Below are 64,270 nucleotides of genomic sequence, written 5' to 3'. Positions count from 1 at the left end.
AGGGATCATACCCAACCTTCTCCTTTGGAGTACAATGTAGCGGGTGCTGTACTTCAGCAGGGCCAGAGGGATGGGTGATGAGTGCAGTGGGTAGTGGGAGTCCACACTGCTGGACTGTGAGGAGGGAGGAGTGGAATGCTGTGGGTAGAGAGTGGAGCCAGGAGATTGATAACAATGTGTTGGCGATGGGGGTGGGGGCGCATGGGAAACCCTTTTGTGACAGCGGCTGCAGGGGAGGGCGGGCGTGGAGCTGCTCAGTTTGAAGAGCTAGTATTGCCTGGAGCGTGTCCACTTGGCGCTCCATAACATTTAAGAGCCACTCCTTGGCTTCTTTCTGGTGTGCCACGTTCTCCTTTCGGTCCCTCTTCTTGCTGCCTCGCCACTCCTTCAATTCCTGTTTCTCAGTGGCAGAGTGCATCATAACCTCACGGAGAAAGTCCTCCTTAGTTCTTCATGGCCGCTTTCTAATTCTGAACAGCCGTTCTGCTGCCGATAAGGGAGGTTGGCCTCCTAAGGTCATCTCTGTGAAGTTTAAATGCAACATTTTACAGAAGCAGTATTTTTTTTCAACACAGACAACACTGATTCAGTGCTTTAAAACACAGTCAGTACTCACACACCTGTCACTAACTGGCTGACCCTAGGCAAGCACACATGAGATACAAGGCCCCCAAAATGGTGAATAGCTGCAGGGCCAGGGTGAATCACTCTTCCCGGATCCTGCTGTACACTGGGCACGTCACTCATGGGGAGAGCCAGCACTGTAGCGGAGGCTTGATAATCATTCCTGTCCTCTCACTTTCCACAGGATGTGATCATTATGGAAGATATCTCGCTGATGAGGGTGAGCAGGGAATCAAGGGAGGGTCTTCTCCAAGCCTGCGGCTTCTGCCCTGGCCCCTATGCGGCTAGCCTGTGTGCAGCAATGGTCCCCCTGTCTCCCCGTGATGGCACAGTGGCGCGGGAAAGTCAAAGTTAAGGAGCAAGAAACAAAGCAGCTCTGGCGAGGAACCTGCAGCAGCTGATTGCCCATTATCTCCACGACAGTTTCCTGGAGATCTCTGAGGGAGATTCCCATGAAGTGAGGGAGTCTTATCAACAGCCTGTTCTGCCGCTCAGACTAGTCATGCAGTGGGAGACAAGCCTGCTTTCTGCAACCCTCCTGCCCCCAACAACTCGATTCAGCAATTCCCAAAATCAGATCCACTTACCAGGGGCTTCCTCTCCTGTTTGCGCTTCGCCAAGATCCTACTGCTGTGACTGGCTAGGTTCCTCCGGTGTAGAAAAGAGCTCCTGACTGCATGTATCTCTGGCCTCCGAGCCATCCTCTGCCTCTGAGTCCCCCTCTTCATCCAAGATTTCTTCCTCCTGGCTCGATCCACTCTCGACTGGCACGTGAGCCAACGAAGTATCCACAGGGGCCTTTGCAGTGGAGGTGGGGTCGCCACCAAGTATCGCATCCAGCTCTTTGTAGAATCGGCAGCTCATGGGCGCAGCATCAGAGCGGCGGTTTGCCTCCTATGCCTCATGGTAGGCATTCCGCATCTCCTTCACTTTTACCCTACACTGCAATGTGTCCTGGTCATGGCCCCTTTCTATCATGCATCTAGAAATCTGTCCATAGATACCATAATTCCTATGGCTGGAGCGCAGCTGGGACTGCACAGCTTCCTCTCCCCAAATGCCAATGAGGTCCAGCAGCTCGGCATTGCTCCAAGTGGGGGATCGCCTGGTGCGTGGAGCAGGCATAGCCACCTGGAAAGATGCACTGAGACCACTGCACGCATCACCGAGCAAACAGGAAGGGGACTTTCAAATTTGCAAAGGAATATACGGGGTGGGGATGACGGTTGGTCACCCGAGGATAGGGCAGTAGAGTTCAAACCGATGACCAGAGAGGTGAGAACAGGCATTGTGGGACACCTCCTGGAGGCCAATCACTGCACTGTAATTGCCATGGTGTCTACACTGGCACTGCAGCGCTGTAGCCCTGGCACAGAAAGCTGTACATCTCTTGTTGGGGTGGTGAGTTTTTTTTGTTAGAGTGCTACAACTGTGAAGTTTCTGCACACTAATTGCTTGGCAGTGTGTACGCATCAGGAGTTACAGCGCAGAAAGCCGCTTTACTGTGCAGAAACTTGCCAGTGTAGATGGGGCCTTTATTGACTGCTTGGTAAATGTTTTATTTGCCCTCAGTCTTTTTTTTTTTTTTTTAATGAGTAAGTAAAATAAATCCTGAGCTGTAATCTAACCCCGTTGTGCCACTTTGGCACAGGAAAAAAGTGAGAAAGCACATAGATCTTCCTAGCTGAGGATCCCCTTACTGTCATTTATGATAAGACTCCTTTACATCACTCTGGCCTTAAAACTGTCACAAATTTTATGCTCCTGGGAGAACTGACTGAGAATGGGAACAGTTAACTAACAATAGGCATGCTGCTACATTTCTGCCTCAGAGAATGAGATCAATTAACCATCAACAGCAACTTTAACAACTTTACAGTCAGGCTGCTACATTTCTGCCTCAGAGAATGAAATCAGTTAACTAAGGGCACGTCTTCACTGGCAACATTAAAGCGTGGCCGCAGCATCGCTTTAACGTGGCTTGTGTGGTTGTGGTGCGGCGCTGGGAGGGAGCTCTCCCAGCACTCTGAAAATCCCACCTCTATGATGGGAATAGCTCCCAGCACTGGGAGAGCAGCTCCCAGCGCTGGTGCACTGTCTGTACTGGCACGTTACAGTGCTGAAACTTGCAGCGCTCAGGGGGTGTTTTTTCACACCCCTGAGTGAGAAAGTTGCAGCGCTGTAAAGTGCCAGTGTAGACAAGCCCTCAAGCAGGCTGCTTCATATGTGCCTCTAGCGTGCTTCCTGCATAATAAAAAGCCCTACTGTTACACGCCAGGGAGCTGCAGTCGCAAGAGAGAGGGACAGAGTGTCTCTCTCGCTTGTTGGAACGCACGTATCCCCAGCTCCGCCCCCGCCGGCGATCACCGAGGCATACACGCCTAGCCCCTCTCTCCCATCTCTGAGGCTGCTTCAGGCACACCGGAACAGACGCGCTGACAGGGAAGAGGCATGTGTCCTCCGGCAGATTTTTTTTGCGTTTTTCTGTGCACGGGGGCACAGAAAAATGCAGGCCATATGAATTCTGTGCTCCCGCAGGGGTGCAGAACCCCCCCAGGAGTAATTTCAGCAACTGTGGGGTTGGCAGAGTAAAGGTTCCTATGTTAATGGGCATATTGGGGCATTACTGAAAAAGAGCAAAGTTAAGGTTTTCCATGCACACTTAACTATGCATTTCCTGGTTTTCAGCCGTTTGAGTTTTGCTCAATTCAGTGTTCTGCATGACATCATCAAGCAACCTTAACTCTGTGTTAACTTAGTGTTTTGCCATTGAGTATAAATAATCTACTAACTTCCCCTCAGGATAGTCTGAGTTTGCAGATGTAAATGTTGGAATTTGTTCAGTTTTTAGTAATTTGTTCTAAAGTTTCTTACTTTTACCTCTTTGCCTGCAAGTCTCAGAGGCAAACACAAAACTTGGGTTTGTTTTTTTTCTGTGCGCGCTGTGGAGAACATCAAACCTTTATATATAGGAAGGAATGCTTCTGTTTTGCAACAGTTTGCTTAAGTACTATCAGTCTTTTCCAGATTCTTAGGGTAACTTTTATTCATGAATAGTGATGCCCATCTTTACATTTTGTTTTGCAGGAAGGAGTAAAAACAGAGAATGACCATATCAATCTAAAAGTAGCTGGCCAGGATGGATCCGTGGTGCAGTTCAAAATAAAAAGGCATACACCCTTAAACAAACTAATGAAGGCTTATTGTGAGAGACAGGTACATATGTTTAACACAGTTTTTATATGTTGTAGTATTACTAATAAATTCATTTTGCTGTCTGAGAGTCAATAGGATCACTTATCTTATGAAAGACCTTGTCATTATGGAAACTTTATTTCTTTTCATAAAATGTGTTAAATATCAATGTTTCTGAGAATGAGTAGACCCCATTATATGGGAGTATGGTAGAATATGGATTTTGCGGCTTAACTTTCTCTCTCAGGTTTGAAAAATTTGGTTTCAGTTATACTTTAATCAAAATTACTTTATCCTCATCCAGTGCTCCTGGTTCTCTAAAATTGGTTCTAGGGGCCAGGAACTCCTGAACTGTAATCCCGGCTCTGACACTAATTCCCTCTGTTGCCTTAGACCTTTTAACATCAGTGTTACAACGTATATAAAATCGTTAACCACCTGACAGGTGTGAAGTGAGGTTTAAGAAGTTTGCAGAGTGTTTTGAAGATGAAAAGTAGTTGTCTGTCTTTTCCTTTTGTTTTCTCTTTTTTTCTCCTCTTAATGTTTTTTGTTGTCTCTATCCCCCTGCATCACTCTGCTCTGGTATCTTACGCTCCCTTCCCCCACTCACCAGAAAGCTACATACTGCAAGGTGCAGGGAACATGTGCTATTCCAAAATACAGTAGAATCTTCGAGTTATGAATACCTTGGGAATGGAGATAGTTCATAACTCTGAAATGTTCATAACTCTCAACAAAACATTATGGTTGTTCTTTCAAAAGTTTACAATTGAATATTGCCTTAATACGGCTTTGAAACTTTACTATGGAGAAGAAAAATGCTGCTTTCTGTTTATTTTTTCAGTAGTTTACCTTTAACACAGTACTGTATTTGTTGGGGGATTTTTTTTCCCCCTCTACTGCTGCCTGATTGTGTACTTCCAGTTCCAAATGAGGTGTGTGATTGACTGATCAGTTCATAACTCTTAGGTTCTACTGTAGATGTCCTGCTCATACAGTGCCTGCCCTGGGACCTCAGACTAACTTAGAATTGTGACATCTGGGTCGAATCATATACAACATATATATAGCTCTTCTGTCACTTTAAATCTTCTGAATTCTGATTTTTACACATTATAGCAATACTTGCTCCTAATCATAAACTTATTTTATGTCGATTGCAAAATAAAAACTCCATATCTCATGTTAATTATTTTAACTTCCAGGGTTTGTCAATGAGACAGATTAGATTCAGATTTGATGGACAACCAATTAATGAAACTGACACGCCTGCACAGGTACGAAAATACGTTGTAATAACTATAGCAGAACTCTGTATATTTTTGTCTAGGTGCAGACAACTAAAACTATTTTAGGGGGCATTTTGATAGAATAGTATCTTTGTCGTAGGCCCAGCAGTTTCCAAAATGTGCAGTAGGATTTCTTTTTCTTTAAAAATTCTTATAATTGTTACCACTGGTGGAGCTTGACCCAATTAGCAAGTGAGAATACTAGCGTAGACATGGCTCCAAATAGCTGCCAGAGTTTTAAGGATTGTCTTACGAACCATGCTCAGAGTAGGTCTAGAAAATGATGTCTAGTGTGATTAAAATGCAGGTGACTGCTGGTGCCTTGTCTACACTAGTGCTACCACCATTTCTGCCACTGCTGAAGCTGAATCAGTATTGGCAATAGTGATAAATTTCAGGGAGGAAAATTCCTGGTATGGACAAGGCCTGTGGTAAGGAATACAAGAAACAAAACCCAGACATATTCTGGATGGTGTGGATTGGACTAATGAGTCCTCCTTTGGAGTTGAGAGAGAACAATAAATCACTGACCAAACTGGTTTGTTCTGGTTGTGGGAATGCCTTGCAAAGCTATTTTGTAATTGGATGTGAAAACTATGAGAGAGAGAATCTAGGCTGGAAAGGAACACCCTGACTGCAGCTGACTGGAGTGCACCCCAGGATGGCTTGCTGAAAAGACTAACTTTTTCTGTGCCCACAGAGTATAACCTCTGTGGAATTAATGGTACTACTCATGTGAATAACTGTTGACAGTGGTTAATTGAGATTAGTTACAGACCCTTGCTGTTCAGAAGACAAATTGAACTGCACAAAGTGCACTGTTGCAGAAGTTGGCTGGGAGTGGAATAAAGGTTTGATTTGCAAGTTTGGGGAGATGTGTAGATTAAATCAACAGAAACCACACCTTTAGCAGTTAGAGAGGAGGAAGCAGAGCAGAGAATCTTGCCCCAAACTTCTTGGGGAAGTATACTGAGGGTATGTTTACACTACGGCAGCACAGCTATGGTGCTTCAGCTCTGCCTCTGTAACGCTGTAGATGCTCCCAATGTTGACAGAAGGGTTTTTCTGTTGATGTAGGTGATCCACCTCTCTGAGAGGCAGTAACTAGGTTGATGGAAGAATCCTTCTGTTCACCCCTGGTGTAGACATGACTAGGTCATTTTGACCTAACTATGGTTCTCAGGGCCTGAAATTTTCTACTGCCCTGAATAACGAAGATAGGTTGGTCTAATTTTTAAATGTAGACTGTGGGGAGCAGGGGTGGGAATAGAGGACCAGAGTTGTGCCCTGTTGAGCAGGAACAATCTATGTTGAGTGTTGACACTAAAGGAAAAGCATAGACTGACATGAAGCCCTTAATGCCTTGGATCTTAGACTCCACTTTACTGCCTAAATCTGGGATCTTGTTCCCCAACACAGTGTCAGTCAGCCTGGAATGTCTTGGCTGAAGGGAGACCAAGATAACTTGTGACTAGAGCTGGGAAGACACTGGTGAAGGGGTGATGTTGCTTTCTGAGTGGGTGGAGAGGGGAATTTAATAAGCATTAAAGTTTAAATTTAAACACTGCTTCTTTACAAGTAATGCTATTAACAATGCAAGAACTAAATGCCCTTTTAAAATGTATAGCTATGTACCGGTATATATTAAAATATATGTGCATTAATCCAACAGCTGGAGATGGAAGATGAAGATACTATTGATGTGTTTCAACAGCAGACAGGTGGAGTGTGTTAAACATGCTGTCCTTTTGGGAAGAGGAATTTAAAGACCCTTGTCACACCTCACTTTCTCATCTGTCCTTGGATTTGCTATTAAATAGTAATGAATGAACATGCCAATCACACAGGATTCTTCTAAAACTTTAGAGGACATTTACCAAAATTGTTCTGCTGTCCCTCTGACATACTGCGTGTGCAAGTCAAAACTGTATCTGCAGGGATTAACCTACATCTTAAATTGGGCCAAATGGAATTAAACTGAAAAGTTAAGTAAAATCTGGGTTGTCTGTCTGCTGTTACCTTGTTTATCTAAACCTGTGGCCTAAGTATCCCCCTATATTCTAGGACACAGATTGTTCATTCCTGGCTCTTATTAATTATTGCCCCACTGCATAATTCTAATCATGTAAATATATCCTCACTTCAGTAGTGAGTTTAAAATCTCCTCCTACAATAGGGCAAGTGAAGGGAAGGAAAGGTTATTGATTTAAAAGTTTTTACTATGTGTTGTAAACACAGTTGTTATTGTAAAACTCAAAACCTATGATACAAGGACTGTACGTGCAGATATGAGGCTTAGTATAGAGTAAATGTTTAAATATTGCAAATGTACATGTGCTTTGTCATAATCTGATAAAATAGATTGAAATTTGTTTTAAAAAGCAAAAATAAGAGAATTGCCCAGAATTAATTTCAGCAATTGAGTTATTACCAGAATGCTAGACCAAACCTACTAGTGTTCATGACTGAACACTAATGTATTATGTTCCATAAGAATAAAAAGAAAAAAGTCCATCGTCACAGCTCACTATCGGTTTACTAGGTGATGGACAAAAAAAAGTGCAACTTGTCCCTATCATCCCCTTTAATACAAACATAGAAGTTGTATCATTATTACTCACTTGGTACTAGTAAATATGTGGCCTCTGGTTTCTTTCAGTACATGTTTCTTATGGATAAATGTGGTCTTACATAAAACAAACCAAAACCTCTAACAAACAGACTCTTGATAAGCTTATGGCCAAGCTGTATGTGCAGAAGAACAATTAAAAGATTGCTAAGCGCAAAAACCTTGAAAAGGTAATTTAAGGTTCTTCTGAGAAATTTCTGCTCTGCTGCTTCCCAAAAATGTATTGAATTTTAAATGCATTTGTGTGGTGACTTTCAGTTCTATATGATGTTTTGGGCTCTACTCCAAATGAAATTTTTAAAAGGTCATCCTATTATCCTTCAATAGGTTGTCCATTGCTGCTTGATTAGGTCATTATCTGCCTTTTATATTTACCTGACCAATTTGACATTAGATCATCTCTTTGCTTGAAATCTGCTGGGAAAAGTCCTTATTTTCTTTTTCATTTTATTGTATATGGGCTAGGGTGGGATATTCTGTTAGAGCTCATAGTTTATTCACCAATTTGTACATTATTTGTTGTTCTTTACTACTGTATACAGTAAATATAGTTTGGTACTCTGTCTCATGGCTTATGTTTAATGCTGCTGCATTTCAGACAGCTTTACTTGACATTAGGTCACTGAACTGCCATTGCTTCCTTTGTTGCCATATCTTGCATTGAAATCCTCACCTCGGACCGTTGTAATCAGCTACACTGAACATGATAATAGGTACAGTAAATGCACAGTTCAGGGTACTTATACTCACAACCAACTAGAATTACAGTAAAGGCACACTCGCCTGGTAATCCAGACTCTATTGTGGTTAACTGGTGAGGAATATCTAGTGACTTGTGTATTTTGTTAAATAAAATTACCTGAACCAAAAAATAATTGGGCAGGAGGGTGGGAAGATTGGTTTCTGTGTAAACAGCACCTGTGCTGAGTTGTTCAAGAGGCCAGCTCAATGTAAGTGAGAAACATACCTGTAACTGAACTTACTGAGATGCCAGTATGACAGCACTACATTTTTAGGTTTGCTTCTAGGTACATGTACAGAGGATTGAGTGCACATAAAGATAAGTGATCCCACCACACTTAAAAATAAAGCAACATCTTGCATTGCTTTTGTGTCAGACAACTTTCACCATCACTGATTTCCCAATGAAATAGTTTGTGGTAGCTATCTCTTCTCTCTGTGATGAGGCTTCTAGATGACAATTGCATGCAGCTTTTCTCTTCTGATGAATTAGAGTATTTCCAACAGTGCCAAACATATCACCAGACATGATCCACTTTCTCTGAGAGAATTTGCAGAGTGAAATTCAGCACTAGTGTTTCTCAGTGTAGAATCAGCTTTGACATTTTACAGACAATGTGCCATACTTTGAGGTATGTCATTTTTTGTCTTCAGAAACAGCTCCTGTAGCCCTAAGCAGGGTAACTAGAATTTACCTGGCCTGATAGGGACTAGATCATTCAAAAATGGAGGGAAAGGAAAACACCTCAAGCACTCAGAACAGGCACATTGTGCTGAGCAGACAGTACTATCTGTGAGGTATACTACTTTCTCAGGGAGGTGGGGCTCCCCTTTTCTAAAGTTCCCCCCTTTCACCCCTGAAGGGAGACTGAATCACTCAGGAAGCAGAAGCTTAGAGTCTACCCTGTAGCCTAGGCCTCTGAGAGCAGGAGGAGGAGCGTAGAAAATGTGGATCAGGAGAAAGAGAAATCTGTCTTCCTCTATTCCAGGGGTGGCCAACCTGAGCCTGAGAAGGAGCCAGAATTTACCAATGAACATAGCCAAAGAGCCACAGTAATATGTCAGCAGCCCCTGCATCCCCTACCCGCCTCCAGCCCCCAGTGCCTCCTGCCCACCGGCAGCCCCACCAATCAGCACCTGCTCCTCCCTCCTGCCTGCCACAATCAGGCATTTTGCAGTGCGCAGGAGGTTCTGGTGGGGAGGAGCGAGGGCATGGCAGGCTTGGGAGAAGGGGCAGAGGCCTTGGGGGAAGGGGTGGAGTGGTGGCAGGACCTGGGGCAGAGCATGGGGTTGAGCAGTGAGCACCCCACAGCACACTGGAAAGTTAGCATCTGTAGCTCCAGCCTTGGAGTTAGTACCTAAGCAAGGAGCCGCATATTAACCGCTGAAGAGCTGCATGCAGCGCCAGAGCCACAGGTTGGCAATTCCTGCCGTATTCCCTCAGACTACTACTCCACTGTAGAGTGGCCAGATTCCCTCCATGTGACTGCAGCTAAGCCACACATGCCTGATCAGTAAGACAGCCTACAGCTCTCAAGGTATGCAGTAACCAAAAACTAGGGGACAGTTTGAATTTCCCATCTTTCAGTGAGATGTTACATTTTACATGGCAAACTCCATTTCATAATCTCAGAGTGCCTGCAGGGCTCTCTAATCTATCTATCAAAGCCATAAAAGAAGCCACTGGTTGAAAATAGAAACTAAACAAATATAAACTCCAAGGAGGCACATACTTTTTTTTACAATGCAGGTAAATTAACCATTGAATCAAAATACCAAAGGGTGTAATGGATTCTCCATCATGTGAAATCTTTAAGAAATGCTCTACTTAACCCAACATACAAGAAGCTGAGTGAAAATTTGTGGCCTGTATTACAAAAGAAGTCAGAAGGGTGTTGGGTGCTAGCTCACCAGCCCATACACCGAAGAACACTCCAACTTCAGGATTCTACACTCTGTTCTTCACCGCTTCAGTTTTATGTCTTTAAAATGAAACTGTCCATGACCTTAGTTGCATTCCTTCCCCCTGAACTAGTGTCTTCTGACCCACCTACTCCCTACTGGATTGCATCCTGCAGGCTACCTGCCTGGGAGTCAAGATTTAGTTGGGGATTGGTCCAGCTTTGAGCAGGGGGTTGCACTAGATGACCTCCTGAGGTCCCTTCCAACCCTGATATTCTATGATTCTATGAGCTTTCTCCTTGGCCTGCTCTCTGCAATTTTCACCTTGGCAGATCATCTCCCCCTCCCTAAGAGTTGTATATAAATAGAGTTCTTTTACCCTACACCAGAATCTTCTGCAGGAGTCTTATCTACTCTTCACAGCTTTCCAGCACAACTACTTGCTGGCTTTTTCAGATACCAGGTGATCTTCAAGTTGTCACCTGACCCTTGGTCTCACAGCATCAACTGTGCAGTAGCTGATTAGCTACCGGTGGAGCCCAATACCCCTTAAAAGGGCAAGCCACCCTCAAACAGGTCATTTCTGGCCTTGAAGCCTATCACTATTAATAAGGCAGTCTTCAAACCTTGTACACGTTCCAAATTCAAACCTGATCTAACTGGTGCAGTTAATGGAATTAAACTGGGATCAGCAGCCTAATGCGTTCAGTGAGAGAGGCTAAAATAGAAATGCAGCCTTTTGTTTGTCTGTGTGTGTATTTAGCCATTCTTTTCTGATGCTAAATCCTCCACCTCTGTAATTACAGTCTTGGGTATAAAAGGTGCTTTATCAATGTGAGTTGTTATTACTAAAGGTCATGGGCATTTTCTCCCAACTCCCATAAGGCTGAGTCAGCAAAGGAATAAAGAATAAGCAGTGCTCATGAAGCACTCAAATGTGCTGTCATGAATTCTAAGGAACAGCAGGAGCAGGCCCTGGAATCTGAGGGACCAAGTAAACAGAACATTTTTCAATTTATTTGCACGTAAAATGCAATGCTTAGCTGCAAACTGCTGAACTTTGCCAACCCAGAATGTTCCAGATTATAAAAGTGCCAGAATTGTTGCTGTACCTTCTTAAAGCAAAATGCACCTCCTGCCCAGCCTACAGAAAAAGCATATAGTGCAATCCATTCACAGCCACTACTCCAGCCTATGGCAGACACCGGGTTTGAGCCCCTGAATCCAGGTAATCATAGGTCCTATGGACCTTCTCCTGGGCTTGCTCTGAAGTCTCCCCTTCACGCCAGCCTATTCTGATCTGAGGCTGAGCCCTGCTATGGTGTATAACATGTGCAAAGGCCCCAGCTGCAGCCACTCTGCCCCTGTACACAGCATCACTGGCAGGGCTCAGGTGGTGTGCTGACCCTCAGCAGTGGGCACATTTCCCCAGGGTGTTAACAGTGCAGCCCTGCCTAGTGTCACTCACCTCTCAACTTCCTCCACATCACATTCTCCCTCATACCATGAGCAATACTCAAGATTATAGCAGACCAATAGCTCTACAATAGTCAGGTTTGGCAGGGTTCCATTTTAATCAATAACTGTCTGTGACATCACACAGTTTGTGTGCCTGCAGGGACCAGATGGCACCGGCTCGGAGGCCACAAAGGGAGCTCTCTGCAGCCCTTTTACCATGGGAGATGCTGAGCAGCTCATGGTGGGGCACAGCAGAGACCCCTGGCTAGGACTGCAAGAAGGAGGACGAGTTCCTAGCTGCTGGGGAGGCCACCCTACTGCTAACTGGCTCCTGGAGCAGAGCAGGCAGCCCTCTGCAGCCCTACTGTCACTGACCTGACCGTGTCACACTTGCTGGGAGTGCCAGGGTCTCTGTTCTGCCCACAGGACCGCAGTCTTCTCTGCACTTTGCATCTGCAGGAATCCAGTGTCACTGCCTCTGCAGCCATGTAGGGAGGCTTCTGCAGCTCTGCTGTTACAGCCCTGCTCACTCACCAGCCTGGAGTGTGGAAGCCATCAGTGACAGGAACTGTTCAGCAGCTGGGAGGCCTCTCTGCAGCCAGGGGCTCAGCCGCTTCCTTCCACTCCTGGTTGGGGGTCTCTGCATCCCACCACCAGACACATCAGGACTGGAGAAACTATCAGCCTGTGGCCACGGGCGGGCAGCACAGGGCTGGCAAGCAGAGCAGCGCATGGCAGAGGCCCATGGTTGGAAATCCCCTCAGCTTGCGCTAGCTACCAGGGCCACCACCCACCCAGTCCACTTTTTCTCCAAACAAATCACCCAGCAGCTCACTGGCAGCCTCTGGGGTGGGGGAAGAGGGAGGCCTGGACTGCGCACCTCCCAGCCCAGCTCAGCCCAGGCCTGGCACTACAGGACCCGCCGCGTCCCCTTAACTCGGCCCTTCTGAGCGCCCGGCCCCGCCCCCTGCGCTCAGACACGGGGCTGCGCGGGACCCTCAGGCCGCGCTGCGGAGCTGGATGAACCACGGGGGGCGGGGCTGTGGAGCCGGGGAGCAGCCGCAAGGGCGGAGTCTTGATGTCCCCGCTCCCGCCCCCCGGGCTCTGTCTCCAGCAGCCCCGCCCCCAGCGCGTGCGCCCGGCGGACCCCGCAGCGCCAGCGGGAGGGAGCTGCGCGCTGGGCCTGGGCGGCCCTTCTAGCCGCGCCGCCCGGCTCTCTATGGTGCGCTGCTGCCCCGGAAGCTGCTGGCGGCGGGACGCGCTCCGGCTCCTCGCGGCTGCGGCGCATGGCGGGCACGGCGCTCAAGCGGCTGATGGCCGAGTACAAGCGTGAGTGAGCGGCCGGGACCCAGCGGCGGCCGGCGGGCGGGCCCGGCATCGCACCGGGGCGCCGGGCTGCGGCCCGGGCCTGCGCGGGACTGGGGCTCCGGGCACGGCCCCTGCGGCTGGGCCGGGGCTGGGGAAGGTCTCGCCCGGCCCACGGGGCCTCTGTGGAAGCGGGGCAAGGCGAGGCCCCTGGGCGGAGCCGGGCGGCCCGCGGCCGAGGAGCGGCCCCTTCCCTGCCAGCGGGGAGACCCGGGGGTGCCAAGGGCCCCGGAGAAGCTGCGGCGGGGGTAGGGTGACCAGCTGTCCCTATTTTCTAGGGCAGTCCCGATGTTCGGGGCATTTTCTTCTATAGGCGCCTATTTCCCCCCACCCCCGTCCTGTTTTTTCACACTTGCTGTTTGGTCACCCTAGGTGAGGGAGGAAAGACGGTGGGGAAATGGGGTCAAAGTAAACCTAAGCGCCAGGATGGACAGCGCAGTGCTGGTGAGAGAAGGTCCCCTGCCAATTTAGCTACTGCCTCCTTTGGAGGCAGGAGTTATTAAGCTGAGGGGAGAACTTTCTCTTGTCGGTTTAGTCTGTGGCTGCTGTAGTGTAGACCTAGGGCATGGCTAGACTTGCAAATGCAGAGCACTTTGAGTTAAACCAGCCTTCCTAGAGTGCAGTAGGGAGAGTGCTGCAGTCTGTCCACACTGATAGCTGGAAGCACACTAGCGTGTTCACATTTGTGGCACTTGCAGCGGCATTGGGAGCTGTGCATTGTGGGCAGCTGTCCCACAGAGCACCTCTTCCCATTCTGAAGAAGTGGGCTGTAGCCCACGAAAGCTTATGCTGAAATAAATTTGTTAGTCTCTAAGGTGCCACAAGTACTCCTGTTCTTTTTGCGGATACAGACTAACATGGCTGCTACTCTGAAATCTTCCCATTCTGGCACTGTGGCTTGTGGGAAGGGGACAGGGGATGCGGGGTGTTCTGGGTCCTGTCCCAATGCCCCGGGATGCATCAGTTTGCATCCTGGCAATCCCTCTGCTTCCGTCCACAATTGGCACCATCTTTCAACGTTCTTTGTACTGTGCGCACTATCTTCCCTTTCGGTCTGCGGGAATGGAGTCTGAACTGTTGAGGAATATGCTGGCAAGTCTCACCAGCACATCACGTTTGGTAGCTGAGTTATTCCTTAAGTTTCAAAGTGACAGCGAGGACTCCGATAACGATGTCGACTCGAGTAATGCATATGACACGAGATAGCTTGTGGCATTCATGGACATGCTCACCACCGTGGAATGGTGCTTTTGGGCTTGGGAAACAAGCACTGAGTGGTGGGATCACATCGTCATGCAAGTCTGGGATGACGAGCAGTGGCTGCAGAACTTTTGCATGAGAAAAGCGACTTTCATGGGACTGTGTGAGGAGCTCGCCCTCATCCTGCGGCGCAAGGACACGAGATTGAGAGCTGCCCTGATGGTGGAGAAGTGGGTGGCTATTGCAATCTGGAAGCTGGCAACTCCAGACAGCTACCGATCGGTTGCTAACCAGTTTGGAGTGGGGAAGTCGACTGTTAGAATCATGTTGATGCAAGTTTGCAGGGCAATTAATCACATCTGGCTCAAAAGAACTGTGACTCTGGGTAACGTGCATTACATCGTGGCTGGCTTTGCACAAATGGGTTTCCTTAATTGCGGAGGGGCAATAGATGGAACACATATTACAATTCTGGCACCAGCCCACCTAGCCTCAATGTACGTTAATCAGAAAGGGTATTTCTCTATGGTTCTCCAGGTGCTTGTGGATTACCGTGGGCGTTTCATTGACATTAACGCAGGCTGGCCCGGAAAGGTGCATGGCGCACGCATCTTTTGGAACACTGTCAGGAACCTGCAACCTGGGACTTTTTTTTTTCCCCAGACCAGAAGATCACCGTAGGGGAAGTCAAATGCCCATTGTGATCCTTGGAGACCCCGCTTACCCTTTAATGCTGTGGCTCATGAAACCCTACACAGGGAGCCTTGACCGCAGCAAGGAGAGGTTCAACAACAGGCTGAGCAAGTGCAGAATGACTGTGGAGTGTGCTTTTGGCCGTTTAAAGGGCCACTGGCGCTCTCTGTATGGGAAGCTGGACCTGGCCGATAACAGCATCCCTGCGGTTATATCCGCGTGCTGCACCCTCCATAACATTTGTGAAGGGAAGGATGAAAAATTCACTCAGGCATAGAACTCGGAGGTTCAACACCTGGAGGCTGAATTTGAACAGCCAGAGAACAGGGCTATTAGAGGTGCCCAGTGTGGGGCTGCAAGGATTAGGGATGCCTTGAGGGAGCAATTTGAGGCTGAAAACCACCAGTAATGTTTGGTGCCCTGCACGGGAGTGAAGTGCAATAGTTCCAATATGAGTAGTAATCTGTGTTTTCTACGTATGATACACTGACTTGCAGTGCCTGTTGCTTTCCTGGGCTAGGGTATCTTTTACTTTATGCAATAATAAAGAATCTTTTCAAAGCCAAAAAATCCATTTATTGAAAAGAAACACAACTGCTTGGGAAACAGAAAGGGGAAGGAGGTGGGGTGGGGAATGGTACAATCACAAATTTGCGAAAGTCCTGTTATCATACTCAGCCTTCCTGTCTGGAGTGCTGTGCAATGAGTGCAGCACTTCAGGATAGCTATAGTGCATGGTGATGGGGCTTGAGTAGAGTGGGTAAGGGTCATAGTTTTCAGGGCTGGGTGGTGAAGCTACAGGTGTTGGAGGCAGCTGGTGGCGATATGAACCTGGATATTGGGGAAAGTGGCTTGGAGATGACACAGGGGCACAAGGGAAAGAATTTTGGGACAAGGGCTGCAGGGGGGGGCAGGTGTGGTAGTGCTCCACCTGCATGGCTATGAGCGTGGGGATTGAGTCCGCTTGGCACTCCATGATGCTTATCAGCCGCTCCGTGCTTTGGTGCCAGCGATCTGCATTCTGCTGGCGGACCCTCCTTTCACTCTCCCGCCACTCCTGCATTTTTTGATTTTCATTAAGGGACTGCTGCATGACTTCATGCGGCATGTCCTCTTTGCTTCTACATGGCCTCTTCCCTCTTTGCAGCCTCTCGGCCAGTGATAACACACACGGCTGAGCTCTCAAGGTTGCATCTGTAGGGGCAAAATGCAACACTTAACAGAGGCAGCATTGTTCACACCAGACGGAGCAATGATTCCCCCGTACTTAAGGAGAGCAAGCACAGTCTACGCAATAGCATAATTTGCCCATCCCAAAGTGAGCGCACATAACCCCCGGGAGCCCCAAAATGGTGAGTAAGCACAGGGTCAAGGGGGACTGATTTTTTCATGGCTGTACTGTCCTCTGGGTTTCTGTGCCTTGGGGAGAGCCAACAGCTGCAGGGGGCCCCTGTACTGAACACTGTCCCCACATTTTCCACAGGAGTACATCCTGGAAGATATCTCGCTGCAGAGGGTGACCTGGGAAGCAAGGGAGGGTCTTCTACTACAGTGCGGCTCCTGCCCTGGCCCATATGCAGCTTGCCTGTGTGCAGCAATGGTCCCCCCGCTCCACACGGCACAGTGGTGTGGACATGTTAATCTGACTGGGACAAGGACCACAGTGGCTCTCCCATGAAACCCGCGCAAGCACATTGCCCAAGTTTGGATGAGACCTTTGAAGAGATCACCGAGGCCGATTACTGCGATGTGAGAGAGCACATCGGTGCCCTATTCCGCATCTAGGCATGCATGCAGCCCTAACCCTCCTCGCCCCAAGAGCCCGCACCAAATAACTTCCTTCCCAAAATAAAAGCCGCTTACCGGGAACCTCCTCTGGTGCTTGTCCTTCCCCACGCACCAGCCTCCACAACTGGCTACCTTCCTCCTGGCTTGAGAACAGTTCCTGGCTGCATGCGTCTAGGGATGCCGGGGTGTCTTCCTCCTCCTCAGCACCCTTGCTCCTGCTTTGCTCCTCCTCCTCCTCCTGCCTTGTTGGACTGGGTTCTGAAGCGTCCGTGGTGGTACTTGGAGTGGAGGTGGGGTCACCCCCCAAGTATCCGTCCAGCTCTTTATAAAAACTGCAGGTAGCAGGGGCAGCACTGGAGTGGCTGTTTGCCTTGTGGCTTTGCGGTCGGCATTCCACAGCTCCTTCACTTTAACCCTGGCCCCTTTCCATCATGTCCCTTGATATCTGCCTGAGGGTATCGTAATTCCTACAGCTGGAGCTCAGCTGGGACTGGACAGCTTCCTCCCTACAAACACTGATGAGGTCCAGCACCTCACCGTTGCTCCATATTGGGGGTCGCCTGCTGCATGGAGGCATGGTCACCTGGAAAGATGCACTGAGAGCACTCCACACCTGGCTGAGCAAACAGGAAGGGGATTTTCAAAATTCCCAAAGAATTTAAAGGGCGGGTCTGACGGTTGGTCACCTGAGGACAGGGCAGTAGAGTTCAAACTGATGACCAGAGCGGCTAGAACGGGCATTGTCGGACACTTCTGGAGGCCGATCAGAGCGCATTAAGAGTCCGGGGTGTCCACACTGGCGCTGCAGCGCTCCAAGAGGAGTGCATCAAATGTTATTTCACTCACTGAGGTGAAGTACCAGGAGCGCTCTAGCCGCGGAGTCAGAGTGCTCTACATGCCTTGCCAGTGTGGACGCGGCGTGAGTTAGAGCGCCCGGGGCTGCTTTAATGCGATCTGACTCGCAAGTGTAGCAATGCCCATAGCCTCAGTCCCTTTCATAGTGCGCAGGTATCCGTGTCCCAAAGCTGCATGATGACCAGGCACTTATCAGGCCTTGTTGGCTCTCAGTGAGGATGAGGATTGTATGGGCATGAAGAGTGAACTACTCTGATCTCTACAGTCTGCTACTTATGGGCAAGGGTGAAGTCTGTTTGTGCTGCTGCTGATTTTGATGCATCTGACAGTGGTTAAATTGACAGCCCTACATACCAAAGTTCTCTTGCACCCTTCCGAAGCATTAGATACACTTCTGATCTTGGGCAAGAGGAGGGGAAGGATTAGTCCAGGAGTGGGCAAACTTTTTGGCCCGAGGGCAACATGGGGGTTGCAAAACGGTATGGGGGGCTGGGTAGGGAAGGCTGTGCCTCCCCAAGCAGCCTGCCCCTGCCCCCCTATCCACTGCTTCCCACCGCCTGACTGCCCCTCTCAGAACCCCTGCCCCATCCAACCCCCCCGCTCCTTGTCCCCCGACCACCCCCTCCTGGGACTCCTTGCCCCTAACCCCCCCTCAGGACTCCAACCCCTATCAAACCCCCTTCCCTGTCCCCTGACCACCCCCTCCTGGGCCCCCCCCCTAACCGCCCCCCCCCCCGAGAACCCCATCCACCCCCCCTCCTGGGACTCTGACCACCCCCTCCCAGGACCCAACCCCCTATCCAAACCCCTCCCCCCCCAGCCCCTTTTGGAATGTGACCCTGCGAACGTGGGCAGAGGACTCAGGAGGAGCAAGGGCAGCCTCGCAGCCAGAGAGTAGCAGCAGTTTCCCCTTTAAAGCGCCGCTTCTCTCCGGCTGGCTGCGCGGCTGCCCGGTACTCCTCCTGTGTCCTCTGGCCGTGTTCGCAGCGCTCCTGCCGCCTGCACCTCTCACCTGCTCCCCTGGGGCTGTGGGTGAGCCTCCCTCCCTGCTCTCCCCCCCCGCGGGGGGTGCACTGGTGCTGAGCTGTCCGGTGGCGCAGTGAGGTGAGGCTGCAGCGGAGGGGCCGGGGGCTAGCCTCCCCGGCTGGGAGCTCAGAGGCCGGGCAGGACGGTCCCGTGGGCCGGATGTGGCCTGTGGGCCATATTTTGCCCAGCTCTGGATTAGTCCCTGCTTGCAGTTGGGAGCTTAGATGTTCCTCTTTTTAAGTAGCTCTCCTAATTTAAAAAGACATAGATCTTCTGTTGTCTGAAATTTCTAACTGAACTATGGTTCATGAAAATATGAGCTTAATAGCATTAAAAAAAGTTGGGCATAATAGGGGTAGGCATTGGTGGCTAAGATCCCGGGGGAGCCACGCTGCGATTGCTCAATTAGGGAAAACTGCAAAGAATGGTGCAGACAGTCCCCCAGACTGGTGGTTATTTCAATACTTAGCTCCACCAAGATAGCAACAAAACACTTCTATAATACCCTACTGGTTACCCAGAAGCCAAAATACAGTTCCCTTAAAGCAGCTCAGCCTTGGGCTTCCACCCAGACAGCCAAGTCAAATATGATGAGGATTACTGAAAATCTTGTTCATCATATAAAAAGTTCTACCAATCCCAAATGATCGGACATACTACCCATCAAGTTAATGAATATTTCAGATCTCACCCAAATACACACTTACAGCCAATGCTTTAGTATCTACCATCTAACGGTTTATTTATAAGAAGAAAGAAAGGCGAGAGTTAAAATTGGTTAAAGGAATCAAATACGTACAATAATTGCAAAGTTCTTGGATTAGGTTTAAAGCAGTGATGGCATAAACTGCTAACTGGCTAAATCTCTGGTTGCTCTCAAATCATTGGAAGGTCCTCAGTACCTTGGTTAAAATGCTCCCATTAGTATGAGTCCATAGTCCAGAGATCAGAGCAGGAAAGAGGCAAAATGGAGATGTTTCCAGAGCCTTTTATTGCTTCTGCCATCTGGAGGGAAAATTCATTGTCCCAAACAAAGCCCTTGGCATAGTTTGTGGAAAAATACAAGCACACAAGATGAAATTTAGTACCACATGGTCTAGTCACATGACCTTGCATGCTTTGATTGGTCAGGGAAGCCATTACCCATACTCTAGATAGAAGGTCCTCAGGAAAGCCCATTAGGCTTCTTCCATGGCCCATTGTGTTCGTTGATGGGCCATCACTTGAATGCTCCATTCACAATGTGCTGGCTAGACTAGATGTAAACTGTCTTGTGGGTTTTACCACAGGAGCAAATACATTTGAAATACAGGAACATAGTCAATATTCATAACTTCAGATACAAAAATAATATGTGCATACAAATAAGATAACCATATTTAGCAAATTGTAACTTTTCCATAGATGATTATATCGGTACTTTGTTTAAGATTTGCTGTATTTCTATAACAATGGTAGCAACAATGGTCATATTTTAATCATATAACATCACAGCATTCTATGTGTATTGTTTGCACAGCTCTGCCGGTACATCTCAGTCATGACCTGCAACATATGCTATTCCAATGCTGAGTCTTCCTTGAGAAGAGGCTTCCGTACTATAATGGAATGTAGTCTTGTGAACAATTAATGTAATCTACAGTAATTAATTTACTGTGCAATGATTTCACCTATGAAGACACAAGCAGAAAAGTTTGGCACACTGTACCCCAGCTTCCCCGACTTTCTAAGTGGTGTAGTTTATTATCAAAACTCTAAGTGTCTCTTGGAAAATGGTAACTGTAAGTTTGACATGTTTTTTCTCTGAGGCATGTAATTGTCCGTCCTTGTAGTCCATTAATTGATCTGTCTTCTAACATTTGAACAAAGTAAACTGCTTATGCAGACAATAACTTTCCTAGCTAGCCTCTTCTTTATTAAGATTTTGTTACAAAAAGCAGAGGTAAATCTAGACCATAAATCCTCTTCACGCCTTTTGCTGATGTTTTATGCTAATGATGTACAAGTGAACACCCAATTATAGTTGTCCTCTAGTATTTTTCTTTAGCCCAAAATAGGTTTCAAAAGTAAAAATATTGTAAAAGTTTGTTCATAATCTTAAAGTTAGATCCCCTTACTGTGCTATTCTGCTTTTACTGGATATGGATTATTAGGTAACTAATGTGTAAACTGAAGTTAAAAGGCTCTGCTGCTGGGGACAGCTTTTTATGAATATATATATATTTTCTCACTACTTCCTTTTATCTGATTTCTCCCCTCTTCCCAATAATTTTTTTCTAATTATGACAAATACCTGTTTGGCTTGGGTTTTTTTCTAGTGTACTATCTCTGAAATTCTTGCTTTGATTTTTTTTTAATTTTGTTTTATTCCCTTGACTTTTTTTATTGAGATCTAGAGAAGTTGCTTATGTTAGTGCATTTTTGTGGCATAAAAATTAAGGCCTTGATATGTCAAACACCAGCATGCTTATCTTTACTACTGTGAGTGGTCCCATTCATGTCATAGGGTAGTGAATGTGTGTGTAAGTGTTTGTAGGATTGGGGCCTTAATCTGATTTTTGTAAAGTAGCAACTTCCCTTCCAGCATCTCTGGTCTTGTAAAAGAAGTTAAATCATTCCTTTTTCCAGTTTAGACAGTTGTCTGCTAGAATTGTGCAGTTATAGGCTAGCTGGTGCTTTATTTACATCTGTACTTAAGGTTGCATGAGCATTATAATCCTTTGTTTTCAGTTTTTTGTAATGTTCAGGAACTTTAATATGTTGGGCTGAAATTTTTCCAGAAATGGTCTCTGCCTGTGTGTGTGTATTTTTTTAATAGTTTAAGTAAAAAAATTAGTTGTCATTTCTAAATGAGCAAGTAAAAGACAATAGCAAACTTTCCCCATTTTTATATGATGTAAATAAATTCTTGAACCAATATTTTGAAGAGCTCTATTGGCAAAATGGCTGGGGTATAGAGTTCAAAGTTTTGTATGGCAATGTTCCTTTTTGATTTCTGGTGAAAATTTATTTTTATTTGGCAGATAGGAGTGTTTCCAAATTGCCTATGTATGCAGGTAGGATTTTTTTAAAACCTATATTCTGTGTAAAGCTGCATGTATGTGCACTGGAAAGATGCACATTTTCTGATGAACACTGCCTCATTAACAGTGTTTGTTGAATGAAGCAGAGATCCTGTTCCATTCTCTGCACGTTGGTTTAAGCAGTTACAATTTTTTTGCCCTGTGTGCATGTCTTTCACTGCTTTGGAAAACGATATCAGCCATTGCCCCCTTGAATCATATGGGCATCGTGTGCTTCAGACTCCTGACTGGCCATTCTGCTAGTGCCAGTCAAATAATTGCAGCTTGCTGCATGGTTGGGCACTACAGTCAGAAACATCGGGAAGTTAAGATGCTACTAGGCTGACAGGCGAGCTGCTCCCATTGGTGTGGTTAACCCACCTCTGTGAGAGACAGTAGCTATGTCTATGAGAGAAGCCTTCCTGTCGACAGTGCTATCTACACTATGGGTGAGGTTGGTATAACTCAGTTGCTGTGGGGCGGGGCGTGAGAATTTTTTACACCCCTGAGCAATATAGTTATACGGGTGTAAGTTTATAGTGTAAACCTGGCCTAAATGTCCTGGATTTTGTGCTGTGTTAAATCTGAAATTGGTTGAATGTCGTTTTGAGGGAAAAGATTTTTTTGGTTGAAGCATGTGAGAGTTAGTAGATTGGGATCCTCTTCCCGGGGCTGGTCTAGGCTACAAATTAAGGTTGGCTTAACTACATTGCTCATGCCGTATGCGATGTAATTAAGCCGACCTAAGCCTTGGCATAGAGTCTGGTAGGAATTCTTGTGTGAATGTAGCTACTGGCTCTTGGAGAGGTGGATTTATTACAGCAGTAGAGGAATCCTTTCCATCTCTGTAGTGTGTACACTTCAGTGCCACTATGGCACTGCTGCTGTAGCGTTTCCAGTGTAGACATATCCCCAGCTTTGCCAGTAACGTGCTATATAATCTTAGGCAGCTCTTTATGCCCCTGTGTCTGAATTTCCACATGTGTAAAATGGAGATTCTTTTATATCATTAGAACCGCAGAACTGCACAGTAGTCGTGTTTAATATAACAAAGTATTTCCTTTTAAAAATTGAGGTGTTTAATCTGTGGAATTTATTACCACTAGATATAATTGAGGGCAAGGGCCTAGTCCAGAGGTGGGCAAACTACGGCCCACGGCCACATCCAGCCCGTGGGACCATCCTGCCCAGCCCTTGAGCTCCTGGCCGGGGAGGCTAGCCCATGGCTCCTCCCCTGCTGTTGCCACTCCCCTGAAGCCACGCCGCCGCACGGGCAGCGCTCTGGGCAGCGGGGCTGCACGCTCCTGCAGGGCAGCGCTGCAGTGTGTCTGGCTCCGGCCGGGCGGCGCGGCTGCCAGACATGCTGCTCTGTGCAGCATGGTAAGGAGGCGGAGATGGAGAGGGTTGGATGAGGGGCAGGGTGTTCCAGGGTGCAGGCAGGTGGATGGGGCAGAGGTTCTGGAGGGGTGCGGTCAGGGGACAGGGAACGGGGGTGTGTGGATAGGCGTGGGAGTCCCAGGGGACCTGTCAGGGGTTGGGGCAGTCAGAGAACAAGGGGGTTGGATAGGGGGTGGGATCCCAGGGGGGCGTTTGGGGTGGGGGATGGTCAGGGGACAAGGAGCGGGGCGGGGGGTTGGATGGGTCGGGAGGTTCTGAGGGGGGGAGTTGGGGCGGGAAGTGGGAGGGGTCAGATAGAGGGTCAGGCTGTTTGGGGAGGCACGGCCTTCTCTACCGGGCCCTCCATACAGTTTTGCAACCCCAGTGTGGCCCTCAGGCCAAAAAGTTTGCCCACCCCTGGCCTATTAGGATTAAGAAAAAAATTAGACATTTATATGGCAGAAAACATCTACGGTTACATTAGACAGGATTTAAAAAAAAAACAATTAGAAGAGATATAAGCCTTTATGCTTCAGGACATAAGCCAACTTCATTTCAGTTTGCACACTATTGCACTCTGTTCTTAAAATTGGAAAGAGTCCATCTGGAGCAAAAAGAGAAAAATCCAGCATTGCACTGGACAGGTTGTGATTAGCTGCTGCTGCTCATTAAATAAGGGGAGAACGTGTTAAAAATGTGGGAAATTGCATCATAAAACACTTAAGCTTACCCAAGTAGTGATAATGGATTCACTTACCACAAGAGGAAACTGTAATAAATAGCATGGGTGAGTTCAGGACAGAGAATGTTTCTTCCATCTCTAATGGAGGCTATAATAGCAGGGTGGATTTGATTGAAATCAAATTGATTTAAATCATTAGTCAGGAAGACTCAATTTAATCATGGATTTCTGCATAAAAGTGCATTCTTGTTGGTTGTTCTAATCTTAATACATATTCTTCACAACTCAGAGATGGATGTAGGTTTCATTTTTAGAAGGTACCCACTGTACATTTTTTAAGAACTTTTCAGATTAGTTTTACAGCTATTATCAGAAAATGAATGATTGTTTGGTTATTTCATTTGCCAAAGTTAATTGAAGCAGATATTTATGAAGTCATTGGGCGGTGAACTATCTCCAGTACAACAGGATAATCATTAATATTTGGAGGATTTTCTTGCCATGTGATATTAGGAGAAGAACATCATCAGACAGACATTTAAATTGTTTTATTTAACTACAACAACAACAACATTATGTATTCTGGATTTTTTTTCTTCTTTCTTTAACTAAACAAGCATATGAATTTTTTAATTTAGTTAAACCTTCAAGTTTTTTAAAATCAGGTTTGTTTTTGTTAAAATTGTTTTTAACTAAAATAGTTAAATTTAGAAAACAAAAACAAAAATTAAATCGACTATGTCAGCCAGGTCAACATGAGAAACTTAAAATATTGGCTTCTGCAGATAACTCAGCCATCTTCACCTTCATTTTCCTGTTTGTTCATAATCTGGAAAAGAAAAACAAGCTTTCCTGCTGTTTAAGGTCCCAAACAATTTCTCAGTTTGGAATGAATTAGTCCAAGGGAAAAAAATATTTTTTCTACACTGGCAGAAGAAGCTAATGCTGTTAAAAGCGAGATTATCACTTCAACAGTCTCTGAAGCCAAGTGCTTAAGTGACTTCCAGCAGTTCACTGATGTGACTTTCTTTAAAACATCATCAGCAAACATATATTTCATGAATGGTTCACCCTTAGCCTGAAGTTTGTTATAGTTGACATTATGGAGGGATGATTGCTGGATGTTCCTGTCATAGCCAACTCTTCTTCTTCAGCAGTTAAGGTTTGACCCTGGTACCAAGTATTGAGAATGTTTGCAAGAAAATGAGCTGGAGATCGTGCTTGTCTCATTTGTTTTTTTAATGCTTGTAATTTAACTGTCATTGCATGTTTCTCTTTTTAAGATCTCACTCAGTTCCTTCGAAATTTCAACAGCGTCAGCAATAAAACAACAATTTCCCTGCATTTTGTTCAAGGCTACAGAAATAGGCTTCAGGGTACTCAGCATGTGTTCAACATTTCTCTTAAGCCCAATGTTGAGAACTTTTGCTCGGACAGTGCTATGTATTTTTTTCAGAATTTTGTTCACAAACTGATATCAGATTAGGCCAGTTCTTGCTCTAGTGCTCAAAACAGTCCACTACTAAGTTCCATCGCACGTCTTGTGGGAGAGTTAGCTTGGTTCCTCCCATTTTTTTCAGAGCAGCTGCTGCAAAGTCGTTGTTACAGAAGTATTTTGCAATTTCAACAACATTAGCTTTTATTTCTGGAACACTGATGCCTTTGGCTAGGAGGTACATCAAATGAGCACTGCAACCGTATGTTATTAGCTTGGGACTTGCTTCTAAATTTCTTCTCATCTTGAATACATTTGCAGCATTGTCTGTGACCAAGCTGCATACTAGACATTTGAAAATTTTTTTCACAGTTTGTTACAGCTTTTACTGCTACTTCTTGTAAGTATTCAGCTGTGTGCGCATTTCCTGATGTATCAGTTGTTTCTGTAAGGAAGACATTCCATTCTTCTGTTGTCACACAAGCACATATAACAGGATCATTGTGGACATTGCTCCACCCATCAAGACTCAGGTTAACAATTTTTCCCTCTAGGCCTTTTGCACGCTGCTCAATTTTTCTTCCATACACTTTATCCAGCAATTTGCCTGCGACATCTGCTCTGTTGGGTGTACTGTATCCGGGTTTTAATGACTGAACCACGTTAATGAAGTGTAGGTTCACAATCATAGGGAAAGGAGAGTTTGTTGCATAAACAAACTGGGCAAATTTTAATCAATTACCTCTTTTTGTAATCTGCTGGTTCTTATCACAAACTTATCTATGGTTGTTTCTGGATGATGGAGGGTTTTTTTTAATTTGAGAACTGCAACACTAAGCATCTTTGTTGGTATCTTCTAGACTGAGCACTGAGTCCCACTGGGTTAATAAAAAGATTAACCTAAATAATCTATACAGAAGCCCCATAAAATGGGGTCCCTAATCCATGAACTATTGGGACTCATTTACAAAACTTTTCTTAAACATTACGTGAATATATTGTCTCCTATTATAGAATTAGAATTTATATTCCCTATTCCATGATGAGATATCTTTGAGCTATAACGTGACTTAATTAAAACTACCTTAAGATAAGTTTTTTCCTCAAAAAGCATTTTATCAAAAAAATCCGATTTAAAAAAAATTTTTTTTGATTAAAAAAAAAGTAATTGATTTTTATCCACCTTGTATAATAATGAATAATATTTGCTATAGAACAGCTAAGTATCCTCATCCATAGGTCTCAGTACTTTGCAAAGGAAAGTAAGCATCATTGTCCCTGTTTTACATATGGGGAAACTGACAGATGGAGGGAGTGACTTGCCCAAAGTCACAGAATAGGGCTACAACAACACTGAATACAGCAATAGGGAAATGGCAGAGTGGGAAATAGAATCAGGTTTCCTGATTCTCAGACCAGAGTTCTATCATTTACCTGCACCAAGAGGAGATGTATTTCCCAAGTCGTTTGTCTTTAATAGTTTTGCATACCTTCAAATTAACTGATAAGTGTGTTATAAAGTTTTCAGAAGGTGTTATTGTTCAGCAGATCATTTAAGAACATAATCAGGCTTGATTAAAATGCAGATTCTTGGTACGTTTGTATGTTCGCTATAGTTAAGTCAAGGTTTATTTGGACCATAACTATTTTATACCTAATAAAATAAACCTTTTCTAAAAACTTGGGCATCCCCAACATGCATTAGTGGTCATTGTGTGCACCATAAATGTTCAGTGGAGACACTGTACTTGCATACAAATAGCTCTTAAATGGGATGGTTAATTCATTCTAAGTTTAAAAACGAATTAGAAAATCTTAACTCTTAACACAAACAAAACTTAAAAGAGTGCATAAATGACTCGGGGGATTAGTAATGGGTTATGGAGCCTTCTGCCTCTGGCTGCAGTGGGTAGTGATAAGATAAAATAAAAAAATATGGGCTTGTGTTTTTTACAAAACCTGCATTTGGGATCTTGTTCAAGTTGTGTCCTTTTAAAATCACGTACTTTTGATTGCGATCTTGCTTTTTAGTCCACTTCAGTTCTGTTGTAATTTTAACAGCTAATGCTTCACAAGCTAACATTAGAACAGCCATACAGGGTCAGCCCAATGGTCCATCTAGCCCAGTATCCTGTCTTCTGACAGTGACCAATGCCAGGTACTTAAGAGGGAATTAACAGCACAGGTAATCATCAAGTGATCCTTCTCCTATCAGCCATTCCCAGCTTCTGGCAACCAGGCTAGGGACACCCTCCCTGCCCATCCTGGCTAATAGCCATCGATGGACTATCCTCCATGAATTTACATAATTCTTTTTTTAACCCTGTTATAGTCTTGGCCTTCACAACATCCTCTGGCAAAGAGTTCCATAGGTTAACAGTTAGTTGTGTGAAGAAATACTTCTTTTTGTTTGTTTTAAACCTGCTGCCCATTAATTTCATTTGGTGACCCCTAGTTCTTGTATTATAAGCAGGACCGGCTCCAGACCCCAGCGCGCCAAGCGCACGCTTGGGGCAGCATTTTGCCGGCAGGGCCGCAGGCAGCTCCGGCGGACCTTCCGCAGTCATGCCTGCGGGAGGTCCACCGGAGCTGCGGGACCAGCGGACCTCCCGCAGGCATGACTGCGGAGGGTTCGCTGGTCCCGCGGCTCCGGTGGACCTCCCGCAGGCATGACTGCGGAGGGTTCACTGGTCCCGCGGCTCGGGTGGACCTCCCGCAGGCATGACTGCGGAAGGTCCGCCGGAGCCGCCTGCCGCCCTCCCAGCGCACCCTCCGCAGGCACGTCTGCAAGAGGTCCCCTGGAGCCGCGGGACCGGCAGTGCGCCCCCTGCGGCATGCCGCCGTGCTTGGGGCAGCCAAATTCCTAGAGCTGCCCCTGATTATAAGAAGGATTAAATAGCACTCCCTTATTTACTTTCTACACGCCAGTCATAACTTTATAGCCCTCTATCATATCCCCCCTTAGTCATCTTTTTTCCAAGCTGAAAAGTCCCAGTCTTATTAATCTCTCCTCATATGGAAGCTGTTGTATACCCCTAATCATATTTGTTGCCTTTTTCTGTACCTTTTCCAATTTTTTGGAGATGGGGCGACCAGATCTGCACTCAGTATTCAAGATATGGGCATACCATGGATTTATATAGAGGCAATATGATATTTGCTAGAGATTAATGCTGTATAGCATTTGAAAGCTGGGATTCCCAAATGGCCTTTAAATGGTATAAACTCTAGCAGTATGAGAGAGAATCCTGGAAGTGCAAAAGAGGGATACCCCCTCCCCGAAAAATAATCAACAGAAAATGGCTGTCAGAATGATGTGAGTTCAAGATCCTGCAGCTTTCCTCCTTCAGGACTAGGTAGGCCTAACTCCACACAGCTGCCTTGTGCTTGCTGCCCTAATGTGGTGCACACCCATTTCTGTTGAGAGGAGGAAGGACAGAGCCTAGCCAGGTGAGGTGAAGGGTTGAGTCTGCATCTTTATAAATAGCTTATTTTGTCCAATAGGATTTCACCCTCACTGTCCCCAGTACCTTGTGTTGGTATAGGTTTCTTTGGGGTAGGAGTGCTATACAGAGCATCCTTCACAACTTCTTTCATAGCTATTAACTCCTAACTAGGCCCTGACTGAGCAACAGAAGTCTCATTCGCTGCTCTGTCAGCTCAGAGACTGAGATCTGAACACTGCTCTCCCTTTCAGAAGTGGAAAATCCCACCTAGAAGGATGCATGTAATTGTGGGAAATGTCAAAAGTATTCTGATGTTGAGTTGATAGGCTCAGAGCTTCCACAGGCCATGTATAATGCCATACATTGGTGATATCCTTTAACAAGTTTGACATTGAAGTGTACTTGGCAAGACAAAGAGAAATAATTCTTTGAACCCCTTGGCTTGACTCTTCCCCTTTGAGTCCTATACCTTAACGGCTTTCATTGTATTGTTTTTTACACAGAGAGCTGGCAGGCTAGAGAGCCTCTTTTGTAAATTTGTCTTCCAGGTGTACCACAGGGCTAAAATAATTCGAAAGACCTTGTGTTTCAGTGTATTGCTAAGCTTTTCAACTCAAATCAGGATCACTCGCTATGAAGTTTTTATTCTGATCAGAAATTACTGTATATTAGCCCGTTCGTTTATAAGCTGACACCCCCCCCCCCAAGATGGTTAGGTAAAAATAGCAAAAACTGTATGACCCTTTCATAGTTGACCCCATATTTCAGGGGTTGGCAAACTTTGGCTCCTGGCCCATTAGGGTAAGCCTCTAGCGGGTCTGGACATTTTGTTTACCTGGAGCGTTCACAGGCACGGAGCCCCTCAGCTCCCAGTGGCAGTGGTTTGCCATTCCCAGCCAATGGGAGCTGCAGGAAGGAGTAAAGTCTTTCCCTGTTCATTGAACTTTGGTAGCTCTGTGTGCCGATTCAGAATATCCCACCCTCAAAAAGGGTGTATGTTTTCTGTGTTTGTGTGGAGCAGTGGTTTTTCCCCTTAAAGTTCAAATTGTTGTGTATTGGGCTTTCAGGAAAAGTTTTAAAGCCAGGTTGGCTAGAAAGTCAGTGATTGTGTTAGTTTATGAAGTGGTTTAGTTCTGTGAGCTCGATGTGTTGGTATTTCTTCTCTGGAAGGCTCAACTGATGAGGAAAATAGTCAACCAGAAGGAGGAATTGGAACATTCCCAAGTTTTTCCTGATGTCTGATTGGCTGTTACTGCTTGTCAGGAATTAGCATGCTGAGCTACAGCAATCCAGTTGACACATTAAATGTCTTATTCTTTGAATTTTCAGTAATATAAAGAAACGACTATATCAATAACAATCTTCTTTTAATTCTGAATTTTAGAGTTAACCCTGAATCCACCAGAAGGAATAGTAGCAGGTAAGGAGCTATATAGAACTCGTGATGTAGGTATGTGGCATTGACGGTTGTTCATAAAGCAATCATGTATCTTTTTTTTTTTTAAATAGGGCCTATGAATGAAGAAAACTTCTTTGAATGGGAAGCCTTGATCATGTGAGTTGATACTCCTTTGGAGCTAAACTTCATCTTACATTTAACTTTTTGGAGTAGCTTGTCATAAAGGAGAGCATTAATACAGAAAATCTTAATTCAGTCTTGTATATTCTTGCGTAAAAGAGAACTCCATGCAATCTGCTCAGTCTGTATTCACAGGGGGAAGTTGGGAACCTTTCTGCCATCAGACCACGATGTGAATTTCAAAACAGAACACTTGCATTTGAGTCATCTTGTGCAGATGGTCATATTGTTGAAGGAATAATAAAAGTTTGTGATGCTGGCCCAGTGAAGTAGTGTGCTGAGTGTAGTGGCATACCCCAGGGATCACTGCTGGCATCACATCAACTTAATGTGTACATAAATAACTTGGAAAACAGAATGTGTTGACTGATTTGCAGACTGTGAAAACAGGTAACTAAATTCAACAAAATAGGGACAGATTTCTCACATTATAAGCAGAAGAAAACAGACAGTTTGCCAATGTTACATCTGTTTTCCTTTCATCTCCAAAATTAATTTTCTTTTTGCCCCCTCCAGCACTTAACCAAAGTGCCAGAATGATCTGGCAAGCTCCACATTTACTGTTACGGAGTGTGAAGAAAAATCTAAAGGGGCCTTAAAACTCTGGTCAAGCTAGTAGGCCTAAAGTATTGGCCAGGTATGTTTCTGTGTATAAGGGGCCGAATGGAAAGTCCCCAAAACAGAAAAATGGCTTTCTGTGTATAAGGGGCATAAGGGGGCGGAACAATTTGCAGTAGCCAAGCTTAAGAAATATATAGCCACAATAGTACTGTTAGAAAAGTCAAACCGCAAAAAAACCAGAGTAAATAACAGGAAAGGCCAGATAAGGAAATGTGATTATTCTTTTTGCTTTTAACCTCTATTGATTTTGCAATGTATTCCAAATAAGGTAATTAAGACAAAAGTATGTGTAATTTTGTTTGTGGTTTTAAGCTTTAAAAGCTTGTGTGTTCCTTGAATCAGGGGGGCAGCTCCGATAGCTGTCACCCCCTGCGCGCTTGTATTCAATAAAGGAAGCCTCAGGCTTGTTCTGATCCAAACACAACGCGTGGTCATTTTTCCACGACAGGAGCATACAGGATCCATAGGCATTGTCTGTAGAACATATAGATGCTTACTTAGGGCATGTCTACACTTGCCATTTAAAGCAGAAAAAGTCCCTTTTTTGCGCAAAAACCATGGGAGCATCTGCATTTGCTAATGACTTTTTGCGGTGAAACTCAGAAGTTTCACCGCAAAAAGAAAACCACCTCCACGAGAGGCATACAGCTCTTACTGGTGATGCTTTTGCGGTGATGTGCAAGTGAAGACGCATTCTTCCTCTTTATACCGCTTTTAGCCTCCAGAGGATATCCCACAATGCCTAAGTGACCACTCTGGCCAGTAGCACTGCTGCTCTGATGCCAGGTAAACAGATATCCACCCCTCCCCCTGTAAAGCTCCGGGAACTTTGAAACTCCCCTTCCTGTTTTCATGGCAAGTGCTCACTTATCTGGCCAGGTGACAGTGTCTGCTGCACGAGCAAAGGGTCCCCTGCATGGAGCAATGCTGAGCTACTGGAGCTTATCAGTGTTTGGGGAGAGGAGGCTGTGCAGGGACCCAGGATGCCACGCGATCACCCCCCTCTTCCCACAAGACCCATCGTCAAACTGGAGAGAGCTGCACTGTGGGATAGCTGCCCTACAGCGCTGCTCTCATCAGCGATGGAAGTGCTGCTAATGTAAACATTCTCTGATGCCTGAAGAATTAAGTGAGTACACAAACTGGCGCTTTACTTTCACCGGTGAAACTTACAGCGCAAAAACTCTGCAAGTGTAGACATACCCTTAGCTTTCTGGGAGGAGCTCAGACAATATGGGGGTAGGCATGGTGTAATCAACACCTTCAACTTTATCCAGAAGTCAGTGGGTAGCCCATGAAGCTCGCATGGCACAGTTGTAATATGCTGCACGTGGAAAGCTGCTCTGTAGGCAGGCTACCTTGTCTAGCAATGGCTGCAGTTTTGGGATGGTATGCAGGTGTAGTCTGTGCAGAACATGTTGTAATAGTCCGATCTCGAGTTGACAAAGGAATGGCTTAGGCATAGTGAGGCCTTACATCTCAAAGGAAACGATGCACTTTCTTGCCAGTCATGTGAGAGGTTTATAACTTTTAACTCCCTTGTGGTGTAACTAGAGATGTAAATATCGGTTTTAAAAAGTTAACTGTTAACCATTAACTGAGGTCACGCAGGGGGTGCCTTCCCTTTCCCCTTCCTTAATCCTAGCCAAGAGGGCCAGGTAACCCTGAATGACACTGTACCTTGATAGCATTGGAGAAGAGGGCATGTAGCAGGCCACTCCCCCATCTAGATACGAAATGGTAAGATGAGAGCTCTGGACTTTCAGGGAGAAATGTCCCACATGGAGAATAGTGATATGAAACTTACCTAAAATGCGTCCTTTTTCCAGTGAACCATGTTCTGGGTTGGTAATACAGTGCGGCAAACTCTTCCTAACAAAAAGTTCACATGCTCTGAAAGAGTCCATGTAGAAGTTCTACCTTTTGCCAGCATTGTTGGATGCCTTTTAGGTACGTGTAACATCCGCTGGCATTAGGCAGCAAAAATAACTCCCGGGTGTGCGACGTTTCAAACGGTCATTGCGTGCACACGGGCTGAAAGTTCTCTAACAGTGCAGCTTTTAACTTCCACGTGGCCCCTCTAAAGGGCCAAACTCCCAGATAAACTTCATTCAGCTATAAATAAATAGGTATTAATCCCAAACTGGGATGGGCGTGCACTATAGGGTGACCAGGTGTCCAGATTTTATAGGTACAGTCCCGAATGTTGGGTCTTTTTCTTATATAAGCTCCTATTACCCCGCACCTCCGTCCCAATTTTTCATATTTGCTGTCTGGTCACCCTAATGCACTAGTTATAAAAACTAAGGTGGTGGTGTTGAGTGGTGGAATTGTAGGCTTTGCAAGCAACCTGATGCTTGTTCACCATCCCTGCCAACCAGCCTTTGCAAGGATACACTTACAGCATGACTTAAACTTTTAAAACATTGAAATTATTGACATCATATGAAAACAGAATACTCTCTGTTACCATGGATGTAAGAACTTACGTAGCCTGGTTTTGGTGACTGGAGCACTTGAGGTCTGCAGCCCCTCTGTAGCGTGGAGTGGGTGAAGGTGATATTTTTAATTAAAGAATGGGATCTCTGACTTGTTCTGGAAGGAGAAAACTGATCCAACCAATTACTACCCCCTGTCTTAATACAATATCAGTGGGAGTTGTGGATCCTCTGTCTCTGAAAATAAGATAATTGGATTTCTAAATATGCATTCATTGCCTAACTTTTAGGCATCCAAATCCGAAATGTTGACCATGATTCTTTATGCAGTGTCTGCTAGTTGGAAATGTGGTAGTCAGCATTCTTAGAAGTATGATCTTTGTAGTTGTGAAAGGTGAGCACACACACTAAGTAGTATTCTATAAACAGTGTGATGATCTGGTTGACTTTAGAAATCTCCCAGGGTTTGACAAACTCCTTGGAGTGAGGAAGTACTGATAACTCATTTTCTCTCCCAAATAGTGAGAGCTGTCATGGAGGACACAGATAGTGGAGAAACTTGAAAGTGTATTGTTAGGTATAAAATATTTTTGTTTCCCTTGTCGCTATAAGGCTGATGTAAATAACCAGGGACTTCTTGCTGGCACTGAAAATAAACACCCTTTAAAATGCAAACTCTCAAATACGTTTAGCTTGTGGTTTTTCTGTGAGTGCAAATTAAGCGTTATTACTGTTAAATGTATTGGTTTGGTGTGCAATACTAAAATTGCATTTTAACACTTGATAGATTTTGAAGCTGAATTGCAATAGAAGCAGAGATTCAGTTACCTTAGTCCTCAAAACTGTTTATTATAAATAAAGGTGACAAAATCTTATATAATGTTTTAATTACTTTTAAAATGAAAATTCAGTTACTACTTTATATTTGGATGTAAGCTTCCCCCTGCGTTGTGTGCAACCACAAAATTGCAACTTTGTGCTGATGCTGCATGCCGTCCAAGAAACTAAACAGACTATGAAGTGCCACTAATTAGTCTAGCCCTGTCCACGAGGGAAACAATGCAAAAAGTAAACGAGCAGCATAAATGGTGAAATGGCAAACAGGAGGCTTGACATTTTTTCATTTTGACTAATCTAAGGGACCTTCTGTAGCACATGTGAAGGACCCATCAAGTATGTCCCTTTATAAGTACAAGAGTTACAGCCAGTTAAAGTAATAGGGAGATGTGTAAGTGGGAACACTTGTTTCTCTTCTAGAAAGCAAGGACAATTATTTTTAAAATGCTGAATTCTTTCAACGCTGTGTTTACACAATGCAGCACTGCTGTAATAGTTAAGTTAAAGATCTTATTGATTTGAACTTCCCAAGTAGCTGTTTTTCAGTTCCATAAAGCCATGTGTGTTTACCTATCCCAGACGATTGTGTTAAGAGGTGTCTTTCTAACACACAAAAGTGTGTGAAACGGATCAGAGTGCACATCTGTGATGCTATTGTGACACTTGAATGCGGCTGAATTAATAGATGTCTGCAGATTGGATCTTTAGAAAAGGGGTGATTGGTTCACACAACATAGTGATAAATTGTTCCAAAATGTCAAAGGATTTAATCAAAATACTGGATGATACCTTAACGCTGTGTGGGGTCCAAGAATTTATTGTGAAAGTTCATGAATTTAATATTAAACATTTCAGGGCCTTTTTAGTATTCTGCCTTATAAACTTGAAAAGCAGTATATACCAAGAAAACTTATGCTTGTGTTAAAGAAATAGCTTAGCCCACCAAAATGATACAGAAGCACTCATTAAGAACTTTGTTAGACTAAAGATTGCTTTTTAAAATGTAAACAATACGAATTTAAGACAATTTTTCAAAAATCTCTCTTGAAAAGTAATTAGATCTGTGTTTAGACTTAAAACTTTTGTTTGGAGCAGGGCTTTTTTTACATGGAATTCCCCTTTATCAGGATCTGATGAGGTTGTGGTTTTTGGTCATTTTCCAGCTGTCACAAATACAAAAGCCATTTACAAATGTACATAGGTAATTCTGTAATCACTGATTATCCTCTCATCAGTTTGTCTCACCCTACTATTTTGGCAGACACCTGGATGATGGTTTTCACTCCATAGTGTTGCTCCTTCCACCATAAATAGCATCTTATTGATGGACTCCAGAGTTTCTATGCTCATGTTGTATATTAAACCAACAGTGCATCTTTTCCACTGTACACACACAACCCAACAGAAAAATATTTCCATTGATGATCAAAATGTAGAGAGAGCATTTTTCTTATTTTGCCTACTTGAGAACTTAGTGTTTGATTTAAGGATCTTTACTTTGTATATTTTGATATGTGGTGTTGACAGTTTGGGTTTGAATGGTTAAAAAGCTTTAACCATTTGAATCTCAGCATCTACTATCATTAAATAAGTGCCTGACCTTCCCATAATTTCCAGCAATTGTGACAATATAAATAGATAAAAATGCTTAAAAATAAACATGTCAAATTTATATTTTAAAAATCAAATTCTGCAAAGTCTTTTTACCCTGTAGAGCAATAGGCACTACACCCCATATTGTCTTTCTCAGGAGCTTTTCATGCACTTGGCTCAGAATGGTAGATACAGTAGAGCCCTGAATGCTAGAGCTCTAAGGACCTGTGAGCAGTTGCCCAATACCACTGTCTGTGATCTCTGTCAGAGAAGAACTGAACTATTCAAGCATTTTAATTTATCAGTAAATCTTCTGAAGGATGGTGTAAAGCTGTGAGGTCTCATCTAGCCTCTCTTAGAACTGTTTGTAGTCAGTAGTAATGTCCTCTGGGTCCTAAATATCATAAATTTTGTTAGGAAGTTTAAACATTAGGCACCAGTGATGCCAGGCGGAAGATGATCTCTGCTGTTTGGCTGCAGAGACAGCCATCTGAGGAGGACTGTGGTTGCTTGTGACATTCTATAGCTTGGGGGAGCATATTGTAACCCCCATATTCCTCATTTTCATATAATTGTGATCTTACATATAAAGCATGCCTTGTAAGGTATATGGGGAAAGGTTATGATCTGCTGAAAATCATGTCTCTATCCATATATGTGTATCATTAATGCATATGACGTTATGAGAATTGTGTTGTATGGTGGTCACTAAAACATGCTGTAAGTTGGGGAGTCAGCCAGGTATTAGCTCCCCAGAGGCAATAGCAAGGAAAGTAACCAATGCCCAGGCGGGGTGTCAAACAACCGATCAACAGCCATTGTCCAGCAAGGGAGCTACAATGCAATGTCTCACCTGCATGAGGCCACCCCAGAGGAACTGCTCAACCTTGCCTGGAGAGACGCAGCAATGCCCCCCAGGCATGCCTGGATTTGTGCTCCCCAAGCACATGGACTGAGGGTATAAAACAGACAGAGTGGACACATAACTGGGCCCTTCTCCTGCCCCCACCCTGCTGCAAGCAACTAAGACACTGAGAAGAAGACAAGACTCCAACAGAGGATATCGCCCCAGGTTTAAGGAACAAACCTGTATATTAAAGACTGCAGTATCCAGTGGGGTGAGAAAAACTGCTTAAATCTAGATATCAGAGGGGTAGCCGTGTTAGTCTGGATCTGTAAAAGCAGCAAAGAATCCTGTGGCACCTTATAGACTAACAGACGTTTTGGAGCATGAGCTTTCGTGGGTGAATACCCATTTCGTCATGCATCCGACGAAGTGGGTATTCACCCACGAAAGCTCATGCTCCAAAACGTCTGTTAGTCTATAAGGTGCCACAGGATTCTTTGCTGCTTTTAAATCTAGATGTTGCCCAGTCTAATAGGGATGAGAGTTTAGATTGCATGCTTATATTTTCTTTTCTTTTGGTAACCACTCTGACTTTTTGCCTATCACTTAATATCACTTAAAATCTATCTTTGTAGTTAATAAATTTGTTTGTTTATTCTACCTGAAGCAGTGTGTTTGGTTTGAAGCATGTCAGAGACTCCCCTTGGGATAACAAGCCTGGCACATATCAATTTCTTTGTTAAATTGACAAACTCCTATAAGCTTGCAGCGTCCAGCAGGCATAACTGGACACTGCAAGACGGAGGTTCCTAGAGTTGTGTCTGGGACCGGAGATATTGGCTAGTGTCATTCAGTTGCACAATTCAAGGAGCAGCTTACATGCCAGAGGCTGTGCGTGAACAGCCCAGGAGTGGGAGTTCTCACAGCAGAGCAGGGTAAGGCTGGCTCCCAGAATCGAGGATTGGAGTGACCTAGGAGATCACCGGTCCAGGTAACACCAGGGGAACATCACATTGCTAAAACCATATTTCTAGAGCTCTGCTTCCCTTAGTTACCTTGGTGGTCAACAGAGGAAAAATACCCTGTTAAATGGAATGGAAACAGTCATTTCCTCCTTCAGAAAAGCATACCTACAAAACTCCTTGCAAAACACAGAGCCGACGTTACCAGCTGCCTCATCACCAGCCAAACGTTCCTGAGCTAAGTAATTAACCACTGTGCTCTGCCAACATCCTAACTGCCTCACAGTCAGGGTTCAGACCGGGGCACAGCCCAGAGATAGCTCTGGTGCACTAGAGGACAGTCGCCTCATAACCATGGGCACTGGACCTCTCTGCTGCCTTTGACTCAATGGACCTGAAGGTGCTAGTAACCCCCTTACCTGACATAGGAGGAGCAGATGTCCAAGCTCGACAGGGGCTCCAGTTGTTCCTCTCCAGCAGAACAGTAGTGGTGGTAACTCCCTCCTCCTCCTCTCTGAAGACCCTCACCTTTGGGGTACCACAGGACCCAGACTTTTCCCATTCCTCCAGTATCTGTGTGAGGCTACTGGCGGAGAGAGCAAGATGCCATGGACTCAGCTGCCTAAAGTGTAGTGATTGCACTCAACTCTAGATCTCATTTTCAAATGACGCAGCTGCTGCCACTACTAATGTGTCAGAATGCCTACATGAAATTAGCTCTTAGATGAAGAGCAGCTGGTGCAAGCTGAATCGAGGCAAGACTCAAGTGATGCTGGTCACAAGGAGGGAAACACTTCAAAGAACTGACCAAGACATTCTCTGCCTTCCATTGAAGGCTCACAGCCACCATTTGTCAAAGAGGTGTAGCCTCAGGGACCTATCTGACTCCCTGCTAAATCTGGATGACCAGGTACCATCAGTTTCCATGTATACCAGTAGCTTCAGCCTTTCCTTCTGGATGAGAACCTGAACGTGGTGTTCCATCCATTTGTCTCCTGCAGGCTGGATTACTGTAACTCATTGTATCTAAATGTGAATACCATGCACAAGTTAGTACAGAATGCATCTGCCCGCCTTCTCCAGGACTCAGGCCGCCATCAGATCAGGCACATGGTCACATCCCTTCACTGGTTCCTGGTCAGGTCCTGATGCAAGTTTACAGCGTTAGTCCTAATTTTCAAAGCAATTAATGGATCAAGCCCCAGCTACATGAAAGACGAAATTTTGATCTGTGAACCACCATGATAGCTGTGCTCTTCTGGGACAATGCAGATCACAAAGCTCAGGACCAAGCACAGAGAGCTGGGAACAAAGCATTCTCTGGTGAGTGGGTTCCGGCAATGGAACAGTCTTCCAGAGGAGTTCAGGTGAATCCAGAGTCTGACCATCTTTAGGAAACATTGCAAAGCCTTTGTCTTTGAGAGAGCCTTTCCACCACAGCACTCCTCTTCCCAATGGGAGGGAGGAAACCTACACCTAATACATCCCAAGATGTATCGCAAGAGCGTTACACCATTGACTCACATTTAGTTTGTGATCCACTGTAACCCCTCAGATCCCTTTCCACAGTACTCCTTCCTAGGCAGTCATTTCCCATTTTGTATGTGTGCAACTGATTGTTCCTGCCTAAGTGGAGTACTTTGCATTTGTCCTTATCGAATTTCATCCTATTTACTTCAGACCATTTCTCCAGTTTGTCCAGATCATTTTGAATTTTAATCCTATCCTCCAAAGCACTTGCAGAGATTGCCAAGCAGGGAGGGTTTGCAAACTTTATAAGAGTACTCTTTATGCCATTACTGTATCTAAATCATTAATGACGATATTGAACATAACTGGGCCCAGGACTGATCCCTGTGGGACCCCACTTGATATGCCCCTCCAGCTTGACTATGAACCACTGATAACGATTCTTTGGGAACAGTTTTCCAACCAGTTTGAACCCACCTTATAGTAGCTCCATCTAGGCTGTATTTCTATTCTTTATGAGAAGGTCATGCGAAACAGTACCAAAAGCCTTATTAAGATATACCACATCTACCGCTACTGCCCATCTCCACCCCCCGGCTTGTTTTTCTGTCAAAAAAAGCTGTTAGGTTGGTTTGACACGATTTGTTCTTGACAAATCCATGCTGACTATTACCTCTTACCTTATTATTTGATAGGTATTTGCAAATTGATTGCTTGATTATTTGCTCCATATAATTGTTTGTTCCGTAGCTGGATCTCCTCAAGCAGGAATGCTTTTTCCTGGGCCTTGTGATCTCCGTTGTTCCAGAGGAGCACAGCTTTCTGAGAAAGTTAAAGATGTGAGATTTGCGTGATCAAAAGATAGTTAGTTAGTTAGTTAGTTATTAGCCATGTTTCGGATGGCTATGTTGAGGCTCTGTGCAGTATCACAACAGTTTAGCTTGAGAAGTGGTGACTTCAAGCTGAAACTATGGGGAGGCATGTAGGTGGGCAGAATGTAGTTCCCGGTGTGAACTTTGCTGAGGGGGACTCCAGGACTTATCTGTAGTGACATATCTTTTGTGATAGTTGGTTTTGCACTTCATTTGAAAGATGCCATTTCCAGCAGCTCCCTAACACTGGAGCATTGGATCCATACTGTACTGACTAGAAGGAAAGAGCACCAGTCGCTGTGGTGCCGTAATAACTTCCGCGTCATCAGGGTTTTTCCTGGAGGTGTCCAACTACTCTCCACACCCGACTGATTAGAATGGGAAGTCAGACAAGATCATAGCATAAGGTGTTGAAGCTTCAAATGTTGTGGAGTGCTGTGAGATCCTTTCCATACCAGGTGGTGGGATTACCAAACGGCTGCTTAATTTTAGTGCTCTTGGCATACTACTTGAACTTAATGGGATTCTGTCAAGTTGTTTAGGTCTAAAAATCACACCCTTCTTATGCATTTCATAGTAGAAAATCCCATCTTGGTTTCACTTCATGGTTTCCCTTTGAACTTGATCTCCGCAGCAGCGAATGACTAAAACAAAAACAATTGGCATGTTTAACAGAAGTCCTAAAAATGGGGCATATGATCATGCATTAGCATATCTGAGCAGAGAAAGCCCCAGGGTTGCATGTTGCTTTCAAAAGGGAATGGGAGGCACCAGAAACCTCACACACTTTCAGGAATTTAACACACAAATGTATTTAAACTATAACCAGAATAAATGTCAGCTCGTGGTGGTTATTGCTGAAGCACAGGACTGAATTACTCTGACTAACCATGAGGAAGGCAGGTATGACTGTGGTGTAATTTTGATTCTCGCTGGCTATTTATGCATTTCTCTGATCTTACAGTAATCTGAGGAGCAGAAAGTGCATGTCTAGTGTCTATGTTCATCGTTCTCACTAACCTGTCCAGCCTTTCTAAATCCCCACACTTTTGTGGAGCAATCCTACTCAGTTCTTGTGGTTTGTAGACCTTGAACTTCAGTCTACAGGCCAACTAAGAGGGCAGGACAGCACCTGCGGGCTATAAAGGACAGGGAGAATCAGGTACAGAAAGATACCCAGTGACTGACATCTCCAGGATCAGAGAGTTGGACCCAGAGGAGCGAAGGATGCTCTCTTGGCAGGTATGTTCCCTGCTAAATATGATCTCCAGGCGCACAGGCTGTGGAGGTTCCCACTGGGAAGAGTAGGGATGCACTCCAGGTAGAACTTGTTTGGACTATGCAGGAGGAATTCTGGACTATGGTTGTGGGACTTTTTTTGTGAATTAGGTGCACAGGACTTCTATGATAAATTAACCCCACAGAGACTGTTTGGCGGGATTCTAAATGGGGAAACTGAGGCAGGTGCACCTGTCATGCCACGGCCTGTCGAAGCAGGGTCACCCTGTGACACTTCACTTGGTTATTTTGTGAACTAGACGCATATGAGAGAACACTTTCACAAGAGCTCTGATGTATGTAATTTCACGCAGCATTGTGTATGCCTTGGATATGTCGCAGAACAAGAGTCTGAAAGCTGAAAGGTGTGGGGACCCCATATACAGCAATTTTGCTTCCTGAAGTGTTTAGTATTTTGTCTCAAGTGGTAAGAAGTCCTGACATGTGGCTGTAGTTGATACTGACAGTTCGACTCTTGGTAGGTCAATTAGATGAGTCCCCACCTAATCCCTATCTTATAAAATGATTTTTGAGCTGCTATATTTAACATCCCTGTGTATAGCACAAAGGTATCTTCAAAGAAGCAAAAGTGCCATACCTGCTGGCTATTTCCCCTTGACGTGCAGACGCCCAAATCCTGGAACATGCCTTGGAGACAGATTGTGTAATTAGCGGGGTGTGTGTGGGTATAATTGAACAGAGTGTTGCGACCTTCCTAGTAATTTAATGTGCAAGCTTTGATATTCCCCTCCCTCTCAACCCCATGTTTGGTTTTAAGTGTATGGGGAGTGGGATAAGAGCAGGTTAACTGCTTGTGCTCTTTAGAAGAGCTCAGGAAACATGTAATGGAAATCTGAGGTTTTCTACTAGACAAGGGTTTGGGTGCCTGCCTACTGATGACTGTCCTAGCACAAGGCAGTTGCTGTGCCGAAGTGGGAAAGACTTCTGTTGATACATGGTTATCGCAAGGTGCCCAGGCTCCTGCACAAACCCACTGGTGACTAGATGAGGCATGGTAGCGGGTAACTGCCGCTGCTCTGGACAGCTCGTGTCTTGTAACTCCTTGTTTCCATCTGCTTCTACCAGTCTGCAGGCTGCTGCTACATTGTGGGGGCAGCTCTTACACCTCCTCCCGACTGGACCTGCCAGCCCTAGCCCACAGAAAAGCTTGGGGAAGAGTTCTCAACCTTTTCCTTTCAGAGCCCTCCGCAACATGCTAGAAAAACTCCACGGCCCACCTGTGCCCCAACAACTGGTTTTCTGCATGTAAAAGCCAGGGCTGACGTTAGGGGGTAGCAAGCAGGGCACCTGCCTGGGGCCCCAGGCCACAGCGGACTCTGTGATGCTAAGTTACTCAGGCTTTGGCTTCAGCTGCAGGTGGCAGAGCTCAGGGCTCTGGGCTTCAGCCCCATGTGGTGGGGCTTCAGCTTTCTGCCCTGGGCCCCAGCAAGTCTAACACTGGCCCTGCTTGGAGGACCCCCTGAAACCGGCTCACGGCCCCCCCAGAGGGCCCCAGACCACTCAGCTAGGGGATGTCAACAGGACTGGAACTGCCAGTAGGAGAGGAGTGCCCCTGGGGGAAGGGAACAAGGAAGTTGCACGCCATGTCCATGAGGAGTGGGACGTGTTGCAGCGCAGCAGATGGGAAGAGAGGAACAGACTAAAACACTTATTGGGTATATACAGCTGAAATGACCCATTTCCTGTTGTGACTTTTTCATGGCTGGAGTTGCTACAGGGATCTTGCGTAACACTGAGGGCTAGTTGGCACTAGAAGTGCTACAGCAGTGCAGCTGCACCGATGTAGCTGCGCCGCTCTAGCAGTCTGGTGAAGATGCTGTATGCCAGTGAGAGGGAGAGCAGAAGAGTGCAAACGGCTGGGTTTTCAGGTGTCTAGCGAGGGAAATAGCATCAACATCAGACGTACTGAGTTTTTGCCCTGTCGGCCCATCTGTGCGTGTGCTGAGTGGTTTGACTGGGCTGGCTGTGCAATTAGACATTTGTGGGTAGACTCCAGCTGAGCAGGTAAAAGGTTGATAACCCTGTGGATCCCTGGCCTTTTCCTCCACGTTGCTCCAGTCGCCTGCACCTCCGGCTGTACAACTTGCTCCCGTGCTGTGCTCTCTTTGCGTGCGTGTGACCTTTCCAGAGGCGTTAACTAGGCTTGTAGGACTAATTACTGCTGACTGTGTCTAGTGCCCTTACTGCTCCATTTATGGCCTAACGTTTGGGGCTGTATACCACTTGCACTAGGTGTTCTGATTCTCTCCCTTTCCTGCAGGGCTCCTTTGGGTGGGGTGCTTTCAGATATCTAGGTGGTCTGAAGGGCCCAGGGCTGGTTGGATGTTGATATGGTATTAGTAGCTGGTAGTCTTTGGTCTGCCATTTTTAAGATAAGTCAAACTCATCTGCCACCATCTGTGCTGCATAATGGAAAGCACAGAACTTTGCCGTACTTCTTTTCAATCTATCTGCCTCCTGTGTGTCATTCCTGACAGGTGTATGTATCCCCTAAAACAGGGTCTCTGTTCTTGGTTTTCTTAGAGCAGTGGTATGCAACCTTTTTTACGCCCAAGATCACTTTTTGAATTTAAGGGCAACCCAGGATCTCTCCATCACTCACTCTCTCTCCGTCACTCACTCTCCCCCACCCTCACTCACTTTCACCAGGCTGGAGTAGAGGGTTGGGGTTCAGGAGAGGTTGCAAGCTATGGTCTGGGGCCGAGGGGTTTGCAATGTGGGAGAGGGCTCTGGGCTGGGGCAGGGGGTTGAGGTGCAGGAGGAGGTGAAGGGTGCAAGCTCTGGGAGGGAGATCGGGTTCAGGAGGAGGCTCTGGGCTGAAGCAGAGTGTTGTGGTGCAGGAGGGGTTTTGGGGGGCTCGCTCTGGGAGGGGGGTCAGGGCTGGGGCTTTGGGGTACAGGAGAGGGGCTTTGGGGTGCTGGCTCTGGGAGAGGGGGTTGGGGTGTGGCCTCCCGCCAGGCAGCACTTACCTCCGGCAGCTCCTGGTCCCTGCCTGCCTCGGTCTCACGCCACTCCTGGAAAGCGCCAGTCTGCCCCTTTGGGAAATGGGGGGGAGGGGGGCGGGCAACATGTGGCTCCACACGCTCCCCCTCTCTGCAACCATCACCCTCGCAGCTCCCATTGGCCACAGCTCCCCATTCCCAGCCAATGGGAGCTGCGGGGGCAGTGCTTAAAGGCAGAAGCAGCATGTGGAGGGAGACTTGTGCCAGCTGCTTCCAGGAGTGGTGTGGGTCTGGGGCAGGCAGGGAGCCTGTCTTAGCGGCAGCCCCGCTGCGCAGCTGGAGATCGCGATCAACTGGTTGATGACCACTGTCTTAGAGTAAACAAATGCCAGCAGTTTTCCACTCGTAAATATCCTAAAATAGTGCACCCCTGGGTGTGCGTTATAGAGGAAAGCTCAAGGAACAAATTTCAGTTCCCAGGGTCCACTTGGCTGTCAAAAGCTGTGTGAAGAGGACTTGAAACCTAAGGAGAAATAACTTAACAGTGCCATTTCAATCACTTTTCCCATGGTTGTAATGAGATAGTGGTCACATGGGGGCAAACCATGCTTTGTGTGCCATGGTGGTGAGGAAGGGACCCAGTCTTTGAATGGGAACATTGCAAGCCTGTGTTTCGTACTTTGAGGAGACAAGCTCTGAACAGCAGTGTCTGATGCTGGGAGTTGATGTCACCACCTTTCTCCTGAAATGTAAACTTGAAAACAAATATCAGACTTTTCAGAACAAGTTTCAACAAGATCTTAGTCATTAGCCACAGTTTTAAATGGGGGATATCGGTGATAATGCTGGCCAGGCCAGGCGAAGTCTGTCGGTCAAATAGACGTTAGCATGTGTTGCACAAGAATAGTGTCCTGCACATTATAAGTAATTTGCTGCTACTGATGTGCCATCTTCTGAGATGCTTTACTTTTATTGCAGTAGCAGCTGACAGCTCCATTCAGGTTCTGTGCCCTGCTGTGCTGTGTTATAAACACAGTAAGAGAGTCCCTGCCCCTGACTGCTTACAGTCTTTTACGAATAATCATTTTGTTATGCTCAACTGCTGGGATCTTTTTTTTTTTCTGTCTCCTACCGTAACTGTAGTATTTGAATTTTAGTGGAATCTCAGGTGTGTACATAATATTTTTCTTTACATTTTGACTCTGATTGCAGGAGTACTGATAGGGCAATATACTTTTCTTTCCAATTTTCTTTTTGATGTTCACATCCAGGTTAAATTGTATTTCTCTGATTAATCCTCTTAATAAATGACTATAGCAGAGAGAGGCATTTACACCACAGTCAGGTACTTAAATTGTTTCATTTGTTTCTAGGGGCCCAGAGGATACCTGTTTTGAGTATGGTGTTTTCCCAGCTATCCTGAGCTTCCCTCTTGATTATCCTCTGAGTCCTCCGAAGATGAGGTTCACATGTGAGATGTTTCATCCAAACAGTAAGTTTCATTCAACAGGTTTTTTTTTTTTAAGACTTTATTTTAATACATAATTTTTTAAAGGGGCAACAATTGTAGCAGGACATCAGGTATTCTCACAAAGGCTATTTTCTCTCATTTAACCCCAGATCTGAAGTGTGTGGTGGGAACTCTCCTAATCAGTGGACAGTTTCATGTCTTTCTGGGACTGTCTTTTCTCCTAATCTAATTCTCTCTTATCGTGCTGTCATGGTCATGGTACGCAAGGGTCAGGACTCAAAAGTGAGTCTGTCTTGCATGGGGATCATTGCAGGAACTCTTGCAGTTACACTACATCTGAATTCTCTTATGGTGTATGCCTTGTGGTGTATGGTCAGAAAAATAATGTGAATCTGGGGTAGATTCTTCTGTGCTGTTCTGTAACTTAAAAGTAGCTAATGTGAGGAATATTTTTAAGAGAAGAAAAAGTAGCGTCTTAATGAGATTCCTGATGTGACGTTGCTGTGAGGCCAGGTGCCTCTGTTCAATACGTGGCACAGCTCAGATTCTTGGATGTGAATTTCAGCAAAGGTTTTTTTAGACTTTTAGTATTACAGTGTACAGTTTAAAAGATTGGAGCATCACAACCAGACTGTTTTTACAGGACTCTTCTCTGCAGGTAGGGGTTTAAAAATGTTCTACTGAATAATACTAATGCTTGTGTCCAAAAGCGCACATATTTTAAAAACCCACACCAAATGCTATTCCAGCACTCAGTTCTGAACAGGCCCATGGCATTCTGCACAGAGCTGTTGGTTACTGATTTAATTAGTTATTAAAGCAACACTCAAAACGTGTGAACCTTTTATTATGACTCAAATTATGTGCCTGGACCCATCTTCTGATTCATTAAAGTCTGACAACACTAGAGGGAAAACTCTGGTCTCACCTGCCCCACGTTTCCCACCCCTAGTACACAAGCTCTGGAATGTCAACCACTTTAAGTTCTGGCTAAGATTTAGGTACCTGTTTAATCCATATTTCATGTCAAGCCATGGAATTTGTGCAGCTACTGATCATTCACCTACTCTGCCCTTCCTGCACATTATGGTATATTATTACATCAGCAAGAGGGGTAGTTTAATCCACCCAGCTCCCATTGCCCTTATCTCTGCCCGATTGTTAAGGTTCTTGACAATCACCATGCCTGTCACCATGGGAACTGATCTCCCAGTTCACTCCTATACAGATCCAACCTTAATGTAAGGAAAGTTCTGCAGGGACTGAAGTTTTCAAGAAGCCTGGGTGACTTAGCTGTATATCATCCGTTAACGTTATAGGGCTAAAATTTCCTACGCTGCGTTGAAAATCCAGCAAGTCAGTGTAGCAGTGACCAGCAGAGGGTGGAGTTCTTGGGGTGTCAGAGTATCTTGTATCCAGTTGCAGGGAGGAGACTAGCAGAGTATTGTGGACATTGGGGTGAGAGCCACTCTAATATCTCCATCTCTGTTCCAGAAGGAGTATGTTAATGAAACTTACAGGTGAGAGTAATTTGGAATGGGTGTGAGGACAGGGCAAAAGGCTGTAGGGAGGCTAGAAACATGGGCAGAAAATAACAAATTGTGGTTCACTTTGGAAACTACAGGGTAACAATTTTCTGGAGGTACAGTAATCCATATTGCAGAGTCACTGGGGCCTGGTCTACACTGCAGGGGTGTGTGTGGGGGGTGTCTATGTAAGATACACAACTTCAGCTACGGGAATACCATAGCTGAAGTCGACATATCTTATTTCGACTTACCTCCCGTCCCCACGGCGCAAGATCGACGGCCGCAGCTCCCCCGTCGACTCCGCTAGCACCACTCGCTCTGGTGAAGTTCCAGAGTCGACGGGAGCACATTTGGGGATCGATATATCGCGTCTAGACGAGATGCGATATATCGATCCCCGATAAATCAGTTGCTACCCGCCGATCCGGCAGGTAGTCTGGACGTACCCTGGGAGAGAGAAGCTTGGGCAATAGCGATGCTGAAAAACGTTTGGCTCTAATTTGCTGCCTACTTTCTCCATAGAGTATTATTTTTTCTCCTGTGCATGAGATCTGATTTTTACAGCCCACCTCTGTGACCTGGGCTACAATGGTGGTAAAGTTAGTTTCTCCCTTCCTAGTTCAGGGAAGATGACAAAACATCCATAACTTGTCCTGTTGCCTTCTGAAGGGAAAGTGTCCCCTTGGGTTCAGGAGCAGCTGTGTGGAGACAAGGGCTGAGCAAGTCTGGTCATCTCTGCACATAAATCATTGCTGGGCTGAGGAGCCCAAAGGGGCAAATGTATCATTTATAAAAAGCTTTTCCTCTCCTCTGCTTCCTCTTCAGTTTACCCCGATGGGCGAGTTTGCATTTCCATTCTGCATGCTCCAGGGGATGATCCCATGGGGTACGAGAGCAGCGCTGAGCGGTGGAGCCCAGTGCAGAGCGTGGAGAAGATCCTCTTGTCAGTGGTTAGCATGTTAGCAGGTAAGGATTAGTGCCTCATCTGGAGTTGCTCAGCTAGGATAGCATTTCTGAAGCATGGTTAATGTCTTTACTTTGACTGCCCAACAAAGACAAATATCAAAGGTCTCTGACCTTGTTCTGCAACAGCAAGATTTGTCGGGGCCATAACAGTCACTTACTGCTTTATTAATGTACCAGTACCCTAAAAATACTTGGACTGGATCAGCAAATTGGTGGCTCCAGGTTTGCGTGCAACCTCACACTGCTTCTCTCCAGGCCAGTGGCACTGCCATGGAGATCTGTGAGGCCCAGTTAGTGCTCTCTGCTATTGTGGGTGAAATCAGGGTTCAGTTTTTGCTTCTCATTCTGATAGGTCATCTAAGAGGTCAGTGTTTCAGGGACATCCCTGCAAGCCCTGTAGTTAATGTAATAATAATTCACACAGACTTCTACCCTGGAGATAAGTTTCTAAAGTTTGGCCAACTAATAACTGGAGAAGATAGAAACGTGTCCCTTGAATAATTTGGTACTGAGTGATTAAAAATATAATTTAGGTGCTTAGATGCTGCTATGATGAAGGCTGACTAAGAACCTAGAGAGGTATTCTGGATCTATACACTCAGGGAAGAAATACTACAGGCGACCATAATCACAGCATGACCATCAAGATGTAAAATCCAAGGTTTTAGGAACAGAAAACCTGAATGAACAGGACACAAAGCACTCTACTTGTTCTCATTTTTAACATCAATACTGTCCCCAAATCAGTTCAATTCCCAGCTATACATTAAACATCATAAGGCTTAATACAGTGATGTGTGGGCCTCAAAAGGTTTGGGTTGTGCCACCATCTTACCCAGGCTTTCCAATGCTCCAATAGCTGCCTGGACTCTTCTGTCCTTGTGACTTTGTTTCCCTTTTTCCTCTTCCAAGAGACACACCTTTGAATATCCTTTTTGTAGCAGAGATTCTGGAAGCCCCTCTCCTGGACCCTGGCTGCTTGCAGATTCAAACTGTGCGCTCTGGAGTTGTGCTTACCAGAGACTGGAAACTGAAGGCAGCTGGGGCCTAGTGGAGAGGTTGCTAGAGGTACAGAGTCCCACAGTCTGATCCTCTAGGAGTAGTGAGAAAGGTCTGGAGGATCACAGGCTTGGAAGAAGCTAGGTTTGGAGATTGGCGATCCTCAGGTTAGTGTTTCAGTGCCCTGAACTGGTCAAATCATCCGTAGTTGGATTAATTTGGATCTGAAGTTCATGTACAGTCACAAGAGACTTCATGAGCTTTATTCCCCTCTTGTCATGCAATGGCTCCAATTCCTTGTGATCAAACCATGAAAGCAAACTGGCAGATGCAAGAGGTAGGAGCTGGGAGCCAGGACTCTTGGGTTCTATTCTCAGTTGCCACTGTCTGTGTGATCCTTAAGAAGTAATTATGCTCCCCTTTCACCACTGTTCTTTATTAATCTTGGGTAAGTCTCTGTACCTCAGTTTAGCTGACTGTAAAATGAGTTGCCGACCTCACAGGGGCTTAAATACTGTTTGCAAAGTTCTCAGATTCTTGGATGAAGGTTGCTCTAAAAGTGAATGTTGTGTGTGTTTCTGGGCACTCTTCCCCCAGGTGCAGGTTATGACCTGCAGTGGTGGGGCTGGAGAGAAATCTGGGTTTTCATGAAACTCCAGAACCAGAAAGAAGTTTGCCAGGTGGCAGCCTGCAGTGTTAGAAACCTCCACTAATCTTCTGACTGCCTCATTGGTGACAAAATACTGTCTTAAGTGCTGAAGTTCAGCTACTAAGAGAGCACCAATACCAATCACTTAAGCTTTCCCCCCCTAAAAAAACCCCTTGCTGAAACTCTTCTCTGTTTTCTGTGTGATACATGAAACAAGGGGTTGGGTGGGCACTGCATGTATAGTGGGATTTCCTCTCCAGAGGCCTCTACATTCCCCTTGGTGCGGATGGTATCTCAGGCACACAGGAGGGTGAATGTGCAGAGGCAGCATTTGAAGAAGCAAAGTCCTCAGTGAGTAACCTGCCTATCTGTTGTGTCTTTCTCATTTCAGAACCAAATGATGAAAGTGGAGCCAACGTTGATGCCTCCAAAATGTGGCGGGAGGACAGAGAACAGTTTAACAAAATTGCCAAGCAGATTGTGCAGAAGTCCCTTGGGCTTTAAAAACAAAAAAGAAAAGAATGAAACTGCAGTGTTTTGTATTTCTCTCCAGCTGACAGAGAGCAGTGCTTAGTGCTGATACCAAAAAGGCAGATTTTGCAAAATCGTTGGCCTAATCTTCCTCTTTATTCTTTTTATTATTCCTCCCTCCTCCCCCTTAAAAAGCCTCTGGCTCACAGACTAAAACATGTAGCAAGGGGGTACGTTATTAGAACTCAAAAATGGAATCAGTCCTATTGCAAAGGCTGTTCAATGCTACCTCATTCTGTTGTATTGAAAATTTGGAGACTTTACAAAGCATGAATTTGAGCCTAGCACAGTCTTATACCCATTTGCTGCAATCCACCCCCTGGTCTCACCAGGAAAATGCACAAGTGATTGTGCATTGCCGAGCAGTGGAATCAGTCTTATTCTCCCTAGTCAGTGATTCAGAGCAAAGGTTAGTGAACGAATACTTAAGTAGCTAGGTGGTCAGCATATTCACGTTTGCAGGTATTCCCATTTTGGCCAATCTGCCACCAGAACTTGTTCCAGGGAAGAGGAGTTTTAGGTGACCTGCTACAACAATCAGCTTTACATTTCTACATAACATCGTACCCAAAAATGTGTGCCGAAAGCACGTCATTTTTAGTTGTGTGATCTCATTGGGAAATTGGAAACAGTGATGATAGTCAACACCAGAGTTCACAAAAAGGTAGCTCAGTGAAAGAGGTTCTAAAACAAGAACACCTTCAGATTGTTTTAATGTAGGTAGTGATTTTGAGTTTTTTAGCTAAGGTGACTCATTCTAGATGGCCAGTTCCATCAATGGCTGGTGCTCTTGGACCCAGCTGTTTAGAATAACCCAGTGTTTTTGTATCATGCTGTCAATCTAAATCTAGCCTTTGAATCTGCTTTTGCAAAGAAGAGATCTCAGTGACTGCTGTAATTACTCCCTAAAAATACTTATTGTAACTTCCAGTGTCAATCAGAGAGGTAGGTCAGGAAATCCAGTCTTTTCCTAAACATTTTGGTCAGCTGTTTTGTTAGGTAACTGTTACGCTTATAAAAAGCACACAAGATCTTTATATAGGGGAAAAGGCAACATACCACATTTATTGAGAATACAACAGTTAGCATATGTTTTTCAGTCTCACATACACCAGGCACACAGTCCTGCCAGTCAGTGTTATAGTTACCAGTCCAGAGTCTGGATCAATCTAGTGGCCAGCCAGATTGGTTGCAGAGGGGAGCCGGGCTCCATCATTCGTGATCCAATGCTCCTGGAGTTGTTGGCAAGATGAACCCAAAGCCCCATGGCAAAGCACCCTGTTCTTATAGTTGTTCTTCTCCACTGAAGTCTATGGATTTTGTTGTCAGTTTGTGACCGGTTACTCCCCAGTGGGTGTTATCTTTTGATGGCCCAGAACACCTCCAGTCTGGTTTCGATTCAGTCAGTTACCTTATGTTTAAGAGTGCCAGCCTTCACCTCAGGGTCGTCAATCTGCCCCTCCTCAACCATGGATGCGTGTTGATGGTTCTCTGGCGGTCTTTGAGTCTCTTCACGTCTCCTCCCTTGGCCATTTGGCTAACAATGGCCTTGGCACCTTATCTTTTCCTGATGCATGCATTCCTCATTCACACAAACAGTTCTTTACAGAAACCTTCAAAAGGTATCAAATAGCAGTATTTTATATTGAACAAGAAAGGCATCATAAATTAGAGCTTACTAAATCTTGCAACTATCTTTTCGTACATTCAAAGGCCTGGGCCTTTGAAATTCCTCTAATCTAATTAACATAGAGACAGACAAGATCTTGTCTTTTTACTTACAAGGGAAAGAAAATGGCTAAAAGGCAATATCAACTATCCTATTCATTTATTCTAATAACTTAACTCTTACTAAAAAACATGCAATGCATATAACAGAACATAATCAATTATATAGCACAGTACCCTGGTACAACATACCTGCATCCTGAAACACTACGTAGGTCATCTGTGCTCTGAAAATCAGGGGGAAAAATGGGCTCAGCTAGTCCTGCTGGGAAAGTAAACCCTATCCAAGATATTGTGAGATGATCTGAAACCCTGTTCTGCCAATACTTGATAGAATAGAGCATTGACTTGAACGCTTGTCATGACAGCCCAGATCACCCACACTTCAGGTAGGGAATGTTGATTTTTGATGGTGATCTGATTTAACTCTTACATTAGCAGGAGTTGCTATTTCTAGATGCTAACTGCTCTTGCATACCTAAGTCAGTGCTGGGGGAGATCCTTATCACTGATGCCATCCCCTAGAGGATGGAAGGATGCACACTTGCAACATTGTTCTACTGATCTCTCTGTATGGTATGCAGCAGGACAATGAAGAACCTTCAGACTCTACTCATTGTAGTGCCCAGACTAAAGCTGGTGTGGGGCACCTTCTGATGCTCTTGCTTTACAACTGAACCTCTTGTCTAGGCCTGAATCTTCTGTAGCAAATATGCTTATGCTGCAAGCAATAACATACACCTGTGTTGTGTGTGGAATCAAATATTGTTGACTATCTTAAACAGGCTAGGATAGGAGTGTCTCTTTTTGAATGAAAAGAATCAAGAAATCAAATTATTGGAATAATTACATTATTGAGAGAGCTTTGCTGAAGTGAAATATATGTAAATTGTTCTCATTTCAGTATCTGGTGGCTTGCAGTTCATATTGCATATGCACATGTGCTGCATGTCACTCTAGGATGTCATCTTTATCCATCACTGAAGAGACTCGGGGCTGTGATAACTTGCTGGATTTACCTCCATTATAGGGAGTAATTCCTCTAGGTTTGGAAGACTAGTTTTGGGTGCAGGAAGATGATGGAGTAGTGTTGTACCCAACTAGTATTTGCAAATGTACATGAAGATGTAGCTTTTGTATGTGGAGTGAAGGCATTTTATGCACTAGATAGATGCAGTGTAGCTTGTGGAGTACTATAGTCATGTTAGGAAACAGCTTCCGAAAGGAGGGGGTTGTATGCCTGATTCCAGACAGATTGTGATCAGTCAAGAAAGGGACATGACAGAATTAGTCTTGTTTTAAAAGCAAAATATTTTTATTCATGTGTATTATTTTATGGTGGAACTTAATCTGTATATTGAAAATAAAGTGATATTTTCTCCTTTCACAAAAGTATAAGAATGTATTTCTCCTCAGTTGTTTCTTTCAGTGGATGAAAAGATAGATAGCCAGGAGAGTCCAGCTTTGACTTGGGCCCCATGTGGGAAAGGATATAGTCCACTGTCAGTAAGCCCACAGAAGAGATCTTTAAAGACACAAAGGGGCATAAGAATTGCCAGGCGGGGTCAGACCCAAGTCCATCCCATCCAGTATCCTGTCTCTGACAGTGGACAGCACAAGCTGCTTTAGAAGAAGGTGCAAGAATCCTGCACTGGGCATGAAGGTCTCCTGATCTCTAATAGCAACAGCTCAGCTTAGACATAAGGTTTACTGTCCATTCCAGGATTTGTGTTTGCACTGGCTCTTACGACTCTGGAAACGGGCAGTTTGATGCCCATCTCACATTGACTTTCAATGGGAACTGGGCATCCAACTCCCAGTTGTCTTTGGAAAAATCGCCACATCCCCCTGAATTTGTCCTCTCAAAACGAAACCGGTATTTTTAGTGACACGGAACACACGGATTTCAAAGCAACTTGTTAGCATTGAAAGGCAGGGCAGATTTGCTACATCAAAATGGCTTAAATCATGACTAAAATTAGTAGTAAAAACACTTTTTTTAAACCACCAATTTTAATAACTTGTATTTAGATTTTTAAAAGTTATTTCTCAGTGTTTGGTTTGAGAGCTGAAACTTGCCTTGTTCAGGTAATGAAATCTGTCTGTTCTGATTTCTCATGTTTATCCTATGGCCAAAATAGGTGGATGTTGTTTACTGTACTACATAATTTATTCCTTAAAATATTTAAACTACATTTAAACATAACACAGCGTGTTAGAATAGTTTTGTACTAGTTGCAAATGAAAAATAAAACTTGTTGATTCAGATACTGTAGATGAATCAAATAACTGCACAACTGACACTCTTCATCCAGAAAGCTCCGAGTACTTCACAAACCTGAGGCGCACAAAGGTTCCGTTGCCAAAATGCTTCACCTGTGACATCGCAGCCATTCTGTGCCAGCAACTCTGCACCTTGCAGACTTCTTACAGCTTAGGAACAGCTTATGGAATTCTATTTGATAAAGCTGCTGCTGTGATATTGGATGGCCTTCAATGAAAGGAGGAACCTTCTTTCCCTTCTAAAAAGAGATTCATGTTCACAAGTGCTGTAATAACCAGCCCCTAGTAACAGTTCTGATCAATTTGCCTTTTTCAGTGTCTGAAACAATTCAATCAGAACTTGTTCTCTGGGGAGTGTCAGAACTATAGACTCGTAGACTTTAAGGTCAGAAGGGACCATTATGATAATCTAGTCTGACCTCCTGCACAATGCAGGCCACAGAATCTCACCCATCCACTTCTATAACAAACCTCTAACCTATGTCTGAGTTATTGAAGTCCTCAAATTGTGGTTTGAAGACCTCAAGTTGCAGAGAATCCTCCAGCAAGTGACCCGTGCCCCATGCTGCAGAGGAAGGCGAAAAACCTCCAGGGCCTCTGCCAATGTGCCCTGGAGGAAAATTCCTTCCCGATCCCAAATATGGTGATCAGTTAAACCCTGAGCATGTGGGCAAGACTCACCAGCCAGCACCCAGGAAAGAATTCTCTGTAGTAACTCAGATCCCATCCCATCTAACATCCCATCACAGACCACGGGGCATACTTACCTACTAATAATCAAAGATCAGTTGCCAAAATTAGGCTATCCCATTGTACCATCCCCTCGATAAACTTATCAAGCTTAGTCTTGAAGCCAGATATGTCTTTTGCCCCCACTACTCCCCTTGGAAGGCTGTTCCAGAACTTCACTCCTCTAATGGTTAGAAACCTTCATCTAATTTTCAGTCTAAACTTCCTAGTATCCAGTTTATATCCATTTTTTCTTGTGTCCACATTGGTACTAAGCTTAAATAATTCCTCTCCCTCCCTAATATTTATCCCTCTGATATATTTATAAAGAGCAATCATATCCCCCCCGAACCTTCTTTTGGTTAGGCTAAACAAGCCAAGCTCTTTGAGTCTCCTTTCATAAGACAGGTTTTCCATTCCTCGGATCATCCTAATAGCCTGTCTCTGAACCTGTTCCAGTTTGAATTCATCCTTCTTAAACATGGGAGACCAGAACTGCACACAGTATTCCAGATGAGGTCTCACCAGTGCCTTGTATAATGGTACTAACACCTCCTTATCTTTGCTACAGGTATCGTACGGTGAAATATGCATGCAAGTAACTTCTTAATTTTTAATAATGTTACCTCTCTCTTTGGTGGATTGTTTGCTTTAGGCTTTATTAGTTTAAAAGGATACTAGCATCATCCTTTTTTAAAGGTCCCCCCTCCCCCTTTGGCAGAACACACACTGGGAAATGAGAGGTTCTTTGAAAATATTGTTGTACTAAAGGTGTTGGAACCACATTAAACAGAGCCAGCTGGAGAGCACGGGGCGGGGGGGAATGGATTCTCACCAGCTTCTTTGGCCAGTTCTGACTTCATAATCAATGTCATGAATTGAAGGCATATGCCTTAAAATGAAACAAATGTGCTCACTTTAGCTTATTCCCTGGGTAAAAGCTCTACCAGTTGTAGAGTTTCTCTTGTGACTTACCATTCTTCCCTTGCCACAGAGCCCTAGCTCAGTAAGCCTGGACGTGAGAAGAGACTACACTGCACGGCAATCCGAAAGTACAGGCATTGTTCATTGAGGTACCCAGGATTGGACATCTTGGCCCTTAAAGAAAGCATCTAAATAAGTGGCCTGATTTTTCTAGGGCATTGAGCATCCTTATCTTGCTCTGAGGCCAATGGGGGCTGCTGGCTCCCTATTTGAGAAGATAGAGACTGTAGGTTCCAAACTTTAGGCATCCAGCTTTGAACCTGGGGGTGGGACCTTTTCATCAAGTCAGCAGAAGAGCATCTGCCATACCAGAGTCGTACCTTGGTGGTGTGAGCAATTTCCTAGTCACACTGACGTCTCAAGTGCTGTCCGTGGTACTGTTTGGACTGTAAGCTTTTTGAGTCCCCCACGGGCGCTCAGCCCAGTGCTCCCCCCAATGGGTACTATCACTGTGTCCCTCCCCAGCTCCCCACAACCAGCCTTGTCCCCTCCCTCACCTTACCTCCCACAGGCAGTGTCTCGGGCGCTCTCCCCACCCCTGCCCAGTTCTTGGCCCTGCCTTACTCCTCTACTGCCTGCCCCCCTCAGAGCCCAGCAGCTGTGGGGACCGGGCAGAATGTCACATGCACTCATTCCCAGCTGCCTCCCAATCAAACAGCCATACATCAAAATGCACTACGGACCATTCAGTGTGCAGTACCAGTCCACATGCCAGTTGTTGTGCAGCCACCTAGTGCGCTGTATGATCCCAGCCTGCCTTGCTGTGCGCTAACAGACCATGTTGACAAGCCCTCAGCAAACACGGGCGCTAGTCTAAGGCAAAGTAACCCTTCCACAGAGGCGATGTGTGGCCTCTCAGCAATGCACACAAGTACAGTGATCCGACTCCAGCAGGAATGAACCCAGGGCTTTCCGTAAAAACATTTACTGCTTGAGCTAATGGAGTAACTGTGTTACCTGGTAGCTGCTTTGCTCTGTTAGCCTCTGGTGTGGACCATCTGCTAGAAGGGGATGAGGCCCAGTGCTGCACCTTTGAAGAGAACTACTGACAGCGTCATGCCAGGCTGATAACGAGCTGATCTTGGGAAGCGATAACACTTTGCTGGCCAGTCTCATGAAAGGGGACAGAGGAGGCAACACTTAAAGGGTGGTGATTTCAGGGCGCTACAGAACTGACTCTGCTCACAGCTCTCTATAGCCCCATGGCACACTTCTCTGATTCTCCCCAAAGACAGGGTGTAAATCCCTAACATCAGAAGTTGGGGAAAGGAAGGAGGAGTGCTTTCCCCCATCCACTTCCCCCATCTGCACTCTGAAATCCTTCAAAAACAGAGCCAAGAGTAACTCACTGAGGAGAACTCCACCATCCAAACACGGAGGTGCCTGAGGGTGAACACGGACCCCTAGGGGAGTGCAGTTCAGGGCTGAGTCATGGCCTGTCCCCTATGCTCATTACACAAAATACACCATAGTACAAGTGTGGTAGATCACAGACTAAGGAGGAAACTTCTTCAGATTGTAACCCCAGATGTCAGGTCAGGGTGACCATAAAGCCCAGCTGGTTCAGGGCAAGGTTCTCTTCGCAGTTCCAGAAGATCAGATGATAAAGAGGTGACTGAATTATGATGTTCTTCACAGAGCTATTCAGTGCTGGCACCCACAAATGGCATCTGAAGGAATCTGTCATGAGGGCAGGCTCCAGTGTTCTCATTGCAAGGTGATGAATCACTCCTGTGCTAGGCCCCAGCCAATCTACAACCAAACTGGCCTGGTGACTCTCAGGGCAGGTATGTCAGCTTCACAGGGGAAACAGCTGCTGAGTCTGTTCCATGTCCCTCCAGGACTGATTGTGGCAGCTGTGGCAGAGCTCTGACCTTGCTCCTGTGGGTCCTGCGCTTCTAGGCGGTTTATGCTAGCCTCAGTGGCTCACTCTGACCCTCGACATAGCCCTTCTCTCTCTAGGGCCAGGGTTACAGTCTACTGAGCCCTTTTCCATCATAGGCCTGCAAGGAGGTTGGTGAGTGAACTCCCACAGTCTCTGTTCAGCCTCCTGTCCTGACAGGGACCTGACTTCCCCTTCCAGGAGATGTTCCTGTAGTGGTGGGTTGGGGGGAACCCGGGCCCACCCTCTACTCCTGGTTCCAGCCCAGCGACCCTAATGGTAACAGTTGTTGGCAGTCAACCTTTCACTGCCAAAGTTGCTACATTTCCCTGGGCCACTTCCCCACAGCTCTCCTGCTTCTCCCTTCTTCACCCTTACCTTAGGGGCTCCTTTAACGATGGTTTTAGGGTGTCTTCAGTAACCAGCCCTTCAGTCGCACTACCTCTCCTCTGGCTCCCTGATTCCCCTGCCTGACTGGAGTGAGCCCTTTTTATAGTATCAGCAGGGCCTTAATTAGAGTCAGGTGGACACATTAACTGAATGGCCTCACCTGACTCTTTACAGGTTAATTAGTCAGGTGTTCTCATTAGCCTGGAGCAGCCCCTGCTCTGGTCAGTCAGAGAACAGAAAACTGTTAATCCAGTGGCCAGTATATCTGCCTTCTGCTATTCTGCTGTACCCAACTGGCCTGGGTCTATCACACAGCAGACTCCCTAAGCCTTAGCCTGCCCCTGTTCCGTCCCTAATCCTGCTCCAGTCTTGCTCCAATCCCTCTCTGGATGCCTGAATCTGGCTCTGACCACTAGGCCTGACTGTCATGGTTCTTCTTCGAGTGGTTGTTCATGTCCATTCAAAGTAGGTGTGTGCGCGCCGCGTACACACCAGCTGGAAGATTTTCCCCTAGCAGCGTCCGTAGGGTCGGCCCTGGCGCCCCCTTGAGTTGCGCCACTACGGCGCCCTATAAAGGGGCCCGCTGACCCTCCACCTCCTCAGTTCCTTCTTACCGCCGGTGACGGCTAGCTGGAACTTGGCTTGCTGATAGCAAGTTTAGCAGTGTCCCATCCTCATGTATATAGTTAGTCTATCTAGATTAGTTGTACATAGTTCTTAACTGTTGGGGGGTCTCCCCCCACTTTCTTGTCGCCCCGCCAGGGCATTCCTGGGTTTAAACTCTGCAAGGACTGGAAAGTTCATGCCAAAGAGTGACCCACACTCTGCTTGTCTGTGGTGCCTCGGGGAGAGCCACCAAAGGGACCGGTGCACTATTTGCAGGGGCTTCCGTCCCAGAACTCTTAAAGACAGAGCTCAAAGATTTAGAGTTCTTCTGATGGAGGCTGCCTTGCGGCCACCTTTGGACCCGGAGCTGGCCGACGCGGTGACCAGCACGTCATCGTCGGTGCGGAGCGCCCCGGCACCGGCATCAGGACTTAGGGCCCAGCCCAAATCCTCCAAAACCCGGCGCTGGAGGGAGTCGGGTCATAGGAAGTTGGCCTCAGTGCGGCACCGCTCACCCTCCCCGGTGCCCACTAAGAAGAAGAGGTCGATGAGGGAGCAATCGCCCCGCCAGGACCTCCACAGGCCGATGCCGTCCGCTGGTACAAGTGGACAGGCTGGGCTACAGCCCCTGGCTGCTCTGTCGACTCCCGCACTGGAGAGAGGGTGGTCGAGTCCGGAGCGACCAACATCCCCGGACCTTAGCGGAGACGTGCGTCCCCCCTTGATGCCAGAGGCATTCGAGGCGGCCTCAGACTTGCTGAGACTCCCGGTACCGGACTCCCCGCATCATGGCAGGGAGTTGCCGACCATAGCCTGTCCCCCAGTACAGTCAAGGGGCAAGCCGGCCATGATGTCGCCTCCCTCTCCGCCCCGCGCCACCCGGGCAGCACCGGACCTGAGAGACAGCTCCCCGCCTCTGCGCCGCTCCCTGGCGATAACGGGTGCTGCTCCTCCCAGGTCCTCTTATTCAGAGACCTCAGACTCAGAGGTGGACTCCTACTGCTCCAGCCGGTCACGGAGCAGGAGGTCGGCTTCGGGGGTGAACCACCAGCGGTACCCACCTCAGTGGCAGCAACAATGGCAACCGCCCTCCCAGTGGCCATTTTGGACCCCCTGGGCCTACCACCAGTCGGTGGGCCAGGCGTTTGGTCCTCGCTCCAGGTCGGCTTCGGTCTCCTCGGCATCGATGGCCCCGTCGCAGTTGCCTCCTCCACCGGCACCGTCGCCGGGCAGGGGTGTGCTGCATCTAAGTTCAGCACCCCCTAGTCGGGCATTGGCACCGGCGGCAACCACGGTTCGGGCTCGGCAGGTGCCGCCAGACACGCCGAGCCATTCATTGGTGACCCCGGTACCGGTCGCGGTGCCGCATTTGGAACCGGCACCAGCCCCGCAACCTCGGTACCGTGTGCTGCCAGACCCCAAAGGGCTGGAAGCGCCGGCGGATGGGCCGATCCAAGTGATTTCCTCCTCTTCTTCCCCGGATGAGGCAGTCGCGGGCACAGCCACGGCACCGGCTCTGGAAGTCACTAGGATCCTTCAGCAACTGCTCAGGCGAGCGGCTCAGAGCCTCGCAATCCAGGCTGAGGAAATTGAGGTGGACGTAGATCCGATAGTGGACATCCTGGCTCCATCGGGACCATCCAGGGTGGCCCTACCGTTGATCAAGACCATAGAGGACACGTCCCGCACTTTATGGCAAACGCCAGCCTCATTGGCCCCTACTGCCAAGAAAACGGAGAGGCGTTATTTTGTACCCTCTAAGGGGCATGAACATTTGTACACCCACCCTTCCCCGGACTCCCTGGTGGTGGACACGGCCAAGCAAAAGGAGCGTCAGGGGTTTCAAGGGTCGATGCCAAAGAACAGGGACGCCAAAAGGCTCAACCTCTTTGGTAGAAAGATGTACTCCACGGCAGGCCTTCAACTACGAATAGCCAACCAACAGGCTGTCGTAAGCCGATATGGTCATAACACATGTTCGGCCATGTCGAAGTTTACCGAGCTCCTTTCCCAGGACTCGAGGGCAGAGTTTTCGGCCTTGGTGGAAGAGGGAAAGCTGATCTCCCGAGCCTCCCTTCAGGCTGCCCTGGATGCAGCGGATTCGGCCTCACACTTCATGGCAACAGGCCTGGTCATGAGGCAAGGAGCCTGGCTCCAGGTCTCGGGCCTTCCCTATGAGGTCCAGCAGACTATCCAGGACCTCCCCTTCGAAGGGCAGTCGCTGTTCTCGGACAAAACGGACAAGCGTCTGCATAGCCTAAATGACTCGAGGGCTACACTTCGCTCGCTGGGCCTGCATACCCCGGCAACCCAACGTAGGCAGTTTAGGCCACAAGCGGCCCCACGCCCTTACCAGCCTCAGAATCATCCAGAGGTTGGGCGCAGACGGGGCAGGAACGGCAGGAGGCGCCACCAACGCCACCCTCCAGCCAGGCATCCGGCCAACCGAGACCGACATCGGGGCCTAGGCCCCCTATTTGATGGTATGGTCAAGGACGGCCTACTGATCAGTACTCCGGATCCTTCTATCCCTACCTTTGGATCACGTCTGTCCCCCTTCTACCATGCCTGGTCCCGAATCACGTCGGACAGTTGGGTGCTTCGCACGGTAGAGAGGAGATATTCTATCCAGTTCTCCTCCCTCCCGTCCCACCAGCCCCCCTCCCCGTCCCTCTTCAGGGACCCCTCTCACGAGCAACTTCTAATTCAGGAAGTGCGGTCCCTCCTCACAGCAGGGGCGGTGGAGGAAGTTCCTCAGGAGCTCATGGGCAGAGGTTCTATTCCCGGTATTTTCTAATACCGAAGGCAAAAGGGGGCCTCAGACCCATCCTGGACTTGCAGCGGCTGAACAAGTTTGTGAAAAAGCTCAAGTTCCGCATGGTCTCTCTGTCTTCGATCATTCCCTCCTTGGATCCAGGAGATTGGTATGCCGCCCTCGACTTAAAGGACGCATATTTCCATATTGCCATAATCCCCCGACACCGTCGGTACCTCACGTTTGTCGTGGCCGACGCCCATCTGCAGTTCACAGTGCTCTCGTTTGGCCTGTCAGTGGCACCAAGGGTCTTCACAAAGTGCATGACAGTCGTGGTGGCCTTTCTGCGCAGGCGGGGTATCCAGGTATTTCCCTACTTGGACGATTGGCTTATAAAGGGCCACACCAAGGAGCAGGTGGAAGCTCAGGTGCTTTTCATCAGGCGGACCTTCCTCGAGCTCAGCCTCCTCTTAAACGAGGCCAAGTCCACCCTGTCTCCTACCCAAAGGATAGAATTTATAGGGGCGGTTCTGGACTCGACCCACCCCAGAGCGTATCTTCCGGAGTCCAGGTTTCGATCAATGTCCGAGCTCATCCTCGATCTGCACTGCGCCCCAACTACCACGGCACGGAACTGTCTCAAGCTGTTGGGCCACATGGCGGCGTGCACCTATGTGGTGAGCCATGCCGGACTCCGGCTTCGCCCACTACAGTCCTGGTTGGCGACAGTATACTCACCCGGCCAGGGATCCCCTGGACTCAGTGGTGACTCTTCCCCAGGTGGTGCTGAGCTCTCTCCGATGGTGGCTCGACCCACAGAAGGTGTGCATGGGTGTTCCCTTCGCCACCCCTCAACCCTCCCTCTTCCTGGTGACGGATGCCTCAGATCGGGGATGGGGAGTGCACTTGGGGGATCTCGGGACACAGGGCTTGTGGTTGCAGAAGGACCTCAGGTTACATATCAATGTCAGGGAGCTGAGAGCTGTACGCCTGGCTTGTCTTACCTTCCAATCCCACCTGGCCGGCAGATGTGTCTCCGTCCTCACGGACAACACATCAGCGGTCTTCTATATCAACAAACGGGGGTGCACGCTCCTCTCCCCTGTGCAGGGAAGCCCTCGCGCTGTGGGACTTTTGCGTTCAGAATGCTACCCACCTGACGGCGTTCTACCTTCCGGGGGAACAGAACGGCCTGGCGGATGCCCTCAGCCGTTCTTTCTGGGGTCACGAGTGGTCCCTTCGTCGGGACGTAGTGTGCTCAATCTTCCAGCTCTGGGGTCATCCGCAGTTAGACCTGTTAGCTTCAAAGGAAAACAGGAAGTGTCGGTGGTTCTGCTCCCTCTGGGGCCACAGTCCGGGGTCTCTGTCGGACGCCTTCCTCCTGTCCGGGAGGGAAGGGCTGCTCTACGCCTTTCCTCCGATTCCCTTGATACACAGTGTAATTCTCAAGATACGCAGGGATCACACCCATGTAATCCTGATAGCACCGGTGTGGCTGCACCAACGTTGGTACACGTCGCTCCTGCACATGTCCACCCGGGCGCCCCTGACGCTGCCCCTGCTGCCGGACCTGATCACGCAAGACCAGGGCTGCCTCCGCCACCCGAACTTGCAATCACTCCACCTCACAGCCTGGATGCTCCATGGTTGAACCCGGTGGAGATGCAATGCTCCCAACAGGTCAGACGGGTGCTGCTCGGTAGTAGAAAACTTTCTACCAGGGCCACCTACCTGGCCAAATGGAAACGCTTCTCCATCTGGTCCGGTCAGCGAGGGCAGGAGCCGTTGCGGGCCCTAATTCTCGTTATCTTAGACTATTTGCTCCACCTGAGACAGCTGGGCCTTTCCCTCTCCTCCGTTCAAGTGCACTTAGTGGCCATCTCGGCTTTCCACCCGGGAGAGAGGGGCACCTCGGTGTTCGCAAACCCACTGGTTGGTCGTTTCCTCAAGGGCATGGACAGGCTGTTTCCGCATGTCCGTCAACCAGCTCCTACCTGGGACCTCAACCTGGTCCTCTCCACCCTCACGGGGCCTCCCTTCGAGCCCCTGGCTTCATGCTCTCTGCTGTACCTGTCATACAAGGTCGCTTTCCTCATAGCGATCACCTCGGCCAAGAGGGTATCGGAGCTCAAGGCGCTGACATCCGAACCCCCGTACACTGTCTTCTATAAGGACAAGGTCCAACTTAGACCTCACCCGGCCTTCCTCCCCAAGGTCGTCTCCCAATTCCACATGGGACAAGATATCTTCCTACTGGTGTTTTATCCAAAGCCACACTCTTCCGGTAAGGAGCGGAGGCTGCATTCCCTGGATGTCCGCAGGGCCCTAGCCTTTTATATTGAACGGACAAAGCCGTTTAGACGGTCGACCCAGCTCTTCATCGCGGTGGCGGATAGAATGAAGGGGCTCCCGGTCTCCTCTCAGCAGATCTCTTCGTGGATCACGGCCTGCATACGGGAATGCTATCGTATAGCAAAAACCCCTATTCCTCCAGTTACGGCCCACTCCACCAGGGCGCAGGCCTCCTCCGCGGCGTTCCTG

At 46.6% G+C, this 64,270-nt stretch overlaps 2 protein-coding genes across 3 annotated transcripts in view; both read left to right on the top strand.

Moving 5' to 3' along the window:
• Positions 1-8,300, top strand: part of LOC123377904 (small ubiquitin-related modifier 3) — a 24,117-nt gene extending 15,817 nt beyond the window's left edge. Inside the window, exons 1-4 of one of the 2 annotated variants that reach the window (XM_045031245.1) lie at positions 893-1,530; positions 3,712-3,840; positions 5,025-5,096; positions 6,781-8,300. In XM_045031245.1, the coding sequence (XP_044887180.1) occupies positions 1,528-1,530; positions 3,712-3,840; positions 5,025-5,096; positions 6,781-6,843 (267 nt within the window). In that variant the 5' untranslated portion in view covers positions 893-1,527 and the 3' untranslated portion in view covers positions 6,844-8,300. Of the gene's footprint in view, positions 1-892; positions 1,531-3,711; positions 3,841-5,024; positions 5,097-6,780 lie in introns of those variants that run through there. The other variant, XM_045031244.1, reaches the window with a different exon arrangement.
• Positions 8,301-12,976: 4,676 nt separating this feature from the next.
• UBE2G2 (ubiquitin conjugating enzyme E2 G2) lies at positions 12,977-54,366 on the top strand. Its single transcript, XM_045030644.1, has 6 exons — positions 12,977-13,167; positions 30,152-30,187; positions 30,277-30,322; positions 45,601-45,719; positions 48,053-48,193; positions 50,233-54,366. The coding sequence occupies exons 1-6, from the start codon at positions 13,125-13,127 to the stop codon at positions 50,343-50,345; spliced, it is 498 nt and encodes a 165-aa protein (XP_044886579.1). The 5' UTR covers positions 12,977-13,124; the 3' UTR covers positions 50,346-54,366.
• Positions 54,367-64,270: the final 9,904 nt, after the last annotated feature.

The sequence above is a fragment of the Mauremys mutica genome, chromosome 9, assembly GCF_020497125.1.
Source record: "Mauremys mutica isolate MM-2020 ecotype Southern chromosome 9, ASM2049712v1, whole genome shotgun sequence".
NCBI classification, from domain to species: Eukaryota; Metazoa; Chordata; order Testudines; family Geoemydidae; genus Mauremys; species Mauremys mutica.
This window is presented reverse-complemented; position numbering and strand designations above follow the sequence as displayed.

What these genes read in the sequence shown, in the direction of transcription:
- UBE2G2 (XM_045030644.1), top strand. Translation starts at nt 13,125, where the DNA reads ATGGCGGGCACGGCGCTCAAGCGGCTGATGGCCGAGTACAAGC. An exon ending in GAATGGGAAGCCTTGATCAT is followed by an intron (nt 30,323 to 45,600) that starts GTGAGTTGATAC and finishes ATTTGTTTCTAG; the next exon opens with GGGCCCAGAGGATACCTGTT. An exon ending in AGTGGTTAGCATGTTAGCAG is followed by an intron (nt 48,194 to 50,232) that starts GTAAGGATTAGT and finishes TTCTCATTTCAG; the next exon opens with AACCAAATGATGAAAGTGGA.